The 72089-nt window shown below is 48.2% G+C and overlaps 1 protein-coding gene across 4 annotated transcripts; it reads right to left on the bottom strand.

Moving 5' to 3' along the window:
* Window positions 1-36364: 36364 nt before the first annotated feature.
* LOC119966560 (dnaJ homolog subfamily C member 5-like) lies at window positions 36365-70124 on the bottom strand. Of its 4 annotated transcripts, none has more exons than XM_038798457.1 (5): window positions 69976-70124; window positions 55747-55862; window positions 41602-41815; window positions 39104-39227; window positions 36365-37556 (listed from the first exon to the last, which is right to left on the bottom strand). In XM_038798457.1, exons 1-5 carry the CDS (start codon window positions 70048-70050, stop codon window positions 37459-37461), a joined length of 627 nt encoding a protein of 208 aa, XP_038654385.1. In that variant the 5' UTR covers window positions 70051-70124; the 3' UTR covers window positions 36365-37458. The 4 variants fall into 4 exon arrangements, with proteins under 4 accessions (XP_038654385.1, XP_038654394.1, XP_038654412.1 ...); XM_038798466.1 differs by lacking the exon at window positions 69976-70124 and adding an exon at window positions 69550-69732; XM_038798484.1 differs by lacking the exon at window positions 69976-70124 and adding an exon at window positions 69615-69732.
* Between the last annotated feature and the right edge of the window lie 1965 nt (window positions 70125-72089).

Below are 72089 nucleotides of genomic sequence, written 5' to 3'. Positions count from 1 at the left end.
AAGCAGAGGGAAGCCCAGACCAATTAATGATAGTAGGTTTAACCAGGTCGGTCAAGGCAACCTTGAGGAGGAGTTTATAGAATGTATCCGCGATAGTTTCCTAGAACAGTATGTAATGGAACCTACGAGGGAACAAGCGGTCCTAGATCTTGTCCTGTGTAATGAGACAGGATTGATTCATGATCTCATAGTTAGGGATCCTCTCGGAAGGAGCGATCACAATATGGTGGAATTTAAAATACAGATGGAGGGTGAGAAAGTAAAATCAAATACTAGTGTTTTGTGTTTAAACAAAGGAGATTACAAGGGGATGAGAGAAGAACTAGCTAAGGTAGACTGGAGCTAAGACTTTATGGTGGAACAGTTGGAAAACCTTCCAAGCGATTTTTCACAGTGCTCAGTAAAGGTTTATACCAACAAAAAGGAAGGACAGTAGAAAGAGGGAAAATCGACCGTGGGTATCTAAGGAAATAAGGGAGAGTATCAAATTGAAGGAAAAAGCATATAAAGTGGCAGAGATTGCTGGGAGATTAGAGGACTGGGAAATCTTTAGGGGGCAACAGAAAGCTACTAAAAATGCTATAAAGAAGAATAAGATAGAGTATGAGAGTAAACTTGCTCAGAATATAAAAACAGACAGTAAAAGTTTTTACAAATATATAAAACAAAAAAGAGTGGCTAAGGTAAATATTGGTCCTTTAGAGGATGAGAAGGGAGTTTTAATAATGGGAAATGAGGAAATGGCTGAGGAACTGAACAGGATTTTTGGGTCGGTCTTCACAGTGGAAGACACAAATAACATGCCAGCGACTGATAGAAATGAGGCTATGACAGGTGAGGACCTTGAGAGGATTGTTATCACTAAGGAGGGAGTGATGGGCAAGCTAATGGGGCTAAAGGTAGACAAGTCTCCTGGCCCTGATGGAATGCATCCCAGAGTGCTAAAAGAGATGGCTAGGGAAATTGCAGATGCACTAGTGATGATTTACCGAAATTTACTAGACTCTGGGGTGGTCCCGGTGGATTGGAAATTAACAAACGTGACACCGCTGTTTAAAAAAGGAGGTAGGCAGAAAGCAGGAAATTATAGGCCAGTGAGCTTAACTTCGGTAGTAGGGAAGATGCTGGAATCTATCATCAAGGAAGAAATAGCGAGGCATCTGGATAGAAATTGTCCCATTGGGCAGACGCAGCATGGGTTCATAAAGGGCAGGTCATGCCTAACTAATTTAGTGGAACTTTTTGAGGACATTACCAGTGCAGTAGATAACGGGCAGCCGATGGATGTGGTATATCTGGATTTCCAGAAAGCCTTTGACAAGGTGCCACACAAGAGGTTGCTGCATAAGATAAAGATGCATGGCATTAAGGGTAAAGTAGTAGCATGGATAGAGGATTGGTTAATTAATAGAAAGCAAAGAGTGGGGATTAATGGGTGTTTCTCTGGTTGGCAATCAGTAGCTAGTGGTGTCCCTCAGGGATCCGTGTTGGGCCCACAATTGTTCACAATTTACATAGATGATTTGGAGTTGGGGACCAAGGGCAATGTGTCCAAGTTTGCAGATGACACTAAGGTGAGTGGTAAAGCGAAAAGTGCAGAGGATACTGGAAGTCTGCAGAGGGATTTGGATAGGTTAAGTGAATGGGCTCGGGTCTGGCAGATGGAATACAATGTTGACAAATGTGAGGTTATCCATTTTGGTAGGAATAACAGCAAACGGGATTATTATTTAAACGATAAAATATTAAAGCAAGAGACTTGGGTGTGCTAGTGCATGAGTCACAGAAGGTTGGTTTACAGGTGCAACAGGTGATTAAGAAGGCAAATGGAATTTTGTCCTTCATTGCTAGAGGGATGGAGTTTAAGACTAGGGAGGTTATGTTGCAATTGTATAAGGTGTTAGTGAGGCCACACCTGGAGTATTGTGTTCAGTTTTGGTCTCCTTACTTGAGAAAGGACGTACTGGCACTGGAGGGTGTGCAGAGGAGATTCACTAGGTTAATCCCAGAGCTGAAGGGGTTGGATTATGAGGAGAGGTTGAGTAGACTGGGACTGTACTCGTTGGAATTTAGAAGGATGAGGGGGGATCTTATAGAAACATTTAAAATTATGAAGGGAATAGATAGGATAGATGCGGGCAGGTTGTTTCCACTGGCGGGTGAAAGCAGAACTAGGGGACATAGCCTCAAAATAAGGGGAAGTAGATTTAGGACTGAGTTTAGGAGGAACTTCTTCACCCAAAGGGTTGTGAATCTATGGAATTCCTTGCCCAGTGAAGCAGTTGAGGCTCCTTCATTACATGTTTTTAAGGTAAAGATAGATAGTTTTTTTGAAGAATAAAGGGATTAAGGGTTATGGTGTTCGGGCCGGAAAGTGGACCTGAGTCCACAAAAGATCAGCCATGATCTCATTGAATGACGGAGCAGGCTTGAGGGGCCAGATGGCCGACTCCTGCTCCTAGTTCTTATGTTCTTATGTTCTTATGTTTCCTTCCCTGAAGAATATTAGTCAACCAGTTGGATTTTTACCATAATCTGACACCTTCATTGCCATTTTATTGATACCAGATTTTTATTTTCAATCTTTTTAGCTGAATTTTTATTCTGATCCTGCCATGGTATGATATGATGATCAGTCCAGGCCTCTGGAATATTAGTCCAGCAGCGTAATCACAAAACTAATCAGAAAGTTTGGCTTCAAGCTCCATTCCAGAACTTGAAACCCAATATAAATTCGATAAGCACCCATTACTGGGGGATTATATGGGATCTTACTGTATGTAAAATGCCGATGCATCCCGATATAATTATATTATATCAATATTAATTATATTCCAGGAACTCTGAGATGCAGTGCAATGCCATATAAAGGTAAGTCTTTTTTAAACAAGAGGCACTCTCATGAGATTCACAGCGTTCAAAACGTCTCACAAGATTGTCATGTCAGGATTTGAATCTCACCATCGCTGCTCGAGATCCAGATGAACATATTTCAATGGCTTATTTAACTATGTCTACGCTCAACGGAATGTGGGTCATACAGACCCATATCTCTGCTGAACGCAGACGCCAAAATACTGGCCAAAATCCTAACCAAAAGGCTAGAAGACTGTGTACCTGAGGTGGTCACAGAGGACCAGACGGGCTTCGTCAAAGGTAGACAGCTCACCTCGAACATCAGGCGCCTGCTGAACGTGATAATGACCCCCTCCGGGGAGAGAACACAAGAGGTGATCGTCTCCCTGGACGCAGAAAAGGCCTTCGACAGAGTCGAATGGAAATACCTCATAGAGGTACTGGAGCCGTTCGGGGTTGGAACAGGGTTCACCGCGTGGGTAAAACTCCTATACAACGCCCCCATGGCGAGTGTACGGACCAACAATACCAACTCCCAATACTTCCAGCTGCACAGGGGCACCAAACAAGGATGCCCACTGTCCCCACTGCTGTTCGCACTAGCAATCGAACCGCTAGCAATTGCGCTCAGGGCAGCAAAAAATTGGAGGGGGATCCGAAGGGGAGGCAGAGAGCACAGAGTCTCACTCTATGCAGACGATCTGCTCCTCTACATCTCGGACCCACAAAGCAGCATGGACGGAATCATCGCGCTCCTGAAAGAGTTTGGAGCCTTCTCGGGCTACAAACTCAACATGAGCAAAAGCGAGATCTTCCCAGTACACCAGCAAGGGGGGGGGGGGGGGGGGGGGGGGGCAGCACTAAAGGGGCTGCCGTTCAAACAAGCCCGACATAAATTCCGCTACCTGGCGATCCAAATAGCCCATGACTGGAAAGGGATCCACAAATGGAACCTCACCAGCCTGGCGGAGGAAGTAAAAAAGGACCTGCAAAGATGGAACACACTCCCACTCTCCCTCGCAGGAAGAGTCCAGACGATCAAAATGAACGTATTGCCCAGGTTCCTCTTCCTGTTTAGATCCATTCCAATCTACATCCCCAAGGCCTTCTTCATAGCGCTGGACAAACTTATCATGGTGTTCGTATGGGGGGGTAAAAATGCTAGGATCCCAAAGAAGGTCCTACAGAAAACAAAATCCAGGGGGGGGCTAGCCCTCCCGAATCTACAATTCTACCACTGGGCGGCAACAGCCGAGCGTGTAAGGGGATGGATCCAGGAGCCAGAAGCCGAGTGGGTGCGTGCGGAGGAGGCCTCCTGCATGGGGACCTCCCTCCGGGCCCTCGCCACGGCAGCACTCCCATCCCCACCCAAAAAACACTCCAGCAGCCCAGTGGTGACAGCCACCCTCCAATCCTGGAACCAACTGCGGCAGCAATTTGGCATGAACAAAATGTCGGACAAGGCTCCCATCTGCAACAACCATAGGTTCAAACCAGCACTGACTGACGCCACCTTCAAAAGGTGGAGACAGGACGGGGGGACACTGACAGTCAGGGACCTATACACGGACGACAGGATCGCAACACTGGACGAACTGACAGAGAAATTTCAGCTAGCTGGGGGGAACGAGCTACGGTACCTGCAGCTCAAAAACTTCCTACGAAAGGAGACAAGGACGTACCCACAACCGCCACGACAGACACTACTGGAAGACCTACTGGACGCAAGTATCCTAGAGAAAGGGAACTGTAGTGACATGTATGGCCGACTGGTAGATAGGGACGACACCGTACTGGACGCAACAAGAAGGAAATGGGAGGACGACCTGGGGATGGAGATAGGGTGGGGACTCTGGAGCGAAGCACTGCATAGGGTCAACTCCACCTCCACGTGCGCAAGGCTCAGCCTGACACAACTAAAAGTGGTACATAGAGCCCACTTAACGAGAAACCGTATGAGTAGGTTCTTCCCGGAGGTGGAAGACAGATGTGAACGGTGCCAAAGAGGCCCGGCCAACCACGCCCACATGTTCTGGTCTTGCCCCAGACTCGTGGAGTACTGGACAGCCTTCTTCGAGGCTATGTCCAAAGTGGTGGGGGTGAGGGTGGAGCCATGCCCGATAGTGGCGGTCTTCGGGGTTTCAGACCAGCCAGATCTATTCCTGGGGAGGAGGGCGGACGCCCTTGCCTTTGCTTCCCTGATCACCCGCCGTAGAATCCTGTTTGGCTGGCGGTCAGCAGCACCGCCCAGAGCTGCAGACTGGCTGTCCGACCTCTCGGATTCTCTCCAAATGGAGAAAATCAAATTCGCCATCCGAGGGTCGGACGACGGCTTCCACAGAACGTGGGAGCTATTCATGCAATTGTTCCGGGACCTGTTTGTGGCCAACGTACAAGAGGAAGAATAGTCGGGGGAAGGTAGCCGGCGGGGAGGGGGGGGCTACGGGCTCTTTACGGGGGTTTGATGGCTAGCTAAGGCCCAAAACCAAACTAAATAAATGCCAATAAACATGTTGGGGAATGTAAAATATGTATGCTGGCAAAGAGGGGGAGGCCACAGTTATTACTACGAAGATGCTCACCTGTAAATATATATGTTAATTTTTGCGTGTTTTTTTTTTCACTCTCTAACAATTTGTAATTTGTTCAATATAAAACATGAAAACTGAATTAAAAACATTTATAAAAAAAAAACTGTATTCTGCCGAGGCCTGTTCACTAACAGCCTCCCCTAGGAGATCTCACCATGCCACTGTTTAGCATTGGTTTCCAAAAACGTAGATCAGGTGTACCAGCACTTGGGGGAGTCTCCCAAGGGATTGGGGGCCCCTGGTGTCTGGGTCCTGGACAGCGTGGTACCCTGGAACACCTGATGCCACCTGGACACCATGTCAGTGCCACCTAGCTGCCACGTTCACAATGCCAAGGTGCCTGGGTGGCATTTTGCCCGGGTCGGTGATCAGACCCAGGAGTGCCCTGCACTTATTAGGTGAAGTGTGAGGGGCTAGATGACCCCTTTACAGGTTAGTTAGCACACTGGTGGGTGTCCAGGGATCGTGTTGGGGGGGGTCGTGAGATTGGGTGCCATTTAAAAATGGGACTAAGTGCAGCCTCGGTGGGGCGTTCCCCACTGAGGCCCTGAAGTGAACCTAGTCCCATTAGATAGCAGGTCTTTCTTGGTGCTGCGAGCACCAGGAAACACCCGGCCAGAAGTGCTCGACATGGTGGCAGAGAGGTTAACACTGCTGCCTCACAACGCCAAGGACCCAGGTTCAATTCTAGCCTTGGGTGACCGTCTGTGTATAGTTTGCACTTTCTCCCCATGCCTGCGTCGGCCCCCACAACCCAAAGATGTGCAGAGTAGGTGAATTGGCCACGCTAAATTTCCCCTTAATTGGAAAACATAAATTGGGTACTCAAAATTTATTTTTAAAAAGACTCTTTTAAAACCTACTTCTGTGGTCAAGATTTTGGTCATGTGACCCAAGATTTCCTCATGTAACTCGCAGTCAAATTCAGAGTGCTCCTGGGAACCACATGGAAGGTACTACAAAAATGTACATTACTGTTGTCAGTGTAAACAAGGGCAGAAGTCATTGCTGACAGGTGTCCTTAATGCGAGTCCCATTCTGTGCCTCAGTAGAACATCTCCAGAAACTATGACAGTGAGAACTGAGGTGAAGCGATGTTGACCTCACTCTGTGTTGGAGCCTCTTGTTTCATTGTTGGCCTCTGGTTGATATCGGAGCACCTGTTGTTTTGTGCTATTTAAAGCATCCAAACGCCCTGGTTCGTGGAAGAGGTTGACGAAGAGAGAGCGGATTGAAACAAGACACCAAATCTGTCACATCACTGCCTCACCTCTTTGCGGCCCAGACACTCATAAGAACAATTATATTTCGGTGTATTCAGTCCTGTGAAATTGGATCCATTTATTGTGAGTTTTTTTAAGGTTAGTCCCAATGTAGATGCTTTACTATGCAGGCTTTTTAAAAAATGTATTATTTTATGGTATGTGGACACACTGGTCGGGGCAGCTCTGTTATACATTCAGGTAACGGTAGAAAATTTCTTTCCCCAAAGGACATTAGTGAACCAAATAGGATTTTTCCAGCAATTGATAATAGTTGTCATCTTTACTGAGAATATCTTCCAATTCCAGATTTATCAATTTAATTTAAATTGGATCAGCTGACGTGATGAAATTTGAACTTGTCTCCCCCAGAGCCTGGGCCTGCTGGTTTACCAATCCAGTGACATTACCACGATACCACCATCTGCCCTTTTTCTTGCACAGACGATACAGTTCTTGCAGCCTCTGATAACAACAACTTGCATTTATATAGCAACTTTAATAGATTAAAGTCCGGCCAAGGGTGCGGTTCACCTTGGCTTGCCTTCACACCAACATGAATGGATAAACTAACGGAGTGGGGGAGGGGGGGGCGGCTTTGAGCCATGCGGTGTAAAGGCCTGATAATGACATTTAAATTTAGCTTGTGATTGTGACTTTCAACGTCCAGATTCCGATTATGTCATTAGCGGGAGGGTGGGGGGGGGGGGGGGGGGGGGGGGGGGGGGGGGGGGCAGAAATTCCTCGCTCCTGCCTCAGTTTCTCTCTCGCCAGTTGCTCCTTGATCTGCTGAGTATTATCACTGTTTTCTGTTTATGGGTGGCATTCTCCGATAATGGGGCCACAGCGTTTTACGACGGCATCCCCTGGCCGCTAGGAGCAGCGATCCCCCAACCCACAGGGGGCCAGCATGGCACTGGAGCACTTCACACAGCTGCAGCTGCCGAAACGTGCCCCAGCACGGCTGGCGCAGGTCCGCGCATGCGCGTGGGTTGCCGTCTCTGGCCGGCCCCCATGAAACATGGTGGAATCCTACAGGGATCCGGCATGGAGGAACATAGGCCTGCCTGGGAATTAGCCCGTCCGCCTATCGGTAGCCCCCGATCACGGGCCTAGCCATCGTGGAGCCCCCCCAGAGTTGGATCTCACCCCCCCCCCCCCCCCCCCCCCCCCCACCAGGACGACCCCCACAGCCAGAAAGCTGAGGTCCCGTCGGGTACGACCATAGGCGAACAATGCCGGCAGGACTCGGCGGACACTCAGCCTGTCGAGCGCATAGAATCACTGGGGGGCTGCGTTCAGGGGCCCCCAAACGGCGCCATGGCGACCGCGCCGGTGCCATTGGCAACGATTCTCCGGTCGCCGGAGAATTGACGGCCCGGCGTCGGAGCAGCGTCGCGGGATTCGCGTCCCCCCCCCGGTGATTCTCCGACCCGAGATCGGAGAATCACACCCTATATTTCACCTTTTTTGGAGCATCCTAAAAAAGGATAAAGAGGGAGAGATGTGGAGATGTTTAGGGAGGGAATTCCAGCAATGCAACCTAGGCAATTAGGCATGGCTGTCAAAGGAGCAGCTTTTAAAAATGGGGATGCTCAAGATGCCAGAATTTGAAGAGTGCAAAGACATTGGGGGCGGTGGGGTGCGGGGGGGGGGGGGGGGGGGGGGGGGGAGAGAGAGAGGGGGGGGGAGGGGGGGGGGGGGTGGCTAAAAGCTGCAGGAAGGTACAGAGATATGGAGGACCAGACCAAGGAGGGATTTGAAAATGAGAGAGAATTTTAAAATTCTCTGGAATAGAAGTCAATGTAGGTCAGTGAGCATAGTGAGTGATGATATCTCTCTTGTGTCAGCTTGGTTCAGTTGGATATATATTCATCTCTGGGTTGGGAGGTTGTGCAAAATTCCTTGACATTATTCAATAAGGACTCCCCTGTGCTCCCCTGATGTTCTGACTGATTCCTCCCTCAATGGAAATCTGATACATCTTGTTTGTGGGACCTTGAGATTGAGAAAACGGCTCATAGGTTTTGTCTACAAAACAATGGTCTTTTCACTTTAACGCTATCCATTGTCTGAGTTTCTTTGAAAGATTTCTGAAAGAAATGCTCTATGAATCTTTTCCTAATGAACATTCCTCTCATTGTGAATATCACTTCTGTGCAATGAAGAAGAACATCTTGTCCCACTGTGAAGAAAGAGCTTGCATTTCTACAATGCTTTTCATGACCTCAGGATGTCTTTTTAAAATAAATTTAGAGTACCCAATTATTTTTATTTTTCCAATTAAGGGGCAATTTAGTGTGGCCATTCCACCTACCCTGCACATCTTTGGGTTGTGGGGTGAGATCCACGCACAAACTGGAAGAATTTGCAAACTCCACACGGACAGTGACCCAAACCGGGATCGAACCCGGGTCTTCAGCTCAGTGAGGGACCGCAGGATGTCTGAATGCACGTTACAGTCAATGAACTACTTTAGAAATGTGGTCATTGTTGTAAAGTAAGAAACATGGTCAGCAACCTCCACCCACCCCACCAAACCCAGCAAGCTCCCACAAACAATGTGATAACAATCAGATAATCTGTTTTAGCTATTAGTTAAGGAATGACTACTGACCAGAGTACTGGGGAGATCCCACTGATCTTATTAAAAATAGCGTTGTGGCCTCACCTGAAAGACAGCACCTCTTACAATGTAGCACTCTCTCAGTACTGAGCTGGTAGTATCCGCCAAGATTATGTGCTCTTGCACTGGAATATAGGAGTTGGGTCCACGCTCTGCTGATTCATTGGTAGCTCAAAGAGCCAAGGTTGATACTTTGTTATTAACAGTGATAGATATTTGCTCGTGGTTCTATTTTGAGGTCAATCCCATATGGTTGAAGTTGCAGATACATTTTTCAGAGATTCATTCATTCAATGACAGCTAATAAGTGCCAGCTCCCTAATCTTTAATCATTGGTTTTAGTAAATGGAACAATTGCTATTTTGGAGTCCCTGTGGGGCACATGAGCACTGGGACTATTTACACTGTGTCATGATGTGTGACAACAGGTCCAACATTTGTCCCCCTCCTATGATCCTCGCTCAGAGTTCCTGATTGCCAGAAGTGCCAATCTTGAATTTGACAATGGAAGGTAGCAATTGGGGTACAGCTTATTGATCTCAGTACCCTTGAGGGAGTAGGAGTAGAGTCAGCACCTGGTCGCTGTTCAGTGACTCCAAGTGAAAATAGCTCCTTGGTTCCTGTCAGGCAAATAGACAACTGGGTCAAGCCTTGACAAATTCTCCCAAGCAATATCTTGCTGATGCTCACACCAGAAGTAGTGTAGCCATCTCAGATGGCCACCTGCAAAGGGCCATGGGAATTATGGCCAAACCAGGACTCAGACACACTCCGAGCTTGTGTGTGTATTTGCAACCCAGGTAGCTAGACGCGATCAAAACCCCCGCTCGTTTGCATTCTAATGGCCTATTTCCCCAGAACAAAAGGACTGTACTCAGGTACCCGACACAGATGCAGACTAACCGGTGCCACTCCCTTTGCTAAGAAAGCCCAAACAGCCAAGGTCAATGACCGCTCAGGACACGCACAGCCATCAAGGCACCCGCCCCTTTATTGGCCAAACTCGAAGACAGCCTGTCGAATTATTGGGCCCAAAGCTAAGGACCGCCCCAAAGAGTGCGAAATCCCAGAGGGATAAAAAGAGACATAGCCATGCGTTCGGTCTCTCTTGGCCCCGGCCTACATCTAAAACCATTAGGCATTAGCATTGGCATTAGGACCAGAAGACAAGTTCAAGACCAACGATCGCGACCAGATGGTTGAGTCCAGCAGAAACAAAGCCACTTCTTCTACCCAGGTATGCAAGATCCGAACAAAGGCCTGCATAGAGCCGGTTGCCCTGAAGTTAAGTATAGGTTATTGTAGTTGTTAGGTGTAGTGTAACTTGTAGTGTTTTATGTTGCATGTCAAAGTAATCCTTGTGTATAAATAAACTATCTTTGAACTTGAATTGACTAAATGGTTGTTTGGTCTTTGATCGATATCCGGTAAAGCCTTGTGGTGATATCATTTGATACCTGGCGATTCTGAAAAGCAATATTATCATTAATAACTGTCATATCTAGTTAATTTGGCAACATTATTAACGACTCTATTATTAATTGGTAACATTACTCCAGTGCCGATTGGCAACAGTAAGGACACTGGGTGAGTTATCTGGAAAGAGAGAGGGAGACGAGGTCCTGTCAAGGGTCAGCGTCCTCAAGAGAGGAGAGAGAAAAAAATATCCTTGCAAAGGAAATCTTGGGCGCAATTCAATGGGAAAATTTCTAAATGTCACTTTGCGTGCGTTTGGCGGGGTGTTTCTCGTTGGCCACCTTGGCCAGATTGCGGCTCGTATTCAATGGCACTTAGTGCTGAAGCTGAGCCCCACAAACTCCTCGCCCCATCACTGGCTGTCCCACCCCCCAACCCACGCCTCAGTGTCTCGCCACCAACATGAGGGAGCTGCTTTTAAACGCTCCACATTCACTCCCAGTCAACACACAAACATGGCGCACAGACCTGCTCCACACTTTGGTGATGCCGTTCTGGCCAGGTTTTTTGACGTGGATGTGAGGTGGGGCATTCTTCTGCTCTGGGGGAGTCAGAGGAACAGCAGCAGAATCAGCAATGCCACCTGGGAGGCAGTGGCAACGGCTGTCAGTGCGGGCAGCATGACCAGGAGGACCGCCGTCCAATCTCTGAAGAAGACCAATGACCTCCACCAAGATGCAAGGGTAAGTTACCACCTCTCTTCTGGCATCAGTTCCGCCTGCCACTACTCAAATATCCAAACCCTCCCCCCCGCCCTCCAGATCACTGCTGACACCTCACACCCGCCCTACATCCAATCATCGTGCTTGTTCCTCAGAACCCACTGACACCCACCAGCAGAACACCTTCATGTCTAAGTGCGGTGCTCACACATTCCACATGCTATAGATCTCATTGACCATTCAGGCATGTAGCTCACAATGTCCTCTCTTTGTCCCCGCAGGAAAAGGTAGCCCATAATAAGTGGGAAAGGGCCAAGATAGGGGTGGATTCCCAGATATTTGAGTCCTCACCCATTATGAGGAACGGGCTGTGAAAATCACGGGATTGCACATGGAGAGAGCCGTCACCAACAGTGAGGTTGGCCTGCGTCACAGAGACGAGGACCCACTGCCCCTTCACCCAGAAGGCCTGTCTCAAGTGAGCAGCTCCCGTCAGACAAAATAATCCTTCCCTCACCGGCCACGTGTCCATTGTCTCGTAGGATCTCCACCTGGTGAGACCAAGCTATTCGGAGTCTTTCCCCCCCACCACCACCCAAGAGACCACCTCAAAGGAGAGCTCCACGGTGACTACCATCAAGGCGCCACAGCTGGCGTGGTGGTATTGTCACTGGACCAGAATCCAGGATCCCAGAGTCATGATCTGGGACCGGGTTCAAATCCCACCATGGCAGATGGTGAAATTTGAATTCAATAAAAAAATCTGGAATTAGAAGTCTAAAGGTAAGCATAAAACCATTGTCAATTGTCATGTTCACTAATGTCCTTTAGGGAAAGAAATCTGCCATCCTTACCTGGCCTGGCCTACTTGAGACTCCAGATCCACAGCAATGTGGTTGACTCTTAAATGATCTCAGGAATGGGCAATAAATGCTGGCCCAGCCAGCGATGCCCACGTCCCATGAAAGAATGTTTTTAAAAATGAACAGTCCCCACCGTGTTTCAAATCCTTCCCCTGGCCGCCCCCCCCCCCCCCCCCCCCCCCCCCCCCCTCAATTCCAACTTGATCTTTTCAGCCGCCGAAAGTCATACAGATCCCCAGCCAGGCCGTCATCCCTGTTGGCATTGTCAACCTCCATTCCAACAGAATCCTTTGCCGGGCAACAAGAGAGGTCAAGGCCACAATATTGGCCTTCCTCCCCTGCATCAGCTCCGGTATTTACGATACCCCAAACATCGCCACCATAGGTACGGCCCAGCCTCTACCCACGCAATTTTTGATAACGTTTCAAACACCCTCCTCCCAGAAACTCTCCAAGTTCTCACAGCCCCAGAACGTATACGTGTGATGTGCTGGTCCTCGCCTACACTTCTCATACTCATCAGCCACCCCTTGGAAGACCCACTCATCCTCATTAATGATTTGGATGAGAGAACAAAATGTAACATCTCAAAGTTTGAAGATAATACCAAGTTGGATGGAAGGGTGAATTGTGACGAGGATGCAGAGATCCAACAGCAAGATCTGGACAGGTTCGGCGAGTGGGCAAATCAATGGCAGATGCAGTATAATCTGGATAAGTGTGAGGTTATTAATTTTGGAAGCAAATGCTGGAAGGCAGATTACTACCTGAATGGTTGTAAATTGGGAGAGAGGAGTGTTCAGCAGGACCTGGGCATCCTTGTGCACCATTCGCTGAAGGTAAGCATGCAGGTGCAGCAGGCAGTAAAGAAGGCTAATGGTATGTTGGCCTTCAATGCGAGAGGTTTCGAGTACAGGAGCAGAGAAGTGTTGTTGCATTATACAGGATCTTGGTGAGGCCACACTTGGAATATTGTGTGCAGCTTTGGTCTCCTTTTCTGAGGAATGATGTTCTTGCTCTCGAGGGAGTGCAGGAAGGTTGACCAGACTGAATCCAGGGATGGCAGGACTGTCATATGAGGAGAGATTGACTAGGTTGGGATTGTTCTTGCGGCAGCACGGTGGCCCAGAGGTAGTACTGCAGTCTCACAGCGCCGAGGTCCCAGGTGCGATCCCAGCTCTGGGTCATGTCCATGTGGAGTTTGCACATTCTTCCCGTGTTTGCAAGAGTTTCGCCCCCACAACCCTAAAGATGTGCAGGGTAGGTGGATTGGCAACGCTAAATTGCCCCTTAATTGGACAAAATGAATTGGGTAATCTAAATTTATGAAAAAAAGGATCGTTCTCGCTGGAGTTCAGATGAATGAGGGGGGAATCCCATAGAGACTTATAAAATTCTAACAGGACTAGGCAGGGTAGATGCAGGGAAGGTGTTCCTGATGATGGTTGTGTCCAGAACCAGGGGTGACAGTCTGAGGATTCAGGGTAAACTATTTCAGACAGAGATGAGGAGACATTTCTTCACCCAAAGAGTGGTGAGCCTGTGGAATTCATTACCACAGGAAATATTTGATGCTAAAACATTGAACATATTCAAGAAGTGGCTCGATTGGGGTGAATAGGATCAGAGATTTTGGGAGAAAGCAGGATTGGGCTATTTAGTTAGATGATCAGCCACGATCGTGATAAATGGCTGAGCAGTCCCGAAGGGCCAAATGGCCTCGTCCTGCGCCTATCTTCTATGTATGTATGTATCCTCGCCCGTGACATAGACACCTTAAACTGAATCAAACTCATCCTCTACATTCCCCATCCTGCCACCCTCCCAGCTCCTCCTCCCATTTCTCTTTAATCCTCACCATCTGTGTTCCCTCCTGCTCCCCCAGCCATCTGTATGTATCCCCAATCCTACCCTCCCCTTACACATCCAGGAGCAGCAACTGCTCCAATGGGATATACTTCAGCAGCTTGAGAAACCTTCTCCATTCCTTCCGCACAAATCCCTCACTTGCATATACCTGAACTTTCTTCCCTCCGATAACTTCACCCTCTCCCGCAGCTCTTCCAGACTTGCAAACCTCTCCTCCATGTATAAATCCCTCATCCTCACCTGCCCCACCTCTCTCCACCTCCTATACATGTCATCCATCGCCCCTGGCTTAAAACCATGGTTCCCACAGAACGATGTTAGCACCGACATCCCCTCCGTCCTAAAGTGTCTCCTCAACTGATTCCACACCCTAATCTCACCACCGAGCTCACCGTGAACTTCCTCGGTCCCAGCAGTAGTGCCGTCATCACCATGGCCCTCAGACTGGACCCCCTACAGGATTCCACCTCCATCCTAACCCATTCTGACCCTTCTCCTTCCCACCACCGCCTCACCTCTGCATTTGCCGTCCAATAGCAGAGCCACATATCTGGGAATGCCAGCCCCCCCTTTCTGCCTCTGCCTCTTTAGCAAGGCCCTAGGTACTTTCCCTGCCCATATAAACTCCGCTGCATACAGTTTCTGGAAAAAGGCCTTCGGAATGAAGTTCGGGAGGGTCTGGAATACAAACAGGAATCTTGACAGAACGTTAATTTTTGCCACCTGGACCCTCCTGGGGCCTTGTCCAGAACCTCCTTTGCCACCAGCCCTGCCAGCATCCTTGAAATGTAGCTCATGGCGCTCATGCCTTCCACACCTTCAGGCAAGCCAATGAAACGCAGGTTCTGCCTTCTGGATATGTTTTCCTGCTCCTCTACCTTTGCCCTTAGAGACCTACAAATGTCCCTCAGGAGCCCCACCTCTGCCTCCAACGCCATCACCCGATCACTATGGCTGGACATCCCCTTCTCCATCTCTTGGATCTGCAAGCCCTCTGCCTCCAGGCACTTTTTGACTCTCCATCGATCCTTTCAAGGGTACTACCGCTCTCTCGATAACCTTCGACCAATCATCATGCATCTCCTTTTGCTGCTGGTGGAACTCCTCTCTAATAAATGCCATCAGCTGCTCCATCTGAGGTTTTCCAACTTGCAACAACTCTTCCCTCCCCCCCCATCTTCCCAATTGCTACTGCGCCACAGGTCTCCTCCAGTTCCTTGGCCAAGTCTTTAACCTTTTTCTGCCAGGTCTGATAACAATGCTACTCATGAGGGCACTTCTCCTCCACACCTTCAGCTACACTTTCCTGTCAAAATTCCCCGGTTTCAGGTAAAAAGAGCTCAAACCAACGCCTGCGAGCCGGAGCTGTACTGTGTGTGCCCACTCACTGCATGGCCGCCACTGGAAGTTCAGTGGGCGACATTAGCGGACAGGCTTCTGAGGCACAATCTGGTGAGCACTGCACAGTTACTGGTGCACATCAAGTGGAGGCCAGAAGATCCAAGTGAGTCAGCGGCGGAGATCTGCTGAATCCCAGGAATCAGCTGGGTCCCAGTCAGATGCCGAGCCTCTGGACAAATTTCTCCCAGATGATATGCCACAGCTATGACATTCAGGGAGGATTGTCAGGTACATTCCAGTGACTGCATGCCAAATGGAGGAGTCCCAAACGAAGGCAGAAGAAGGTGGAGAGCGCAGTGGAAAGCCTGGAGCACGACGTTCGCATCCTGAGAGGTAGTGTTCAAGAACAACAAAGAACAAAGAAAATTACAGCACAGGAACAGGCCCTTCGGCCCTCCCAGCCTGCTCCGATCCAGATCCTTTATCTAAACCTGTCTCCTATTTTCCAAGGTCTACTTCCCGCCCATTCATATACCTGTCTAGATGCTTCAAGGCATGGCTCAGTCTGTGATGACCATTGCTTCATGTCCCAGTCACTGAGGAACGTGTCCAAGACGCAGATGGACATTTCCGACGTACGTCAGAGCCTGGCCCAGTCACTGAGGAGCATCGGAGGCCTTCAAACCCATGTTTGGGACAATGGGGAGCTACCAGGACTGGCAGAACCAGATGACAGAGAGGCCTCTGGAGCTCACTCCAGTTGTTCCTCCATCCCATTGAGACCACAAGGCCCTATGAGCACCATGGGAGAGGAGGATGCACTGGAGGCCAACTCAGGGCCCACCACCAAGGAGACTACGGCAGTATCCAGTTCTTCCAAATCCCCTCCTGCTGACACCGGCGCATCTCTAGAGCAGAGGGCAGAACAGGGTGGCATGGCAATGCCTGTGGCATCTTAAGTTGTCCGGGGCCCTCCAGCTCCAAGCCTCCAAAAGGGCATCCGCCAAAGGCATCAAAGGCCACATGCGTGGAAAGCAGCAGGCTGCCTCCACCTCTGATGTGCACCCTGGGGACATCCAGGCGTAGCAATAGAAAATGTAAGATGAAGAACAGTAAGAAGTCTTACAACACCAGATTAAAGTCTAACAGGTTTGTTTCAAATCACTAGCTTTCCTTCATCAGGTTCCCTCCCCATATCCACCCACTGACCCTTTGGTCACGAGAGGATCCCCAGTGCTAAAGCCTTGCTCTTTAGTGTTTGATTGTTGGCCGCTGCCTGTGGGACAGGTTGCAGCTTTCCCCTGTTATAGATCTCCACAATATTTAAAGGTGGTTTGAAAGCCTCACAGACACATAGCCCCTCACCTTTCCCCGCCCAGCCAACGGGCAGTGCCCAACCTGGAATGCCCCCCAACCATGTCAAACCCCCCCCCCCCCCCCCCACCCCGAGCACTGTGGCAGCAGCTCCAATGCCCATGAGCTGCATGCCTGAGAATGGAAATGGCTACTCACCTCCTCCGTTCCCCTCAGCAGCCATTGCACCAGCTTCACGTTTTTAAAAAGGAGTACTAAACAACGCCTGCGTGATTTCTCACTGGCGAGTCAGGTAATTATAATAATAATCTTATAATCTTTATTATTGTCACAAGTAGTCTTACATTAACACTGCAATGAAGTTACTGTGAAAAGCCGCTAGTCACCATATTCCGGCCCTGTTCCGGTACATGGAAGGAGAATTCAGAATATCCAATTCACCTAACAGCACGTCTTTCAGGATTTGTGGGAAGAAAGCGGAGCTCTCGGAGGAAACCCACACAGACACTGGGAGAACATGCAGACTCCACACAGGCAGTGATTCAAGTCGGGAATCGAACCCGGGACCCTGGCGCTGTGAAGCAAGAATGCTAACCACTGTGCTACCATGCCGCCCTATTCCTGGGAGGCTGCTGCATTTGACTTCTGTCTCGCGATTGAGATTGAAATGAATGCAAATGAGGGTTAATGACATTCTCGCGATCATTGGGCGAGATCTGGAATTCGCTATCGGGAGCGGGCCGGATGAATTGCAAACTGATTTGCGGCAGATGAATAGCCGGCGCACCCAGAACCAAGCCGGTCGCAACACGGTGATTGAATCACGCCCCTTGACCGGCTGGAGAACCGTGTTCAACGGAGAGCAATCTGTCTATTTATATTTTTCTAGTCCTTGACTTTGATTGTCCAACTGCTCACTCAGGCCATTTTTAGACAGGCTGCATAATCAGGAGAAACATAAATGGAAATAATGTGGTCTCGTCCATTGCTGCTCATGTGTCGACTGTCACTCTAATAGGGGGGGGAACAGGAAGCTTGCAAGAGCCATGTCTCAAAAAGCCATCTGCTCCCATCAGACAGTACTCCCCCTTGGCTAAATGCCAATTTAGTTCAGAAACTTTGCACTCTCAAAAGACTGTTGCTATAAGAAGGAACTCCATTTAAAGGGATGAGTCTTGACTCGCTCTTGGATGCCCTCATACGTTTCCAAGCCTGTTCAACAGCTCCACTGTTACTGTAACAGCTGCTGCAGTTCCTTTATTGAAAAGGACAGCACCATAAATCCAGCTGTATGTCTTCATGAGGCTGTACCACGTTCTTTGCCGATCACAGTATGTACGTGACATTTCACTGCAAGTTAACAGAGGGAAATTGGTGTGATTCTGGTCGAGAGTTCTGTCACCATTACTATTTTGCTCCTTGTGGGTCATCCGTGGCTCAGTTAGTGTCACTCTCCCCTCTGAGTTAGCCGATTGAGGATTCAAATCCCAATTCCGAGACCTGGGATAGCCCAGGTTCCATCTGTTCTCTCAGGTGGATGTAAAAGATTGCACTATTTTGAAGAAGCGCAGAGGACTCCTAGATAATGGTTATTCTGCAACCAACATCACTAAATCAAATCATCCCCTCAAAGTCACATATGATTTTGGAGTATGGAAACCTTTTGCTGTCTTTCCTAAATTACAAAGTGATATATATTAAAAACTAAGTGCTGTAAAATGATTTGGGAGGTTACGATAGGTCTAAAAGAAGTACAAGTTTGTCTTTCTCTTTCTGATTTAGAATGGAGGAACAGTAGTCTAGGTTTCAGGGGCTCCCAGCGGAGAACAGTTCCACAATCACTGGTTGCCCCCACTCCACTGGCCGTTCTGCATGAGCTGGAGAACTGTGAGGGCTGACACACAATTAATACATGGACATAGCATAATCAGCCTCAATGAAAATTTATCATTGTTCAGGGTGATACAATTCACTGAAGGTTTTCAATTATTCTTTGTGCAATTGTCTTGAGAATTTTTTACTATCAGATTTGTCTCATGATCTAAAAGCTGTCTTTTACACTCTGCACCACTGACTTTGTGTAGCCGAGGCTTAACAATTAACTAAAATTGTGGCAGCGTCAGTTAAGATTCAATAGGTAGCACCACTGTCTTCAGTTCAAAGGTTTGCAGGTTCATTTTGAATTCAGACATTTGAGCACAAAATTTAAGCCGACATTTCTAATGCAGTAGAGAGAGAGAGTGCTGCACTATCAGATGTGTTGTCTTTCAGGTGAAACGTTATGTAGAAACTCTATCTGCCCCCTCAGGCGGATGTAAAGTATGTGGAGAAAGGATAAATTGGTTTGTTCTCTATAGAAGATCCTGTGCTTCCATCGCCCTGTGAACCTGTAATATTTACCACAGGGTGCTGAAGTAAAGGAAACTATAGCTGTCCACAGCTGACCAAAGGAGCTAAATTGGATTGGATTGGATTGGATTTGTTTATTGTCACTTGTACTGAGGTACAGTGAAAAGAATTTTTCTGCGAGCAGCTCAACAGATCATTAAGTACATGGGAAGAAGGACTTCCGGTGGCGGTGATGACGTAGGAAACCACACATTTGGGAGCTCCCGTTTTAAACGGACTTTTCGGCTCTTTTTAGAGCCCAAAACGGAAATTTTTCGACGTCTCCCGGTGGGAGAACGTGTGCTGATCGACTTTCCCCGCAGTCCATGACTCGAACTCGGAGTGGAAAGGGGGAAAAAACGGCAGCAGCTCCCCAGAAAAAATGGGGGAAGGAATCCAAGATGGCGGCCGGCGGAGCTCCAGAGGAGTGGAAGCAGTGGGCCCAGGAGCAACAAGCTGCTCTCCTGCGCTGCTTTACAGACTTCAAGGCTGAGGTACTGAGCTCTCTGCAGGAAACGAACAGAAGGCTGTCGGAGATTCAGACGACCCAGGGTGCTGCCATCAAGGAGTTGCAGACGCAGGCCACTGAACGAGAGGAGGAGGCCGTGGTCCTTGTGAGTAAGGTGGAGGTGCACGAGGCACTCCACAAGAAGTGGCAGGAACGCTTCGAGGAGCTTGATCACCGCATGAGGCGGAAAAACCTGCGGATCTTGGGCCTTGCAGAGGGGCTGGAGGGGTCGGACCTGACAACCTACGTGGCTACGATGCTGAACTCGCTACTGGGGGCCGGGTCTTTCCATCTGCCCTTGGAGCTGGAGGGAGCACACAGAGTACTGGCCAGGAGGCCTAAGGAGAATGAACCCCCGCGTGCGGTGCTGGTGAGGTTCCACCGGTTCAGTGATTGGGAGTGTGTGCTGCGCTGGGCCAAGAAGGTGAAGAGCAGCAATTGGGAAAATGGGGTAGTACGGATCTACCAGGATTGGAATGCGGAGGTGGCTAAGCGGCGGTCTGGATTTAATCGGACGAAAGAGGTGCTTTACAGGAAAAAGATAAAGTTCGGAATGTTGCAGCCCGCGTGCCTGTGGGTAACTTATTCGGACCGGCATTATTATTTTGATTCCCCGGAGGAGGCGTGGGCCTTCGTGCGGACGGACAAACTGGACTTGAACTAGGGGTTGGGGGTTGCGGGGTAGGTTGTAATACTTTATTGCTGGTTTCTGCTGTTGCTGTGTCCTTCCCTTTTTTTTGTTTTTTTGTACTTTTGTAATTTTGATATGGTTATTTATGGGGGTGTTGTTCTGTTCTGTTTGTTTGCTGAGGGGCATTGTTTGAGTTTTGTATCTTGCGGGGAGGGTTGGGGGGGTTTGTTGTATTCTATGTCGGGTTGGGGGTATGGAGTGGGGCTGGTATTTGGGAACTGCGTCAGAAGGGTGTGGTGGGGCAGTGCGAAAGTGCGGGCTTTCCTCTGGTTTCCCGCGCTGCGGGGCTGGGGGGCGGAGACGATGACGGGGGGAGGCGGGGCCTTAACTGGTTCTTCCCCGCGCTGGAGCAGTGCCTGGAGGAGGGATAGATTGGGGGATGATCCCACTTTGGGCGGGGTCGGGTTATTGGCGGGAGTTTCCGGGGTCAGCAGACGTTAGCTGACCCACGGAAGTACAATGGAGGACGGTTCGCGGCTAGGAGGGTTCCTAGCCTGGGGGGGGAAGGGAGGGGGGGAAAGGGGAATACCGGGTTGCTGCTGGTAGGGTCAGGAAGGAGCTGGTGGGGGCTGGGGGGACAGAGGTGAGGTGTTGTCGCTGTGGGGACTGAGTCGGGCAGGGGGTGCTGGCCTGGGGCGGGCAGTCGACGGGCTATGGCTAGTCGACGGGGGAGGGGGGCGGGACGCCCTCTGATCCGGTTGGTCACTTGGAATGCGAAAGGATTGAATGGGCCGGTGAAGCGGTCAAGGGTACTTGCTCATCTGAAGGGGCTAAAGGCAGATGTGGCAATGCTTCAGGAGACCCACCTGAGGGTGGCGGACCAGGTCCGCCTGAGGAAGGGATGGGTGGGGCAGGTTTTCCACTCTGGGTTGGATGTGAGGAATCGGGGAGTGGCGATTCTGGTGGGGAAAAATGTGTTGTTTGAGGCATCGGAGGTGGTGGCGGATAAGGGGGGTAGGTATGTTATGGTTAGGGGCAGGCTACAAGGAGAGAAGGTGGTACTTGCTAGTGTGTATGCCCCAAATTGGGACGATGCGGGCTTTATGTGGCGTATGTTGGGACGGGTCCCGGATCTGGAGGCGGGAGGTCTGATCATGGGGGGGGGGGACTTCAATACGGTGTTGGATCCTTCACTGGATCGGTCCAGCTCTAGGACGGGTAGGAGGCCGGCGGCGGCCAAGGTACTGAGAGGATTTATGGACCAGATGGGTGGGGTGGATCCATGGAGGTCTGTGAGGCCGAGGGCACGCGAATACTCTTTCTTCTCCCACGTACATAGGGTCTACTCTCGGATAGACTTCTTCGTGATGAGTAGGGGACTGATTCCGAGAGTGGAGGAGGCCGAGTATTCGGCCATTGCAATCTCCGACCACGCTCCGCATTGGATAGAGTTGGAGATGGGGGAGGTGCGGGACCAGCGCCCGTTGTGGCGGTTGGATGTGGGGTTGCTGACGGAGGAGGGGGTGTGTAGGAGGGTCCGGGCACGTATTGAGGGGTACCTCGAGGTGAATGATACGGGGGAGGTTCAGGTGAGGATGGTCTGGGAAGCCCTGAAGGCAGTGATTCGTGGGGAGCTGATATCCATCCGGGCACACGGGGAGAGGAGCGAGAGGAGTGAGAGGGATAGACTGGTGGGAAAGATGCTGGAGGTAGACAGGAGGTATGCAGAGGCACCAGAGGAGGGACTGTTGGGGGAGAGGCACAGCCTGTAGGCTAAATTTGATTTGCTGACCACTAGAAAGGCGGAGGCACAGTGGAGGAAGGCACAAGGGGCAGTGTACGAACATGGTGAAAAGGCGAGTAGGATGCTGGCTCATCAGCTCCACAAGCGGGATGCGGCTAAGGAAATTGCTGGAGTGAGAGACAAGAGTGGGAATGTGGTGCGGAAGGGGGTAGAGGTGAATGAGGTCTTCAAGGACTTTTACGGGGAACTGTACCGGTCGGAGCTGTTGCACGTTTTACTTGAGTGTAATTCGCGTTTATTGGAGTGTATTAACACGCCTCCGTTTAAAGGCCGTGTGCTTAACACTGCTAGGCTCTGTATGTGTATTTTCAGCTCGGGAGTCGCCAGGTGTCTTATAAACACCTCACAAATATTCCAAGGTCAGGTTCAAAGTAATAAAACTATACACCGATTAGTAAGTTCCAACGATCAATATTTATTATACAAATATAATAAATACGCATGCACACGCTAAAGACTAATACCTATTTCTACTATTAAACGACTAAATACTTATCTAAGTGGAAACCAGCAAGGTCAGGGGACAGGACCTTTGGTCCTTTCTTAGCTGCACCTTCTGTTCGTTCTTAGAAGAGTACTGTATAAGTTCACGTAGCGAGCGTCGTTTTGGGACTTACTGAACGATGGCTGGTGCTCAACGGCTGGTGATGGAAGACAGGATCAACGGCTGGAGTCGGAGTCAGGATACAACAGCAGATCTGGGTCGAAGTCAAAGCCGGAGCATGAAAACAGACAGGACCATGTGTGGGGGTCTATCTTTATAGTGGGCCCCAATGTCCGTGCCTTTTCGGGGCGGGCTTTACCTTCCATGCATTGATTGGATCAATCCTCAATCGATGTCTCATTAATTCCCCAATCTGAGGGTCCCTTCTCGATGGGTGGGGCGGTCTCTAGGGTCTTTTGAGATGGATACTTTTGGTGCCGTTTTGTCTGGGCCTTTACTTAAAGTATCTATTCAAAACCAAATGTTGCTATTGTGTGTGCCCAGATCTGGATTGCCTCATTAATATGCAAAGCGTTTTGCTATTAACACCTGGCCAGAAACTAGTTTTGCTGCGTGAAAAATGCAAATCAGTCTTTGCAGACTGCTTGTCTTGGCTAAACTACTTTCTCCCTGCAGTCTTAGCAATTCTCCATTTTGTTAGCCCAGTGTCCATTTTAGGTGGCTACATTTTAAGGAAATTGCTGGAGTGAGAGACAAGAGTGGGAATGTGGTGCGGAAGGGGGTAGAGGTGAATGAGGTCTTCAAGGACTTTTACGGGGAACTGTACCGGTCGGAGCCAACAGGGGAGAGGAGGGAAATGGAGAGGTTCCTCGACGGGCTTTCTTTCCCGAAGGTGCAGGAGGAGAAGGTGGAGGGGTTGGATGTGCCGATTGAGCTGGAGGAGCTAGTTAAGGGGATCGGGCAGATACAGTCGGGGAAGGCACCGGGGCCGGATGGGTTCCCGGTGGAATTTTATAAAAAGTTTATGGACCTAGTGGGCCCCTTGCTGGTGCGGACACTCAATGAAGCGTGGGAAGGGGGGACTTTGCCCCCGACGATGTCACGGGCGCTGATCTCGTTAATTTTAAAGAGGGACAAGGACCCCCAGCAGTGTGGTTCATACAGGCCCATATCTCTCCTCAACGTGGATGCTAAGGTGCTGGCAAAAATCCTGGCCATCAGGATAGAAGACTGTGTGCCAGGGGTTGTGCACGAGGACCAGACAGGTTTTGTGAAGGGAAGGTGTGGTGAATGTGATTCACACCGGATTATAATCTGTATATACATGTGTCTGTATTGTAAATCCAGTTGCACTACCTGTCCTCCAGGGGGAGTAGCTCTGGGAATGCTGGAGTTGTATGGGGCTTCTCCCTTGGCTCTGTCCAGGACTCCTCCCCCGGAAGCTGCTGTATAAAAGCTCAGTGCCACATGGTCAGCCGGCCAGTTCACCGAAAGTTCAATGGCTAACCGGCTGGCTCTGTTGTGAGTATATTAAAACCGCTATTCTAATCCTACAAGCACGTGTCCGTAGAATTGTTGGTTCCAACAATTTAATATACTCAGGAAACAGTCGAAGAAATCCTGGAAGCAGCCCTCAAGCCCAGACGCCTAGAACTCGACCCAGAGGATGCAGAGGCTAAGGAATTTTTTCCACTGGCTGAGATGTTTTAAAGCCTACCTGGCAGAAGCCAGCACCACCGGGACAACGGAGGAACAAAAACTCAGCCTACTGCACGCGAGGGTAAGCCACAGAATCTCCACACAGCTAAATCCGGCCGGTTCTTACACCGCAGCGCTGGCAATATTGGACAAAATGTACGTTAGGCCCATTAACGAGGTTTATGCACCCCACGTGTTTACGACTCGCCGTCAGCGGCCTACAGAAACGCTAACCGAGTTTGTAAAGGAATTGAACAATCTTTCTAATGACTGTAATTATCAAGCCGTTACCGCGGCTGAACATAGGGAGCTTGCTGTGCGGGACGTTTTCGTGGCGGGCCTTAGGTCTAACTATGTGCGCTAAAGACTGCTAGAAAAGGGGGCCCAGGACTTAGACACTACTGTGGTGGCTGCTACCACTATGGAAGTTTCCTTCCGCAGCCTCACCTCGTTTCCCGCGGACCCCACGACCTCATCGTGGACCCCCGACCAACAGTCCCCCCCAAGCCTGTGCCGCACGGCCCCCCAGCTACCGCGCTGCCAAAGCCAGTTACTCTGCTGCCCCAGCCAGTTACTCTGCTGCCCCAGCCAGCTACTCGGCTGCTCCAGCCTGCCATTTCTGTGGCCAAAGCCAGCACCCACGGCAGCACTGCCCGGCCCGTAACGCGACCTGCAGCAGCTGCGGGCGAAAAGGACACTATGCCAGAGTGTGTCTGGCGAAGAAAGCCCCAGCCTCTAACCCTCCCACGGCTCAAAGCACCCGTTCCCTGAATTCACAGGCCTGCAGGCCCCGAAATGCTGCAGCCTGTATGCCGACTCCGCCCCCACCCGACATGTGCGGCTCATGGGGCGGCCATCTTGGCAATCCTCCTCCATGCGGCCGGCCATGTGCGACTCATGGGGGCAGCCATCTTGGCAATCCTCCTCCATGCGGCCGGCCATGTGCGACTCATGGGGGCGGCCATCTTGGGATCCATTCCCTTCAAACTCTGAAACTCACCTCGACGACTACGAACTCAGAGGGCAGTCATCACGGGGCCACTCCAGCTCAACTGATCGAGCCACCGACTACCCGCAACTCAGCGCAGTCACCCTGGATCAATCCCGCCCCAAGCACCTACGAAGTGCGATGGCGGAGGTCCAGATCAACGGGTACAGCACGACATGCCTCTTTGACTCCGGGAGCACCGAGAGCTTTATACATCCAGAGCTGGTAAGACGCTGTTTGCTTTCTATTTTTCCGGTGAGCCAAACTATCGCCCTCGCTTCGGGCTCCCACTCAGTCCAAATCCAAGGACGCACCGTTGCTACGCTCACAATTCGAGGCGCTAGTTATTCGAAATTTAAACTTTATGTCCTGCCCGACCTCTGCGCGCCACTCTTATTAGGCCTGGATTTCCAGTGCAACCTCAAGAGCCTCACCCTCAGCTTCGGCGGGCCCCTGCCCCCACTCACTATCTGCAGCCTAGCCACGCTGCGCATCTCCCCCCCTCCGCTCTTCGCCAATCTCACTCCAGATTGCAAGCCAGTAGCTACTCGCAGCAGGCGATACAGCCTACAGGATAGGGTCTTTATCCGATCGGAGGTCCGACGGCTGCTCAGTGAGGGGATCATAGAGGCCAGTAATAGCCCCTGGAGAGCTCAGGTGGTGCTCATCAAGACCGGGGAAAAATTTTGCATGGTCGTCGACTATAGCCAGACCATAAATCGTTTTACGCTCCTAGACGCGTATCCCCTCCCCAGAATTGCAGACATGGTTAATCAGATCGCCCAATATCAGCTATTTTCCACGGTGGATCTGAAGTCTGCATACCACCAGCTCCCAATCCGCCCGGAGGACCGCCACTACACGGCATTCGAGGCCGATGGCCGCCTCTTCCATTTCCTCCGGGTCCCTTTCGGTGTCACTAACAGGGTTTCGGTGTTCCAACGAGCAATGGACCGAATGGTAGATCAGTACGGGCTGCGGGCCACATTTCCGTATCTGGACAATGTTACCATCTGCGGCTATGACCAGCAGGACCACGACGCCAACCTCCACCGTTTTCTCCAAACGGCACAGAAATTAAATCTCACTTATAACAAGGAGAAATGCGTTTTCCGCACAAACAGACTGGCCATCCTCGGCTACGTCGTGGAGAACGGAGTCCTGGGCCCAGACCCGGACCGCATGCACCCCCTCTTAGAACTCCCCCTCCCTCATTGCCCCAAGGCCCTCAAACGGTGCTTGGGGTTCTTTTCATACTAAACCCAGTGGGTCCCTCAATATGCGGACAAAGCCCACCCACTCTGTAAGGCCACACGATTTCCCCTGTCAGCTGAGGCGCGCCAGGCCTTCAGCTGCATCAAGGAGGACATCGCCAAAGCAGCCATGCGGGCGGTGGATGAATCCACTCCCTTTCAGGTTGAGAGCGACGCCTCAGAGGTAGCTCTAGCAGCCACTTTAAATCAGGCAGGGAGGCCCGTTGCATTTTTCTCCCGTACCCGATCCGCTTCAGAACTCCGACACTCCTCAGTCGAGAAGGAAGCACAAGCCATCGTGGAGGCTGTTCGTCACTGGAGGCACTACCTCACAGGTAGGAGGGTAACCCTCATCACCGACCAACGATCGGTTGCCTTTATGTTTGACAACTCGCAAAGGGGCAAAATAAAAAATGATAAAATCCTTCGGTGGAGGATTGAACTCTCCACCTATAGTTACGATATTAAATATCGACCGGGGAAGCTCAACGAGCCCTTGGATGCCCTATCCCGCGGGACATGCGCCAGCGCGCAGATCAGCCGTCTGAAAGCCATCCACGTTGATCTCTGCCATCCACGTTGATCTCTGCCATCCAGGGGTCACCCGGCTCGCCCACTACATCAGAGCCCGAAACCTGCCTTTCTCCAACGAGGAGGTAAAAGCGGTCACCAGGGACTGCCCGATCTGTGCGGAGTGCAAACTGCACTTCTATAGACCAGACAGGGCCCACCTGGTCAAGGCTTCTAGGCCGTTTGAACGCCTTGCGATCGATTTCAATGGGCCACTCCCCTCCACTAACAAGAACATTTATTTCCTCAACATCATCAACGAGTTCTCCCGATTCCCTTTTGCCATTCCATGCCCTGATATGACCTCCCACACAGCCATTAGGGCCCTGCATAGTGTCTTCACCCTGTTCGGTTTCCCCAGCTACGTGCACAGCGACCGGGGTTCGTCCTTTATGAGCGACGAGCTGCGTCAGTACCTGCTCGACAAGGGCATCGCCTCGAGCAGGACTACCAGTTACAACCCCAGGGGGAACGGACAGATGGAGAGGGAGAACGCGACAGTCTGGAAGACCGTCCTGCTGACCCTCCGGTCTAGAAAACTCCAAGTCTCCTAATGGCAAGAAGTCCTCCCAGATGCGCTCCACGCAATCAGATCCCTCCTCTGTACAGCTACAAATCAAACCCCTCACGAGCGACTCTTCATTTTTCCTAGGGGCACTACCACGGGAGTCTCACTTCCGGCGTGGCTGAGGACACCAGGCCCGGTCCTCCTGAGGAAGCACGTCAGGGGACACAAAACTGACCCCCTTGTTGAAAAGGTGCACCTCCTCCATTCCAACCCCCAGTACGCATTCGTGGAGTTCCCGGACGGTCGCCAGGACACAGTATCCCTTCGGGACCTGGCACCCGCTGGATCCAGCCCCCCCTACCCCCGCTGAGGAACTCCTTACCCCGTTCCCTATGCTGCCGCCCCCTCGCGCCCCCGATTCCGCAAGCTCACCCCACCGGTTCCACGAGCCAGAACCAGCCCGCCCCCAGCGCCCTCAGTCTCCGGTCGAGCCAGAGGTGTATAAAGTTCGGACGGGCCCCATCCTGGAGTCTGCCATCATACCCCAGCTCTCAACACCCACCCAGCCACTGCAAGAGGCTGCAACCCCGGTGCTCCGCAGATCGAAAAGAACAATTCATCCACCGGACAGACTAACTCTGTGAGCCACCACCCCCGCTGGACTCGATTTTTTCACAGGGGGTGAATGTGGTGAATGTGATTCACACCGGATTATAATCTGGTTCTGGCTCGTGGAACCGGTGGGGTGAGCTTGCGGAATCGGGGGCGCGAGGGGGCGGCAGCCTTCTTTAGGAGAGTGATTAGCAGTATTTTGAACTTTGTGTGGGCACATGGGACTCTGAGAGTAAAGAGGGTGTTCCTGGAGCGAGGGAGGGATAGAGGCGGGCTGGCGCTGCCCAACATTTTGGGGTACTATTGGGCGGCCAATGTGTCAATTGTGCGTAAATGAGTGATGGAGGGGGGGAGGGGCGGCGTGGAAAAGAATGGAGATGGCGTCATATAGGGGTACGAGCCTGGGTGCCATGGTAACGGCGCCATTGCCGCTCTCCCCTAAGAGGTTTACCACGAGCCCGGTGGTGGCGGCGACCCTAGGAATCTGGGGACAGTGGAGACGGCATCAGGGGGAAACAGGGGGCTCGATGGAGGCTCCACTGGGTGGCAATCATCGGTTCATCCCGGGGAACAAAGATGGGGGATTTAGGGGGTGGCAAAGGGCGGGCATTAGTAAATTGAGGGACCTGTTTATTGGCGGGAGGTTTGCGAGCCTTGGGGAACTGGAAGATAAATTTGGGCTCCCCCAAGGGAACATGTTCAGATACTTGCAGGTAAAGGCGTTTGCTAGGCGACAGGTAGAGGGATTCCCTCTGCTGCCCTCGCGGGGGACGATGGACAGAGTGCTTTCGGGGGTGTGGGTCGGAGAGGGGAAGGTGTCTGATATCTATAAGGTAATGCAGGAGGTGGAGGAGTCGTCAGTGGAGGAGCTGAAGGCTAAATGGGAGGAGGAACTCGGGGAGCAGATAGAGGACGGGACTTGGGCGGGTGCCCTGGAGAGAGTCAACTCTTCCTCCTCATGGGCGAGGCTTAGTCTCATCCAATTTAAGGTGCTGCACCGGGCCCACATGTCCGGGACTAGGATGAGTAGGCTCTTTGGGGGTGAGGATAGGTGCACCAGATGTTCGGGGAGTCCAGCGAACCACGCCCATATGTTCTGGGCATGTTCCTTATTGTAGTTTCTATTCTGTAACTTTATATTGTGTTAATTTGTGTTGTTAAAATGCTGTGTTGTACATGGAGGTGGGGCGAATGTTTATGATTGCTAATATTATTGTTATTTTTGGTATTTTACTATGGTGCGTTATTGTTGTATCAATTCAAAATTTTTCAATAAAAATTATTTCAAAAAAAAAAGTACAAGGGAAGAAAAGGGAATAAAAGAAAATACATAATAAAAGATTAGAACGAGTATAAGTTAAGTAAAAAGTGGATCTGTTGGGGAGAGCTCGCAGAGAGTCGCCTCGCTCCGGCGCCTACGAGTGATTTAATCAGCCAAAAGGACATGAGGTTGAAGTCGATGTTGCAGCACAGATGGTAGAGCTATTAACTCTAATGTCATGACTGGCACAGATAGTTCAAATGTCTCTTAAACTTGTCATTAGACTAAAATTCCCCGGGCTGAGAGGAATTGGTTTACAAGTTTACATGGTTGTAAGGACGGGTCAAAGATGTTAAACAGTCCCTGAACCCTTTCCCCACCCCTCCCCATGATCATGGGATGATGGTGAACTGGCTGGTCTACACTTTCCGCTTCCCTTTCTGAATTAACTTGGGGAAGTAAATTTCCTCGGTTTAATAGTTCTGTAAAAATCATCTAACTGTTCTGAAATACTAACTTCACAATTTAGGCATAGGTCCTGGATTTTCCGCCCCTGTTTTCGGCGGGCGGGAATGACAGTGAATCCAACGGAAGTACCCAAATGGCTTTTATGCCATCAGGCTTTCTTGTTCCAATTATCCCCACACCCTACCCATGGCATAATGGGATTCCCACCATGAAAGGATGTGAATCCCATACCACACATTTTAATATCATTAACGGGCTTCTCTGCTCCATTAACCCCTCACATTTGGATTTCCCCATGTTGGCTGGGTTTCCAACAGTTTTTGACAAACCAGGGAAAGAGAACCCATCCGGGCACACAGGTACATACAGCCCACAGCCCCTAGGGGGAAGAGGATTATGCTCATGCAGCAATTGGCAGTGCCCCCTGGCAGTGTCCTTCCCCCAGGGCAGGGACAGTGCAGAGGGGCTGTGCCCAGGAGGGGAACCTCCAATAAGTGCATTTGGGGAGGTGGGGGGCAATTCCTTGCCAGGGACCTGCACGTGGTGGAGGTTCCCCGTGTCTGGGAGGAGGGCTTGAGCACAAGAGAAGGACTGCCCATTCCGTGCGGGGGTCTGTGCATTCGGGGTTGTTTGCCCGGTCCGTGGGGGAGGGGGGATTCCTTGGGTGGGGTTGGGTTGGTGAGGAGGGGGGTTCCCGGGTCCGTGGGGTCGAGGTTGCTGGCGGGTTAGGTTCATTCAGAGCCCACCGCACCAGTATGGAGCCAGAGGGCTTTTTCCGCCTGAGTTGGCACTTGTTCAAGAAATCAGAAAATTGTCCCTAGTGTTCATAGAGGGAAATGCTATCTGATCACCAGGCAATATTGCTTCTTCAATTATTCTTTTTGAATAAAGTAAGCCTATGACAGGTATATTGGGGCCATTCTCATTATTTATTGATCAGATTAATGATAATAAGTGGGAACCCTTCCTATTCAATCTCAGTTTTAACTACCCACGGTTACAGACCAAGTGTTGGAAAATGGAATTCGAATAGATTGGCGTGCAATGACGGACGCAGACACAATGGGCCGAGGGCATCTTTCCGTGCTATGAAACCCTTTTTACAGACTTGCGGATGGCTCAATTTAAAGCCAAAATCAACAGTGATCTGTGCACTTAGCCACTGAGACTCTTCAAATTTACACACAAGTTGCCATTTTCACAATTTTACACGGCACTTTTTATTCATTGGATTCTGTTCAGGTGGCATTGATGTATGAAGACACCAGTCACCAGCATTAGCACCAAATGTCTTCATGGTTACAAATTGTACAAAAAGGATTTCAATATTTAAAGAATCCTTTTCCCTTACATCCTATCACCCTGTTTTTTTGTTGTAAAATGTTTGAAATGTCCACAGTTCCATAATGCAAAGAGAGCCCCATTTGCTCTGGGTTTTTCACCCTGATGACTCAACAGAGGACAGACCAATCTTGGAGCAGGGGCAGAGAGAGGGAGTGGGCTGGGGGTGGTGTTGGGAGAAGCAGTGCAAATGGGGAATGTTACAAATTTCAAAGAGGTAGTGGACGCATTTTTAGCAGACAAGCAATAAATGTATGGTATGAAGTGTGTGACCTTTTTGACACCATTCTGATGGACGGATACAGCCTTCTCCAATCCTACACAGAACTGGTTCTTTACATCTGCCACTCATGAGGCAGTGATGGAGTTGGATATTGATTGGCTGTAGGTGAGGTGATGATGTGGAGGAACATAGGATTGAACCAATGGTATTTAGTGCACTGTACTTAATTTTTCTTTAAATCAATTGAAGATTCAGTAAACACTTGCCCAGTAATTTTACATTTTCAGCCTTCGTTATGTAGAATGGTGGGGATGTTGAACTTGCTGACACAGAAAGTAGGTGAAACAGGGCATTGACACATTTAAGGGGAAGCTTGATTTTTAAAAAAATTTTTTTTTTTTTTTTTTAAAAGAGTACTCAATTATTTTTTTCCAACCCACCTGCCCTGCACATCTTTGGGTTGTGGGGGTGAATCCCACACACACACGGGGAGAATGTGCAAACTCCACACAGACAGTGACCCGGAGCCAGGATCGAACCCAGATCCTCAGCGCTGTAGGCAGCAGTGCTAACCACTGCGCCACCGTGCTGCCCCAAGTGGAAGCTCGATGAGGGAAAAGGGAAGAGATGGATATGGAGGTGTGTGGAAAGAGATATTTGGGAGTGGGAAGAGGTTCGTGTAGATAATAAACAATAAAGGCAGCACGGTGGTGCAGTGGTTAGCATTGCTGCCTCACGGCACTGAGGCCCCAGGTTTGATTCCCGCTCTGGGTCACTGTCCGTGAGGAGGTTGCACATTCTCCCTGTGTTTGCATGGGTTTTTCCCCCACAAACCAAAGGTGTGCAGGGTAGGTGCATTGGCCACACTAAATTGCCCCTTAATTGGGGAAAAAATGAATTGGGTACTCTAAATTTATTTTAAAAAAGAAAAAAGATAACAGACAATAAACCAGTGGGCAAAATGGCCTGTTTCTGTGCTTTAGATTTATGTAATTCTATGAGGTTAAGGAGGAAGGGTGTATCTATTGGTGCATCATGTTCCAGATTCCATGGGCTTTGCCTGATTACCTTAGGGAATTGAGAAGGAATTTCCTACAGGTTTTCTTTCTGAAATTAGCTCCAGGTTTGTTTCTTCAGGAGATGATAAGGTATCAAGATGTGTCTGGGCAGAGGGATCTGGGTGTCTTGGTTCATGAATCACAGAAAGTCGGTATGCAAGTACAGCACGTAATTAAAAAGACAAATGGAATGTTAAAGTTTATTGCAAAAGGACTGGAGTATAAAAATAGAGAAGTATTGTAATAGGGTGTTGGTGAGACCACATCTGAAGTATTATGTCCAATTTTGGTCTCCTTATTTGAGGATGGATGTGGTGGCATTGGAGGCAGTTCAGAGGAGGTTCACTAGATTGATTCCAGGGAAGAAGGGATTGATGTATCAAGAGAGTTTAAACCATTTGGGCTTATACTCACTGGAGTTTAGAAGGATGAGAGGGGATCTGATCAAGATGTGTAAAATACTAAATGGGATTGATAAAGTAAATGTAGATCAAATGTTCCCTCTTGTGGGTAAATCCAGAAAGAAAGGTCACAGATATAGGTTGAGGGGCAGTAGATTTAGAACTGAGATGAGGAGGAACTACTTCTCGTAGAGGGTGGTGAATTTGTGGAACTCGCTGCCCCATAGTGCGATGGAATCTGAGTCATTAAATATTTTCAAGAAAGAGATAGATATATTTTTGATTTAGAAAATGTGTTAAAGGGATATGGGGAATAGGTGGGGAGATGGATTTGAGACCAGGAAGAGATCAGTCATGATCTGATTGAAAGGCGGGACAGGCTTGAAGGCTGAATTGCCAACTTCTACTCCTAATTCCCCATAAGGTTTACTAAGTAGCAGGAGCTTTTTTTCTCTCCTTTTTGTGTCCAATTTAGCAAAATAATTGATAAAATAGGGAGGCAAAGCAGAACATGCTACAAATTAAACCATGACAGGTGGACAAGGTTGCACAGGCTTAAATGGGGAAAAGGAATATTTAGGATGGAGGTCAGAAGATCTTAGTACCAAGAGATAATGATGCATGGAATGGACTCTGTGCAGGGTAATGGAGGCAATACACTCAGAATAATTTAAGAATGTCCAACATCTTCACAGTAGAGTGAGGTGGCATAGGACTATGGAGTTTTGAATGGGCGCGTTTAAATGGGCTGAAAATAGCCTCATCCGAACTTGTCTGGTGAGCCTCTAAATGTTCAGGTAACAAGTGGATCGGAGGCTCTAAACATTGCAATCCCATCTTTTAAAAGACGTATAACTAGAAATGAATGTCAGCTGTTGTAAGATAAATTATACAGCTATAAAAGGGGATTTCAGTGAGACAGCCTGTTTTGATAATCTTTGAATGGGCAAAAGTGCCATGATGTTATTCCGTTCTAAAGCCAGCAACTGGATAGAGATGTCATACACTTATACGGTGTCTTTACAGTTATGTAAAGGTTCCAAGGTGCTTCACAGGATGAGTTATCAGTCACAATCTGACACTAAGCCACAAGACATATTGGGCCAGGTGACCATAGGCTTGGTCAAAAGAGTAGGTTTTAAGGAACATTTTAATGAAGAAAAAGTGAGGTAGTGAGGGAGAGGATTTGGGAAGGAATTTCAGACCTAGGGACTTTTCACAGTAACTTCATACTTGTGACAATAAAAGATTATTATTAAGGTAATAATAATTATTATTACCTTAGGCCATGGGCATAGCTGCCATTGTGAAATGATAGAAATTTGGGAAATGCAAGAGGCCAAAGTTGTAGGAATGTAAGGATCTTGGAGGACTGTAGGGCTGGAGTAGCTTACAGATGCAGGAAGAGGATGAGGCCATGAAGGAATTTGAACATAAGGATGAAAATTTTAAAATGGAGGCATTGATGGAGCCAAATGTAGATCAGTGAATATAGTGGGTGATGCATGAACAGAATTTGCTGTGGGTTTTGGGCGAGCTCATACTTATTTTAATGTGCAAAAAACATCTCAAAGAGCTTTCTTATCCACAGTGAATACTGATTATGCCATTGGGTCTATAAAGGTAAAGGAGGTTCTGACTCCTGCAGTGTACTCATGCTGAATTTCTCCAGGTTCATCACCCCCAATCACACATTTCAATAGGGCCTCTCAACAGTGGAAGCTGAGGCCTTGGCCTAACCACATCCTCCCCAACCCAGGGACATATCTGCTGCATTCCTTCAGATCAGTGATCTCTGCACAGGATGTTAATGAATGTAGGAGCTTCCAGGTTTAGAATTACTCAGTATCTTTCAGGAAAAGACATTCACCAATTGAACCATTAAGGAAATAAATTCTGTATTAGGGTAATAGCTACCTGCCTTTTTCCAACATGGGCCAATAATTAAGGCTCCCTACCATTTACACACCTTCTTCAGCTCTCGCCTGTTTGGTTTTATTGAAACCAGGCCATATGCTTTAAAATAATCTTTTTTGTCCCTTTTAAAAAATAAATTTAGAGTACCCAATTATTTTTTTCCAATTAACAAATAATTTAGCATGGCCAATCCACCTATCCTGCACATCTTTGGGTTGTGGGAGTGAAACCCATGCAAACACGGGGAGAATGTGCAAACTCCACACGGACAGTGACCCAGGACCGGGATCGAACCTGGGACCTCGGCACCATGAGGCAGCAGTGCTAACCACTGCACCACCATGCTGCCCCCTCCTTTAAACAAATCTTCATAGATAGGCACTTTGTTTAGTGTAAATATAAATGTCGCCACAAGTCCCAGAGGACCTTTTGATAGAGAACTGACCGGTGGTGATTTAACCTGATGATCACCACATGTCTGGTAAGGGGCGAGATTGAAAAGGCAGGGCCTCCATGAATAACCTCAGATGGTACGGGAATTGAACCTATGTTGTTGACATTGCTCCACATCAAGAACAGCAATTAAAGTTTTCTGTGTGTCATCTCAGGGTCTTGTGCTGTGTATCAATGTTTTGTATTTCTTCATTAATCGCATTGAGCTGACAGCCAAGTGCCAGGGTGGGGAGGGGGTGCAGTGCTCCAACAGAAACCCATCCTCAGGACATCTGGGACATAGGTGACTCCTATATAACATAGATCAATACCATAAATTTTGAGGGCCGGATGCATATATTAGGCTTGCATTCCCACGAGCTTAGAAGTTATGAACGAATGAATTAATCACGGATTTCAAAATGATTGAAGGTTTCCATTGGATAGATAGCAAAAAACTGTCTCCTCTAGTGTGAAGAATCCAGCAGAGATTGGTAAAGAAATTAAATAATACTCAACTGTCCAAATCTTCATATTATTTTCCAGCGATAAAAACCATGAGATTGTAGTCAGCGATGACTATTGTTTGCAAAGCATAGTGTACAGATCAGTTCGGTGCAGAGATACAGGTAAAACATTAGATGGCTATCAACTGTGCCTCCATCAGCAGCATTAGTAAAATCACTGGACGGAATTCTCCACGATATTTCTAAGTGGTGAGATTAACACTGAGTGGGTCGGCATGATGCAGATCGCAATCCACCCACACTTAGTTGTTTGGAGCTTCGAGAGATTTCCTCCAGGAAAGAGATGTGCAGAACCTAGAAACACCAGCCAGGCCAAGGACTCCAGACAGCCTTACAGCAACAAGCCCTCCCTCTTGCCAGAAGAGAATTCCATCCCCTATCTGCAGGTGACAGGTCTTCCCCATCACTGGTCCCAGTGCCCCCCCTGCCCCTCCCCCTCCCCAGTGACTGACACCCTGCTTTCAGGCCCCTCCCTCCATGCCCCCCACTTTGGGCACCTCCCTTCAGGGTACTGCCAGGGCCCTATTCCCAACCATCCAGTGCCTCCAATAGCCTTGGAGCCCCCCGGCGTGATCCTCATGTCTGATCTCTGTTGATGGAGACCAGAGTGATTGCCACCTGCCTCACGCTGCACTGGCAGTGGTGGTGAATCCCAGGAGCTGGGAAACTCTGGCTAAAACCCTGAAATGCACATTTAAATATAAAAATTTGCGTCCGGTACAGTGAGCTGGGAGGATCGTGCTCCGTTCGACACCAGGCGGGACTCTCCCGCTATTCTCCAGGAGTTTATAGTTTGGGACTAGAAACCAATCCAAAAGTTCAAATCCTACCATGGCAAATTGTGAAACAGAATTTGATAAACATGGCAAGAAACTGTAAAGAATATCAATCAATATGCTTTGGGAAAGGGAACATGCCGCTCCTTCTTGGTCAGGCCTATATCTGACTTTAGTCACACAATAGGATTGACTTTTAGTTCCCATTTTTTCAAGGAAACTAGGGGTGGGCAATAAACATGGTCTTGCCAGCTAAGAGCAACTGTGGTAGACCTATGAATGGCCTAATTTAATGCCAGGCATGATGCTGCACCCATTACGCTGACCTGTAACACATCATCTTCATATAATTTCAACTGGCCTTGATAGTTCCTGAGCTGTTGGGTTAATGGAACGATCAATGGCTGAGGATGTGCAAAGTTTTTGATTTTCTGCAAAGGAACATGATTTTTCACTCGGTGTGAACATGGGTGGCAATTCTTGGATTTGGAGAGTGGATTCCTGAAGGAGAAACCGGTGTCAAAAAAAGAACTTGGGATGGACAGACACGCCTCTCATCCCAACAGTAATTGCATCTGTGGTTGATCATAATCCATGGGAAAATGGATTATGCATGTTCTGTGGAAGGAATGAGTTTCATGGACTAAATGGCCTTGTGTGCTTTAGGCCCTTAAGATTTCTTTATCGAATGCTAGATGATTGAGAATAGTGACTTATTTTGAAAATTCTACTAAGTCCTCAAAGGGTTCAATTAAGCTATCTCTGTAAAAAGCAAATGTCTCATTCTCCTTATTTAACTGCTTTGTAACTGTAATCATACTCCTGGTTTAGTGGACTGGTTTCGCTGTGTATGGTAAATGGCTGATCCAGAATAGGGTTTGAATCATCTGAAACAGAAAATAAATGTCAAATTCAAGATAAATGCATTAAAATAATAAGGATTACACACTGTGGAAATGTAGTCATTGGATAACACTTTGGTTTCTGTCACAAAGGTTGGGGGTTCAACTCCTGCTCCAAAGTCTCGAACAGACAATCCTTGACACTCCCAGAGCAGTACTGTACTACTAAGAGGGTGCTACACTGTTGGAGGTGGCAACTTTCAGATCAGAATTAAAACTCATCATCATTGTCAGATTGCTGCCAAAATTGACTGGTCCCTTGACATTATAACAGTCATTACATTTTCCAAGTAATGCTCTATGAGGCATCCTGAAGTTGTGAAAGTGTGTTGTCTAAATGGAAGTCTTTCTTTCATTCTATTAGGATTTTATACTCCACAAGTGTTCACATGGTCTGATAGCACCAAACCTCAGACACCAGAAGGTTTTTAGTTCAATCTCTGCAATATGCTACATTTGCTCATCTCACCTGGACTGACTGAAACAATATAAAGTGGAAGTACAGCCAGTCACACCTGCCCCGACACCAGACATCTCCACTCCAATGGACCTTTAAATGATCTGTCAAATTGTCCATCCTGCTCATGATGATTCCCATGGTGGGCGGGGCTGAAAAATTTACCCAGTCTCATCAAAGCTGACTAATCTTGTGTCCAAACTCTCCCATCAACCTGCTCACTACCCCAACTTTCTGATTGAAACTAATTCGCTCACACACTAGCACCTCCAACAAAGCTCATTGCTCTATTCCTAAAATCGCTCATTGAATATCCAATCATCAAAGCCTGCCACTCTAGTGCTTATAGACGCCCATTAAATCCCATCCCTCTTGTATCTTAACCCTCCCATAAAAATTCATTACTCTAGTCCCTTCTGCTCTCAAATATATCCTTAACTCTAGGACCCCATCGAAGCACACCAGTGTCCTCACACTTCCATCAAGCCCCATCCTCCAATACCCTATCTCTCCAATCCAACCTGATTCCTTCAGCACCCAATCTCTCCCACTGAAACTCATTTCTCCAATATCCTAACTTGAAAGCTATCACCTAGGAGTGCATGGTCTCCAATTCACCTCAGCAGCAACCTGTGGACTAGGGAAGTGTCCTGGTCACCTGCTGGAAAGCACAGGTGTTTAGCGAATGGCCAAGGTATAGGGCAAGTCGGCCATTCGGGGATGAAGTCAAAGGTTCATGGAAATCTGAAACTCTCTCCTCTAAAAGCGGTGAAGCCTGGAAGGACAATAGGAGTTTTAAAGATGGAAATGGATAGAATTTTGGTTGGATAAGGGATATAGATCACTGGTGGGTAAACAACAGCATTATGATTATCAGCTGTGATCTAATGTAATGTGGACCCAGACCAGAGGGGCTGAATGGCCTTCCTCCTGTAGCTATGCTCCATACCCCAGTGGGGATCAGCATCTCTAGGAAGACAGAATGAAAATCAGATAGATGGGCACAGGAGTTAGCATTTTCAAACAAGTCTAAAGGATGTTTAAGCGTGCACCTCAATCACCGTGTGTTCCTCACCTGTGGGAATGTCCTCTGGGCTCAAATTGGTTTGATGAGCCTTTGGGAAACACTTGCCGCAGCAGAAGCAACAACACAAACAGCAGCAACAGCAAGTGATGACCGTGCAGAAATAGGCCAAAAACTGCAAGACAAACAAACAATTCAATTACAGAAACCAAGTAACTGAGACCAGGCAATACAATCTTCCCCCTCTTAAACCTAAGCACCTGAATCCCAACAGTAAAGGCACAAAAAGACAGTGCTAGTTTTGGACCAGGCATGTTCAAGTTTTGAATGGACCAATTTGTTAGGAAATGGTTGATTGTATGGTCCTACAATTGATTACTTTTACATCAATTTCCTTACTTTAACAATCCAATAACTTTTCAACGATAGCTGAACTCATTAAAGTTTGATCAAGCCTTTGATATAAACAGTTCCTGCAATTTGCAACAAAACTTTGAGAGATTAGAATCCCGGGTGATGTGTAGATTACATGGCATTATGTACTTCTTTTATCTTTTGATTTCACAGAGGCGCGAGAGTTGTGACATTTTCCCGATAGTTAGATGAAGTTGATAAGAAGGAATTGTATTGATTCGACAAAAGTGTTTGTAGCTGACGTGCATTGGCCCAGAATGGTGGGAAAGTAACACCCTGACTGATGAGTTAAAGGCATTTGATTATTCATGAATTTGTGTAATTGTCTTCTGCCTAAAGTTTGATTGATGGATCAATCAGGATGCGTTAACCTGAAGCTATTGATACGAGAATGAGAAGTAGATTAAGGAATGCTGAAACATAATGAGATTGAGGAGAGAACATTAAAAAAGGATTCAAGGGAAGAGAAAGCTGGATTAATTTGAGGTTTGATCAAACTCAACTGATAATGTGTGTGGATTCTCCAGGGAAGTTGTAAGTTTTTGCTGCAAGACCTGCTGTGTTTAATTATTCTCAAGAATAGTTCTTAACATATGCTTACCTAGTCTGTCACTGTCTACCTGGAATACTATAAATACCATTATTTGGTTGAGTATTTTGAGTAAGTACACTCATCCTCTAACTTGATATCATAGAATGATACAGCACAGAATGAGGCCATTTGACCCATCTCCCTCTTTGAAAGTGCTATCCAATTAGGCCCACATTCCGCTTTCCCCTTCACCATGAAAATGTTCTCTTTTCAAATATTCATCAATTGCCTCTTCAAAGTTAATTTTGAATCCGCCTCCACCACATTTTGGCTGTGTTTAAAATATGAATGAATGCACATCAAAAGCCATTTAAAAGTATTTTTCCTCCTCATTTTCATGATATGAACTAGTCAGCTATTTTTTTTAAATCAATTAACTTTCATTAGCTGCAAAGGAGATTTCAGGGGATTCTCCAGCCCACTCAACTAGAAATTGGGCTATGATCCTGATGCACATTCCCTCAGCATTGCACCAGTGTTATTAGCCTAGATTCTCTAGTCTCTGATGGTGGATGCACAGACATGGAGCCAAGGCTGCTACCCAAGCGACAGAAGAAGAGTGTGCAAGACAGAGGATCTGGAGTTGAAAAAGAATAGGAGAAGATGGCTTAAAGATTCACTCTCCAATGTCAAGATGAGAAAAGAGTTGTGTTAGGCTGTGATGGCGCAACATTTAAATGGTCTCCAATCCTCAACATAGAATCCCGTCAGTGCAGAAGGTGGCCATTCAGCCCATCGAGTCCGCACCAACCCTCCAAAAGAGCACCTACCAAGCCCACTCTCGTGCCCAATACCCGTAACCCCACCTAACCCATGAACACTCAGGACAATTTAGCATGGTCAATCCTCCTAACCTGCATGTCTTTGGACTGTGGGAGGAAACCAGAGCACCTGGAGGAAGCCCATGCAGACAAGGGGGAACATGCAATTTCCACACAGACGGTTATCTAAGGCTGGAATTGAACCCAGGTCCCTGTGCTAACCATTGTGCTGCCCCACCATCTTACATGTGGAGAAGGATGACTTGATTAAGGAGCTGGAGGGCTCCCAATGCCCATGGAACCTTAACTGATTCATGAGAGAAGTGGGGATAGTGAAGACAAAATTTTGAACATGTATCTCATTTGACACATGGTCCCACTGTCCCACTGCAAATGCATTGGCACTGTGGGAAAAACAACATGGTAATGGGCTGGGGTTGCTAACCCTCCAGAATGGTCATGAAGGCTCCAGGAATTAAAACTGAATCACCCAGACACTGGGAGCAAAAGAATTGCTGGGGAACTAAAATAAAACAGTGCTGCATGTTATTTTCATTTCTTTGAACAATTTTATTCCTACCTCGTGTAAATAAATTGGAGATTTGGGATAAAAGCATAATGAAGAATCATCAAATCGGATAACCAAGTGCACATGGGAGGTGGGGCGACGAGAGGATTGATGTGTTGGTGACCAATGATAGGAGCATGGGGACAGTGTGATTGGAAATGGGCCTAGCCAGTATTGGTGATAAGAGGCGCAGTGCACCAGCAATGTAGCTCACCTTCATGCAGCAGTTATTCTGTGAAGCCAGGATGTTTTCCCCATCCTCCCCAAGCATGGAAGCCATTTGCAGTCCGACTGAGCCATATGAATCATAGATGCGCTTCTTCTTTTCGTCCGAGAGTATGGCGTTGGCTCTGTTTATTTCCTTGAATAGGTCGGCCGCTGTGGGGTCATCCAGATTTTTATCCGGGTGGTATCTCAGTGCCAGCTTTCTGCATTACAACCAAACACAAAATCAGTGTCAGCCAAAAAAGACTGACATAGGCACCGTCACACAAGCTTGAAGAAGTCAGCACTCTGAACTGAGCTATGGATGGTTGCCTCACGAGGGGTGCCTTCATTGGGCACAGGAGATACTTCCCTCCTGAGTTTGCATTGCCTGAACTCCCGTTTTAGTGCATCTCCCTAAATGCTCTCTCTTTCTCCCTGTCCTGAAATTCTTTTTCTTTGAATTTTAACTCAAGTCCCTGGTCTGCCTTTTTCAGTTACTTCAAGTTCAGTGTTCAAATGGATTGCCACATGTTTCAGGATGTCCATTTTCCTAGTGCTGTACTGCGAGGCAAGCATTGAGGCAGTGTTAAATCACAACTGTGACTTATTTTACTAAGAAGAACTTTACATACAGAACTACTACACAGGTCTTGTTTCCTTGACTCCCAAGCTAACTGTGAGCAAACCACAACAACCAGGTCCGCGTCCAAACCCCTGATAGGCTAATGTTTACACACTTTGTCCCCATAGGGTCCAGGCCTGTCATGTGGCCCCCAAAGGATTGCCCCTTAAAGGGGCCACAGTACCACATTCCTCCCCCCTTAAGTTCCCTTGCAGATCCCTGAAATACAATGTATATAATTTTGAAAATGCCAATAAAAATTTTTTTTTTTAAAGTTTATCAGGTGACTTCCTAACTTTTGCTGAACGCCTCAACTTGGCAACACCTTTTCTAGGTTGTAGACATCTGAGTCCACAACAAGGGCAGGTGAATTGGTAGCATCCGTAGTAGGGGCAGTACTGACTACCTCTTGAACTCCTTCTGTAGCCCCTGATGATTCCCCTTGAGAAGATCTTAATTCTAACACCATTGACTCAGCAAGTGATGTACTGGTCACTGGGATTGGGCCTACCCGCCCATTTGCAGGAATTACAGTTTCTCTCCTCAAATGGTCAACATGTTTTCCCGCTTCACACCCCTGAGTGTCTATGACAGTCCTGGCAACAACTCTCCCAGGTAACCATTCTCGTCCTCCACCAAAGTTTCACACGGATACTAAATTGTCTGTTTGAAACAACCCTTCCTTCATGGCTGTAACGTGGTGACTTTTCTATGAGGCTTACTTTGCCTCCACCCTCCCTGACAAATTTGGAAAAATTAGGTTAAACCGGGTCCATTAGCAGCCCAGTTGGGGGTGACCACAGTGGTGGTATGCAGGTTTGAATTGTACACGAGTAAGAAGTCCGCGGAACAAAGCAGCAGTGGTCGATTAGCATGTTTGGACTGCTCTTTCAGTCGGACTGTTTGATGCAGGGTCACAGGGGGCTGTTCTTACGTGCTGGATCCATTGGGTTTAATGAAGAGTTGAAACTCTTCGACTGTGAAAGCCGTACCATTTCCTGAGACAATCACTTCGGGTAGGTCGTGGATGGCAAAGATTTGTTGCATCTTGTCCACAGTGACTACCACAGTGGTTGAATGCATAAGCTGAGCATCCAGCCACTTTGAATGGGTGTCTACCACAATCACAGACATTGTACTGAAAAAGGGACCTGCAAAGTCGATGTGGAGCCTCATCCATGGGCTCCCCGGAAACTCCTAAGGGTGCAAACTTGCTGCAGGTGGAAGATTGTGTTGAGTCTGACACTGTTTGCAACAGTTGACCATACTTTCGATCTCCTTGCTGATCCCTAGACACCAAACATAACTCCTGGCCAACAGCTTCATTTTGGGTTGGCCAGGTATAATCCTAGGTGAAGAGGCTGCCGCCCCTGGGGTGGCGTTATCACTGCAACCCCACAGGAGAACCCCGTCCTCATTATGATTTGGTCCCTACATTGCATAAAGGGCCTAATTTGTTCTGACTTCTCAAAATGCCAGCCCATGAAAACCATCTTTTGAAACTCTTGACAACACAAGGGGTGCGATTCTCCGCTGCCCACGACGGGTCGGAGAATAGCGGGAGGGCGTCCCCGACATTTTACGCGCCCTCCCGCTATTCTCTTCCCCCCCCTCTTCCCCCCCCCCCCCCCCGTTTTTTACGGCGAACAGCGATTCTCCCCAGGCCTTTACGGCCGTTTTTACGGCAGCAAACACACCTGCTTGCTGCCGTCGTAAAAACGGCCACAACATGCCCGTTCTGGGCATCCAGGGCCCCGATTGGCACGGCAGTACTACGGCCGTAACGGACGCACTCTTTCTCCCTCCGCCGCCCCGCAGGATCAGTCCGCGGGGCGGCCGAGGGAGATGACGGGCCCGCGCATGCGCGGGTTGGAGCCATCCAATCCGCGCATGCGCGGCTGACGCCATCGTGCGCATCAGCCAGCGTGACACTTGGCGCGCGGACTTAGCGACGGTCGCTAAGGCCGCGATGCCGTGGTTCACGGGGCCCCGCTGCTAGCCCCGCCCGGGGGGGAGAATCGGGTCCCGGGAGGGGGCGCGGAAGCTGCCGTGAAACACGGCCAGTTTCACGGCAGCCTTTACGACTCGCCGCATTTGCGGAGAATCGCACCCAAGGTTTCTATTGGTCCAGGTCTTTATGTGGCAAGATGAAATAGGTAGAGTGTCAAGAATATTCAAGCCTTTGTGGGAATTTTTGGAAACAAACTTTCTTGATTCACCTTCCAGCTCAAGCTGCTGGTACACATGGCTTAAATCCAATTTGGTGTATTTGAGGCCTCCTGCCAATTTGGCATATGAATCTTCTATCCTAGGGTTAGGATATTTATCTATTTTAGCAGCCCTGCTCACTGCATCTTGTAACCACCGCAAATTCAGACTGTGCGGTCCAGCTTCAACACTCAGATGGTCAGTGCTGTCCATTCTGAAAACTGTACTGCAGTAATTACCCCCAGGTCTTCCAGACGCTTCAACACAACCTTCACCTTTTAGTGGAACGTACAAAGCACCGGTCTGGCCCAAAAAATGTTTGGTGTTGCTCTGGCTCGACATAGATCTGTGCTTTCACTCCTTTGATACACCGTGGGCTGGATTCTCCGCAGCCCCATGCCGAAATTCCATTTGGCGCAAGGGTGGAGACTCAACATTCGCACCAAAATTGGGCCTGGCACTGCTCCAGCGCTTCTCCAGGACCCGAGAATCGGCGATTTCGCAAATTACTCCGTGTGACTGGGGGCCATTGCCAGAGGCCTGCCCAGCGATCCTTCACTCCCTGTCGGCCGAGTTCCCGACGGCATGGTTCTTACCACCCATTGCCGATCGGGAACCACGTGTGGCGGCTGCGGACTCAGTCCCCCCTAGTGAGGGGCGGGGGCATCAGGCACTGGGGGGGGGGGGGGGGGGGGCATCTTTATGGGCGGCCTGGGGACAGATCAGGCCGGTGCAAGGGTGGGGCTTTCATTTCGAAGCTGCCTCTGCGGTACAAGTCCGCCATGGCACTCTGCGTGGCTACTCTGCGCGGCCGCGAAACCAGAAGTGTGGAGGTCCGTATCCGCAGCTAAAGCTGCGTGAATTACTCCGGGTCCCTGCCAGCCCCCTGAAGGTAAATGAATCAGTTTATCTTTTTTTGAGGAAACTCGGGAGTGGAACGCTAGCGTTTTTATGCTGGCGTGGGGACATAGCCCCATTTTGGGAGAATCCAGCCCCTTAACTGTCTCTGGAAGACCTCATGGCATTTCCGTAGAAGTTCCTGGAAAACCCTGTCAGTGATGCTGAACTTTTCTGATCAATTCAACTTGATTTTCTTCAGCCAATTCCGCCCGATGAGGTTTGGCCTTTGTCCCTTCATTACGATTAAAGGGAGCTGCTGTCGGTATGATACTGGTATGGATGCCGTCCCCAATATCTTAAATGCCTCCCCAGTATAGATGGCTAAGGTGGCTGAAGTGCTGCTGAGATTCACAGGCTGCAGCCCTTCCTGCAGATACCTAAACATTTGCTCACCCACTACTGTGGCAGCCGCCCCTCCATTGACCTCCATTTTAAGTGACCGGCCGTAGATGGCAAGAACAATCCCAATGGGGGATGTTTTACTTAATCTTGCCGTGCGAAGTTTGTATACTTCTGGTTTTTCTTCATGGTCTTTCTCAAGCTTGTTCACTGGAGTCGCCGACTTGTTTTGCAAGCTTGGAGTAGACTGTTTGACTTTGTATCTGGCTTGTATGGCATTCTTATTACATTTTAAACAGATGAATTCCTACACTTGCATCTGTATTGGGAATGCTCTCCTCCACAGCGGTAACAAGCTTCTAACCCTTGTGACTGCCGGTCACTTTCCTTCTTCTCTGGCTCAGTTGCTTCCTCGCTTCAGGAACCTCGAATGGCTGCCACTTCATGCCACAAATGGTTCAACTTGCCTTGCACGCTTAGCAATTCAAAAAAGTGCTTTGTTCGGTGCTTTCAGTCGCTTGAGCCAAGTCAACCACTTTGTCCAAGAATATCTTGGTTCCTGCCAGCAGTCTCTTTTAAGTTGCTGATCCCACAGACCAACCGGTCACGCAGCATGTCACGGAGAGAAGTACTAAATGTACAATGTTCTGGCATTTGTTGAAATCTGGCTGAAGAAGAAAATACCATTTCTCCAGGACCTCAAATGGTTCTAGGAAATTTACAGTGCTACATAATATGGAGAGGTAGGGATTGTAACGGTCCCCAACTAGCCGCACCAATTGATCAAGGACTTTGAGTCCCGAGCCTCCGGAGATGTTAAGCTTCGCATGAGGTTATATGTTAGAGGGCTGCAAACTGTAAGTAATATTACTTTTTGTTTGTCTTTTTCCATGAATTCACTGGCAGTGAAAAAGTAATAAAACCTCTCGACATATTGGTCCAGACTTCCACCCTCCTTAAAAAGTGATTAAACGGATCAATTTTCCCCAGTTGTGGCATAGCTATACATCTGCTGGCGATCTTTTATCTTTTCAGGACTCTGAGAGGCCAGTCTTTAACCACCCGCCCCCCCCCCCTTTCAAGTTTCGCCGGGTTTCCTTCAACTGGATTGATTTATTTTCATCACCAATGTTTTATTGCGAGGCAAGCGACGAGGTAGGGTTAAATCACAATGGTGATTTATTTAACTAAGAAGAACTTTATATACAGAATAAGTACAACTACTCCACAAATCTTGTTCCCTCACCTCCCAAGCTAACTCTGACCAAAACCCAACAGCCAGGTCTACACCCAAACGCCTGATAGGCTAACATTTGGGTGCTCCTTGCCCGTAGCTTCCGGGCCTGTCGCGTGCCTCATGAAGGATCGACCCTTCCCGGTGGAATTTTATAAAAAATTTGTGGACCTAGTGGGCCCCTTGCTGGTGCGGACACTCAATGAAGCGTGGGAAGGGGGGACTTTGCCCCCGACGATGTCGCGGGCGCTGATCTCGTTAATTTTAAAGAGGGACAAGGACTCCCAGCAGTGTGGTTCATACAGGCCCATATCTCTCCTCAACGTGGATGCTATGGTGCTGGCAAAAATCCTGGCCACCAGCATAGAGGACTGTGTGCCAGGGGTTGTGCACGAGGACCAGACAGGTTTTGTGAAGGGAAGGCAGCTGAACACGAATGTGCGGGGATTGTTGAATGTCATCATGATGCTGGCGATTGAGGGGGAGGCAGAGGTAGTGGTGGCGCTGGATGCAGAGAAGGCCTTCGATAGAGTGGACGGGGGTACCTATGGGAGGTGTTGGGGAGGTTTGGATTTGGTGAAGGTTCATTAGATGGGTAAGGCTGCTATATATGAGGCCCAGATGGCGTGCGTGGCCACGAATGGGAGGAGATCGGAGTACTTCTGGCTTTACCGAGGGACCAGGCAGGGTTGCCCCCTGACCCCCTTGTTGTTTGCACTGGCAATCGAGCCGCTGGCGATGGCGTTGAGGGATTCAGAGAGGTGGAGAGGCTTGGTGCGAGGTGGGGAGGAACATAGGGTGTCGTTGTATGCCGATGACCTGTTACTGTAAGTGGCGGACCCGGTGGGAGGGATGCCGGGGGTGATGGAGCTGCTAGCTGAGTTTGGGACCTTTTCAGGTTATAAATTAAATTTAGGCAAAAGTGAGGTGTTTGTGGTGCACCCTGGAGACCAGGAGGAAGGAATTGGTAGGCTCCCGCTTAGGCGGGCAGGGGAGAGCTTTAGGTACCTGGGGGTGCAGGTGGCCAGGGACTGGGGGACTCTTCACAAACATAATTTCACCAGACTTGTAGATCAGATGGAGGAGGAGTTCAAGAGGTGGGACATGCTGCCATTATCGTTGGCGGGGAGGGTACAGTCCGTCAAAATGACGGTGCTTCCGAGGTTCTTGTTCCTCTTTCAGTGCCTGCCCATCTTTATCCCCAGGGCCTTCTTTAGGAGAGTGACTAGCAGTATTTTGAGCTTTGTGTGGGCACATGGGACTCTGAGGGTGAGGAGGGTGTTCCTGGAGCGAGGGAGGGATAGAGGCGGGCTGGCGATGCCCAACCTTCTGGGGTACTATTGGGCGGCCAATGTGTCAATGGTGCGTAAATGGGTGATGGAGGGGGGAGGGGCGGCGTGGAAAAGAATGGAGACGGCGTCATGTAGAGGTACGAGCCTGGGTGCCATGGTAACGGCACCGTTGCCGCTCTCCCCCAAGAGGGTTACCACGAGCCCGGTGGTGGCGGCGACCCTAAGAATCTGGGGACAGTGGAGACGGCATCGGGGGGAAACAGGGGGCTCGATGGAGGCTCCACTGGGTGGCAACCATCGGTTCATCCCGGGGAACACGGATGGGGGATTCAGGGGATGGCAAAGGGCGGGCATCAGCAAATTGAGGGACCGGTTTATTGGCGGGAGGTTTGCGGGCCTGGGGGAACTGGAAGATAAATTTGGCCTTCCCCAGGGGAACATGTTCAGATACCTGCAGGTAAAGGCGTTTGCTAGGCGACAGGTAGAGGGATTCCCTTTGCTGCCCTCGCAGGGGACGATGGACAGAGTGCTTTCGGGGGTGTGGGTAGGAGAGGGGAAGGTGTCTGACATCTATAAGGTAATGCAGGAGGTGGAGGAGTCGTCAGTGGAGGAGCTGAAGGCTAAATGGGAGGAGGAACTCGGGGAGCAGATAGAGGACGGGACTTGGGCGGAGGCCTTGGAGAGAGTCAACTCTTCCTCCTCATGTGCGAGGCTTAGTCTCATCCAATTTAAGGTGCTGCACCGGGCCCACATGTCCGGGACTAGGATGAGTAGGTTCTTCGGGGGTGAGGACAGGTGCACCAGATGTTCGGGGAGTCCTGCGAACCACGCCCATATGTTCTGGGCATGCCCAGCACTGGAAGAATTCTGGAAGGGGGTGGCGGGGACGGTGTCGAGGGTGGTTGGATCCAGGGTCAAACCAGGGTGGGGACTCGCGATTTTTGGAGTTGCGGTAGAGTCGGGAGTGCAGGAGGCGAAGGAGGCCGGTGTCCTGGCCTTTGCGTCCCTAGTAGCCCGACGAAGGATTCTGCTACAGTGGAAGGATGCGAGGCCCCCAAGCGTGGAGACCTGGATCAGTGACATGGCGGGATTTATAAAATTGGAAAGGGTCAAATTTGCCCTGAGAGGATCAATACAAGGGTTCTATAAACGGTGGCAGCCTTTTCTGGACTTCCTGGCTCAAAGATAGGTCAATAGCAGCAGCAACGTGCCGGGGGGGGGGGGGGGTTCCTTATTGTAGTTTCTATTCTGTAACTTTATATTGTGTTAATTTGCGTTGTTGTTAAAATGCTGTGTTGTTCATGGAGGTGGGGCAAATGTGTATGATTGCTAATATTATTGTTATTTTTGGTATTTTACTGTGGTGCGTTATTGTTGTATAAATTCAAAATTTTTTCAATAAAAATTATTTCAAAAAAAAAAGGAAGGATCGACCCTTAAAGGGGCCACGCTACCACACGTAGCTTTTGGCCAGACCCCTGGCTCTAAATGCCTTGCAAGGGAGAGAGGTTTAAACTGTCTCAAGTTATGTCATCCTGTTCTAGGAAGGCACTGGCTTAGACTGTGAACAATTTGTTAGTACTCTAGTACTGCATCACAAGAAATCCTGTCATGGAATTTTTAAATTACTTCTACAATTTGGTTCCCCCCTTCCAATTTCTCTCATTTGTCTCTGGGTTCAATTTGAATGCTAACCCCCAAATTTCTGTTGCAACCACGTGAGGCAGTGTCAATGGCCTTTCCTCATTTGACTGCAACAGGGTTTTTATGTTTAAAAGAGGTTATACTTGCCAATTCAGTGTCTACTTAACTGTTTATGCGCTGTGATTATAAATAAATAGTTAGGCAGGTTTTCTTGAGTTGAACAAAGTAAGGAATCAGTTTTATTACACTAAATTCTGAACCGGATTATTTAATTATGTCCTGACTTCCATAAGCATACATACACGCCAACAATCGAAAACCACACACACAAATACAGATTACAGAGCAGGGGAGGATAGTTTTGGCCAAATTTAAGTTCATTAAAAACATTCGCAATTTATAGCTTGCTTTCATGTCTGGCTGCAGATAGTTCAGTGGTTTTATTTAGAATTCTTCCTTTTTAACATCTGTGTCTATTGTAGTAATGAAGACACAATCAAATTGAGTAGACAGGGCTCAGGCTTTAGATGGGGGGGGGGGGGGGGGAAAGAGAGCGAGCAGGAGGCTTTCTCTCTTACACTGAACTGCTGGTGCTTTTTCATGGCCTTTCCCTGATCTTTGACTTAATAGGAAACAGGTCGTGTCTTCTCAAATACGACCCCAGAGATCCAGCAGGAGCCACCGCGAGGTTCCATACGTATACAGCATCTTCTGTTTCAAATGTTCTCACCGGCCTCTTGGCATCGTAATTCCTCTTTTGGCTTTCCTGTTTGGACTCCACCTTCCCCGTCAAATTGGGAAATAGCAGGCTCAGCCTGGTGCACCGTCGCCGTGCCATCAATAATTCCACCAGGGCGACTCCTGTCGTGGTGAGAGGCGTGGTTCGGTAATCAAACAGGAATCGAGCCAACCTTGTGTCCATGGAACCTGCTGGTTGTTTCTTCATTCTATTGTCTGTACCGCTTGCTCTGTCAAACCATTGGACGACGAGCGGCACGGCGCCATCTGGATGTGCTTGATGCTGTCTTACTTCAAGAATGCCTGGAACCCCTCACTGGTGAAGGCGGTATCACTATCAAATATGAGGACCTTTGGTATGCTGTGGGTAGAAAAACTTTGCCAGAGTTTTTCAATTGCTGTGTGAGAAGTTGTGGAGGCCATGCCATGCACTTCCAGCCATTTATAAATGGCGTCGACCATCATGAGGAACATTGATTCTAACAACAGGCCAGCGAAGTCTATGTGCATCGGTATCCATGGTCTACCTCGTCATCTCCATGGATGTAAGGAGGCTGAAGATGGGAGCCTCTGGTTCTCCAGGCAAGAGGAGCATTGCTTTACCAAGTCCTCGATGTCTGCATTGAGCCTGGGCCACCAAATGTAGCTCCTCGTGAGCATCTTCACCTTGGATACCCTGAGATATCCCATCAGAATTGGTTGCCGACCTGGGTGGGGGACAACTACCTGGGATCCCCACAGGATAGTACCATCTTCAACACTTAGTTCTTGTCTTTGCGTAAGCAAGGGCTTCATGTTGTCCACGGGATGTCCTTGGATCCCAGCATTGAGGATCATATGGCATAACTTGGTCTCCTTCTGAGACCAAGCTCTAATCTGTTTTGCAGATGCTGGCAAGGTAGCTAAAACGTTTAAAGTCATGATGATTTCTCCCAGCACCGACAAAGGAGTTAAGCTTGCTAGTAGCAGGATGTGGCTCACAGCATCTGTGTTGGCAATAGATGCTCCAAGGCAGTGTTCGAGGGAGTATTCATGGGCTGCCAGTATCAAGGCCCAAGGAGCTGAGCTGAGGCGATTGGGAGAATTGCTTTATCTTCTGTGAAAAGGCCCAGCAAAGACTTGTGGTCTGTTATGATTAGGACATGTGAACCATAGACATAATGATGGAATTTTTTTCACAGCAAAATAACAGCAACCCTTCCTTTTCAATCTGTGAATAACGCTGCTCAGCGTCCGCCAGGTTCCTGGGCATGTATGCAATGGGCTTCTCCATGCCACCGTCCCTTCGATGTACAAGGACTACACACCCACTCCATCACATGTCAATATTAGTTCTAATCTGGGGTCATAATGGCCCAGTATATTAGAGGACAGCTGTTGCTGTTTTACATTCGCGAAGGCTTCATCCTGCCGTGCCTGGCATGATCTCCTTTGATGCTTTTTCAATAACATGTGCAGGGGCGACAACTATGTGATCAAATTTGGGATGAATTTCCCTTAGTAAACTATCAGCCTAAAAAGGATTTCAACTCTGTTGTATTTTGCTCGGTCAGCACCCCCTTGATGGCCTGGACTTTATCCTCCATAGGAAGTAGGCTTTTCCTATCTACCTGGTATCCTAGGTAGATCACTTCGCCTGCCTGGAATACACATTTCTCTCTTTAGACGTACGTCTTCATTGAAAAATTGCCTCAAGACGCCTCCAAGTTCACTAGTTCAGTGGCCCCTGTGATTAGTACATTGTTGAGATATCCTGCCATCCTGGGCAGCTCTTGGAGAATGTTTTCCATGGCATGCTGAAAGATGGCACATTCCGACGAGACTCTGAAGGGCAGGAGTTTATATTCATTCAGGCCCTTAGGAATTTTAACTGTTTCCTTGCTGGATGTTTCTCCTAGTTCGATCTGGAGATAAGCATGGTTCATATCCAGTATATGAAGGTTTGACAACTTGCCAATTTGGCATACAAATCCTCTACACACGGCACAGGGTACCAATCCAGTCGTGAGGCTTTGTTGACTGTAATGGAATCTCCATAAAGGTGGACTGATTTGTCACGCTTCAGGACGGGGACCACTGACACAGCCCACTCTATGAACTATACTGGCCGTATTATCCCGAGGCTTTCCAATCGCTTGATTTCCATCGTTAACTTTGCAGCGAAGAGTATGGGATTGGCCGTGCCCTGAAATATTTTGGTAAGGTGTCGGAATCCACATAGACCTTGGCTCTCACTCCTTTGATTTTACTGAGGCCTTCTTGGAATAATTATGGGCATTTGTTAATAACCTCGTACAATCCTCCGATCCCTAATTTCAAAATTTCCAGTCAGTCTAGTCGGATCTTCTGCAGCCAGTCCCTGCCCAAGAGATTAGGTCCTAATCCTCGATAGACTATGTATGGGAGTCGTGCCGACCACTGTCCATAAACTACCGGAGTCGTGGTGGCCCCCATAATCTTCAAAGGATCTCCCGCGTATGTGGCTAGTCTGGCCCTGGTGGGTTACATTTAAGGCTTAAGGGCAGAATACCCGTTTGGAGATGCTGGAAATGTTGGTCCCCCAATGATGGAGGCTCCGGAATCCACCTCCATCTCTAAGGAATGACCGTTGACCAGCCGACTTGTTCTTAATGGGGTGACCTTTGTAGTGATGATGCAATTTCATCCTCTGAGGGCTGGTATACTTGCAAGGCATGAGCCTGAGGTGGCTTTTGCTTTTGGCCTAGGTGGCACATGTACTGCTGATTCTAGCAACATTGCCTGGATTGTGCCTGGGTTACACCCTTCCACAGCACCTACAGCAGCCTGCAGCTACATTTGTGATCTTCCAGGGAGATCTCCCGGGTACCTCTGGCCATTTTTTAAAAATGCCAGGATGTCCTTTTGGAATATTGGGTTGATGGTGGGTGAGGCATGTGGATGCCTTCCCGGATACACTGTCTTCTCTAGGCGAGGTCCCTCCCGCCAACCTGAGAACCCTACTATCCATCATCCCTTGAAGTTCTTGTGCCCTTTCTCAGCATTCTCCTTTTTGAGGTCTAGGTTGGACTCTGTTTGGACTAAGGTTTTCTGGGTTGTAGCGTAGCATCTCAGTTAGGGACCGGGCCAATTCGCAGTACTTTGCCACCTTCCGCAATCTAGCAAGGAATTCCAGAACGGATTCCCCCAAAGTCCTCCCAGCTATTTTAAATGGTGGCATTGGAGTATTATGGGTGGCTTGGATTTAATGGTTTGTCACCAGGTCCATGAGCTCATTGAATATTTTGGTCTTCTACATTAAGCTGCATAGGTTAAGCTTTTGATAATGCTAAACATTGGGGCTCCGCATTGTCTTTGGAGGATTACCTTTTGTCTCTCATCCACTTCAATGCCATTGGCACAAAAAAAATCACATGCTCTCAGCATACTGATCCCAGTCCTCTACGTTTGCATCATATGGCTCAAGTTTTCCAAACAAAGGCAATTCCGAGTTTGTTTGTTTGTTTTTTCGTAACTGGAGTTGTCTTCTGAAGTTTAAAAAAAATTGCTGCTCAGAATCCAGTATTTGATCGTCATCGCCAATATAATAATTCCAGGAGGGGGTGGCACAGTGATGCAGTAGTTAGCACTGCTGCCTCACGCGCTGAGGATCCAGGTTCGATCCCGGCCCCGAGTCACTGTCCGTATGGAGTTTGCACATTGTCCCCATGTCTACGTGTGTCTCACCCCCACAACCCAAAGGATGGGCAGGGTAGGACTGACCACACTAAATTGCCCCTTAACTAGGAAAAAATCATGGTGGCGCAGTGCATTAGCCCTGCTGCCTCACGGCGACGAGGTTCCAGGTTCGATCCCGGCTCTGGGTCACTGTCTGTGTGGAGTTTGCACATTCTCCCCGTGTTTGCGTGGGTTTCACCCCCACAACCGTAAGGTGTGCATGGTAGTTGGATTGAACACGCTAAATGCCACTTAATTGGAAAAAAATGAATTGGGTCCACTAAATTTATAAACAAAAACCTTGGAAAAAACAATGACTGGAGTACTCTACATTTTATGAAAATAATAATTCCAGGAGGCGTAAGCTGAAAGGCAAAGGAGGTTTATTCTCCAACACAAATAACGCCGCAGTTACGGCATACAAAACAAATGCCCTAGCCCAGAACTATCATAAACTGCCAGTCCGGATCTTGGGGTCAATATTGAAGACCCCATTGGTGAGCCCCTATTGTGCGGGTCTCCGCCTGCTCAACAGAGGAACTCATATTCTATGAAGCCCATAGGGAGATCAATCAGCAATATCCCATGGTATTTGTGAGGGTTATAACATTTGCCTAACAAGAATCTATTTTCCTCCGTCTTAAATTATTGAGTGGCTTGACTTCCCCTCTTAAGGCAGAGAGTTCCAAAGTTGCACAATCCTGAGAGAAAACATTTCTCCTCGCCTCTGTCATAAAAGGGCGCCCACTGATTTTAAAACAGTGACCCCTGCTTCTGGACTCACCATAAGAGGAAATATTCTTTACACATCCACCTTGTTGAGACTGTTCAGAATCTCATATACTTCAGTCAAGTCACCCCTCACCCATCTAAACTCCTGCAGAAATAAACCCAGTCTGTCCAACCTCTCCAATAAGAGAGGAGAAGGTAAACACAATGAACGCAGAGGCCGTTTAGCATCAGAGGCTGTTTAGCACAGGGCTAAATCGCTGGCTTTGAAAGAAAACCAAGGCAGGCCAGCAGCATGGTTCAATTCCCGTAACAGCCTCCCCGAACAGATGCCGGAATGTGGTGACTAGGGGCTTTTCACAGTAACTTCATTTGAAGCCTACTTGTGAAATAAGCGATTTTCATTTTCATTTTTCATTTCATGAAATGATTTTCTCTGGTGAGAGAGTCTGGAACAAGGCAGCACAAACTTAAAATTAGAGCTAGCCCCTGAGAGAGTAGTATCTGGAAGTACTTATTCATCCATAGGGTAGTGGAAATCTGGGACTCTTGTTCCCGAGAAACTGTTGAGGCTGGAGGAACAACTGGAGATTTTAAAACTGAGATTGATGGATTTTGTTAAATCAAGGTATTGAGGGGAATGGGGCAATAATTGGTTGATGGAGTAAAGATGTTGATTAATTCTGCTTCACTTTAATGGCGGAACAGGTTCAAGGGAGTTAATGGCCTTCCGTATGCTTATGTTCTTACCTGTATGCTGCTTTAACCTCTTCTGGCGGAGACCTCTTTGGCAAGTGTAGAATCCTGTAGAGAGCTTCGCCACTTGCTGAATTTGATCGTTCACGTCTGTTCGCCATCGTGGCTTCCTTTGGAAAGTGAAGATAATGTGACAGGTTAACTGCTGGTTATCAAACCCCCTTCTGTTTTAGGGGGCAATTTAGCATGGCCAATCCATCTACCCTGCACATCTTTGGGTTGGGCGGGGGGGGGGAACTCACACAAACACTGGGAGAATGTGCAAACTCCACACAGACAGTGACCCAGAGCCGGGATCGAACCTGGGATCTCAGCGCCGTGAGACTGCAGTGCTACCACTGCGCCACCGTGCTGCCCTCAAACCCCCTTCTGTTTGACAGATTTCGGTGAAATGATACTGTGTGGGTCACTCCTGGGGCTGAACGTAACGGAGGGAGGACACAGAACCTTAGAACACAGAGGGAAGGCATTCTACACATTATGCTTGTGATGGCTCCTATCATTCTCAGGGCACATAGAATGAGCAGCAATTGCTGCTTTCTCATATTGCCAACATCCCAAAAACAAAAGTAACAAAATCCTTTAATGTACCTAATCTACCCTTTACAACACAGACGCCCATCTCTGTCTCACCTTCTGTCCCAGTGCCTCAATGCAAATCTGACAGCCTATAAAGGACCAGAATTTCCTTGGGCTTCCTGTTACTGTAACTTCACTGGATGTGTGTCATGAGAAGGTGGAGGAAGGTGGTGGCCATCGAGGCCAACATGGGGATAGGATGCCCATGCAGCAGCAAATACGAACATGGCACCAAAGGGCAGGTGGAGAAGGTAGTCAAGAAGGCATACGGCATGCTTGCCTTCATTGGCCGGGGCATTGAGTATAAAAATTGGCAAGTCATGTTGCAACTGTATAGAACCTTAGTTAGGCCACACTTGGAGTATAGTGTTCAATTCTGGTCGCCACACTACCAGAAGGATGTGGAGGCTTTAGAAAGGGTACAGAAGAGATTTACCAGGATGTTGCCTGGTATGGAGGGCATTAGCTATGAGGAGAGGTTGAATAAACTTGGTTTGTTCCCACTGGAACAAAGAAGGTTGAGGGGCGACCTGACAGAGGTCTACAAAATTATGAGGGGCATAGACAGAGTGGATAGTCAGACTTTTTCCCAGGTAGAGTGGTCAATAAGTAAGGGGCATAGGTTTAAGGTGCGAGGAGCAAGGTTTAGAGGAGATGTGCGAGGCAAGTCTTTTTACACAGAGGGTAGTGGGTGTCTGGAACTCGCTGCCGGAGGAGGTGGTGGAAGCAGGGACGATGGTGACGTTGAAGGGGCATCTTGACAAATACATGAATAGGATTGGAATAGAGGGATACGGCCCCGGAAGTGTAGAAGATTTTAGTTTAGACGGGCAGCATGGTCGGCACAGGCTTGGAGGGCCGAAGGGCCTGTTCTTGTGCTGTACTTTTCTTTGTTCTTTGGTTCTTTGTTGTGAGTCATGTGCTTGAGCCCATCCATTTGCGCTTGTTGGAACAGATGGTCCATCCATCTCACACTTTAAGAACTTTATATCTGCCAGGTAATGTAAGGCTCAAGGCATGGCCTTCTCTCTTAAAAAAAATTAAATTCTTATATCTCAGCAGAATAGTGGTTAGTACTGCTACGTCACAACCCCAGGGGGGGAATGGGACAGTTCAGCGCCGACGTTTCAGCGCCGACGTTTCAGCGCCAGGACGTTTCCGCGCCAAATATTTCAGCGCCAGGACGTTTCAGCGCTCATTCATTCAGAAATCATTCTTGAGTATGGTCACAGGTATGACACAGGTATACCAGCTTTTACACTTAGTTATTTGGTCGTTTCATCGTTCTAACTGTCTTTAGATTTTGTTGGAGTTTTATTATGATTACTGTTTAGATAATGTTAGAGTTTTGTTAACAAGTTTTTATACTTACTTAGTTATTTGGTAAATTTCTTTTGGTAAATTTGGTAAGTTCCATATCTTTAAACCCATGGCTGAATCAGTGAAAAGCAAGCGAGGCAGAGAGAAGTTCTGTCATGAAGGTTTTATATATCGTTTCGACAAAGAAAGCAAGAAACAAAAGCAAGTTAAGTTTTGGCGATGCCATGAGGATGGTAGGTGCAAGGCCCGCATTCACACGTTAGAAAGAGAGGTGATCGAAAAGATCAACGAACATACTCATCCCCCATCTGCAGTTGCTATCGAAATGGAAAAGGTCATAACTGATGCGAGAGACCGGGCTGAAAAGACTTGTGAGCCTCCAAGTACGATTATCAACAAGTGCATTGAAAAAATGTCCGTGGCAGGTATGGCACAGTTACCAAACAGGCAGGTAATGCGAAAAATTATTCGTAGAAAACGAGACGAAGTTAATCAGGTCCCCGATAATCCAAGATCGATTCAAGAGCTTCAGTTACGTCATGAATACATGATGTATAAACCCACCCCAGAAACCGAGGAAAATTTCTGTTTAAAGGATAGTGGTACGAACAACGAACGGATTATTATATTTGGGAGAGAGAGTTGGTTAGAACACATGGCAACTTCCACGACTTGGTATGCTGACGGAACCTTTGCGGTAGCACCACACCTATTTATCAAGTTTATATCATCATGGTTAGGAAAAATAATGGAGTTCACCCTGTATTATACGCGCTTTTACAAAACAAACAGTATGCGACCTATATGATGTTGTTTGCGATGGTAAAAGAAATGATTACAAACGCAGGACCTGCCATTATCAATTGTGATTTTGAACGCGCTGCTTTTACCGCCATGAAAGACTCCTTCCCCAATATAGAAGTCAGAGGCTGCCTTTTTCATCTGTCTCAAAACATACTTGGGCAGATAAGTGGTTTTGGTCTCATGCGTTTATATAAGAGCAATCCCGATTTTGCATTACATTCGAAAATGATAACTGCCCTATGTTTTGTGCCAGTTGACGACCTTGACAGTCACGTGGATTCTTTAGCAGGTAATTTACCGGAGGAGTTAATTCCGGTTTTAAACTATTTCGAAGACAATTATATCGGCCATCCTAATCGCCGAGGAGCAGGCAGACGAAGTCCTTTATTTCCTACCGAGATGTGGAATATGTATCAAAGAACATTAGATGGGGATGACAGAACAAATAACTATGCTGAGGCGGCCAACAGGAGATTGAAAAGTGAACTGTTAATGTCACACTCAACTATCTGGAAGTTCATTGATGTCCTTAAGCATGTTCAAAAGGGAAGAGACGAGCACTTCGAGAAACTTTTAGCTGGCAATGAACCTCAATTAAAATTACTTAAATATAGAAAAGCTGATGAGAGGATATTGAAAATTGTTTCCGAATATGGCAGCAGGAATTAAATTGACTACCTTCGTTCAATAGGGCACAATTTAACAAACTAAATGCGTTTTTTTCCAATGAATATCCAATGAATGTCCAATGAACTTTCCTTTTAATGATTGATTTTATGAACTTACAGATTTGTAAATTGTTTTAATGTACTGTTTTTGGATCTTTATAAGTGGATCTTTTACAATAAAAACATTTTGTTAACACTTGAGTTTTATTTCATTTTATGAACTTACAGATTTGTAAATTGCTTAGTGCCAAAAAAAATTCTGTCATAACGAAATGACAACATTGGAATTTTTTTTAGAATTAGAACAGTACAGCACAGAACAGGCCCTTCGTCCCTCGATGTTGTGCCGAGCAATGATCACCCTACTCAAGCCCACGTATACCTATCCCAGTAACCCAACAACCCCCATTAACCTTATTTTTTTTTTCAGACACTAAGGGCAATTTAGCCTGGCCAATCCACCTAACCCGCACATCTTTGGACTGTGGGAGGAAACCGGAGCACCCGGAGAAAACCCACGCACACACGGGGAGGATGTGCAGACTCCGCACAGACAGTGACCCAGCCGGGAATCGAACCTGGGACCCTGGAGCTGTGAAGCATTTATGCTAACCACCATGCTACCGTGCTGCCCCAAATGTGGAGAATTTTTTTTTTCTGGCGCTGAAATATCCTGGCGCTGAAAAGTCCTGGCGCTGAAACGGCAGCACTGAAACAGCTGCGCTGAAATGGCGGCGCTGAAATGTACCGCACCCCCCCCAGGGGGCCAGGGTTCAATTCAGGCTTCGGGTGACAGTGTGGAATTTGCATGTTCTCCCAGTGTCTGTGTTGGTTTCCTCCGGGTGTTCCGGTTTCTACCCAGTTAGATGGATTGGCCATTCTAAATTGCCCCTCAGTGCTCAAAGTTAGGTGGGGTTATGGGGATTGGGTGGGGGAATGGCCTAAATGGGGTCCTCTTTCAGAGGTTTGGTGGAGACTCAATGAGCTGAATTGCTTTCTTCTGCACTGTAAGAATTCTATGGATGTCATTGGGGTTGTTTCTTTCTGGCCAAATTGTCCTGGTCATTTATGTCCCTCTTCCAATGTCATATCCCATTTTCTGGATGATAGTTCCTCAGGTGCTGCTCACACTCTTCTACCTTCCAAAATCTCCATATCCTGTGCGCAAAGATAGACAGGGAGAGTCAAACAGGCGGTTACACTCTGGATCGATGCGCCACCAATTCCAATCGCTCCCTAGCGCTCACACAAGTGAATCCCAACAGGAGACCATGGAAAACTATTGGAGGCAGGAATGACAACTGAATGTCACTTTCATTCTCTATGATGAGAGCAATCGTAAAACATTCCCCCTGCACCTCCCTGAGGTCAGCTAACTCAGGACAAGAGCTGCAATTGGGTGTGAAACCCCTGTCCATCTGTAAGGCTAAGAAAAACCATGAGAAAAAATACTCACTACAGGGGACCCCCAACTTCATCAGGTAAATGCAGTAGCATGTGCAGAAGCCAGGTGATCAGATGTCACATGATCAAAATATCACGCTATCAAACATTCAGGCATGTCTCCAACCAGAATTAGTAACAGCAAAGTGACTATTCCTTCCATGTCTGCAAACTCTTTATACCAACAAATATATTTTTAAAATAATTTAGAGAATCCAATTATTTTTTTATTTTATGGACTTCCACGATCCATATAATGAGAGGGGGGCACTGGAATTCTGAGCAGCTCTGGTCTCCGCTCACCAAGTCTTTCTGGAACGGGGTCCAAACCTAGAAACTGCTGACTCTGAGGCAGGAATATTACAACACTGAAACTTAAAGCTGCCTCTTACTGAACTGTTTACATGAGCAGCTACCAGATCCCGAGCTTTTGACAAAAGTAAAGCCAAATTCCGTTAGTTTCCTATTTAAGCACACTAGTTTCGACATTCATGCGATAGGGTGTCAGAAAGCCACGAAAACTGAGCAGCTGATCAACAGAATGTAGAGTTTATTCGTCAGATCCAAGTTAAATTCATCAGTAAGTTTTAAGCTCAGCCAGCTCTAAATAAAAATAATAAATAATGCCTTTCATAACGTCTGGACTTCCCAAATCGCTTTGCAATCAATGAAGAACATTTTGGAATGCATTCACTTGTTATAACTTGGGAGATTTCGTCATGTGATGTTCTCAGTATTTAAGTTTTGACTGTGGGACATCAGGTACATGCTGCTGACCTCATGATAACTGATCAGTTGACCTCTCCAAATGTTGTCACATTTATTGCATAATGACGGGCTGCCTCTGCTAGATTATTGTTGCTCAGGGTTTTCCACCAGACTCTGGTGAGAGGGAAACTCTGAGAACCAAGAGGATAAGAGGGGAAACCTACAGCAGGAGTAGGGAAAACTGAGGGCGGGGTGAGGGAAAACTGAGGCAGGATTAGGGAAACTGAGTGCAGGATGGGAAACCAGAGTTGGGAAGAGCATTGATTTCCCCAGTAACTAATATGAATTCAATCAAATTCACTGATAATAGTAAAACTGATAGAACTCAGATTTTCCTCATAAGCAACAATAAGATAACTCACTAATAGCCTAGATGTTACTGCAATGGGGGCATTGCCCCAATATCCGACTTCTTACCAGTAGTAATGCTGGAACTCATTGTCATTCACCCTGAAACCAGAGCCAGCACACACTATACTTTCAACAGGCCCCATCTCTTTTCTGATCTCTTGTGGATTCTGGTCTGAACCAAGGATCTGTACAAACTGGGAATCCCACTCAGAACTGATCTATCTATGGCCTTGAGGTACCCTCAATCACAACACAGGAGAGAAGATAGGTGACTCAAAGGCTTTAATCATCTGAGAACTGTACAGCAGCCGAGAAGTATGCTCATCACATGCTGCCGAGTGAGTCTCATCTTATGTACCGTTTCCTGGGGGAGGAGCCAGAGGCGGAGTCCCCCAGGGTTCCAAGCCGGTCTTAAAGGGCCAATGCATTAAAGGTAAGGTACCGTTATAGCAGCTACTGATAACATTCATCACATTCACCCCCTATTTAAAAAAAACACATAGTCCGTCGGGGGTGAAGTGGAGTTATAAGTTCAGTCTTGTGGGTGGTTTGACCGTCCGTGCTGACTTTCTCCGCTCCGGTGGTGGTGCCGTGGATACGGTCGGTATTGATGGTGGTATATCCGGGAGCACGGTTGACTGAGCCTTTGCCCGCCTTGGAGCGGGGGGGTTATCCGGGATGACTAGGGTGATCGGTGCCGGTGGCGGCTGGGGGGCAGGGGGCGCGCTGTCGGGGTCGGCGGTCGGTGCGGGGAGGGGAGCGTCGGGATCGGTGGGCGAGCCAGCGGGGTCGGTGGGAGAGCCAGCGGGTGCCAGGTCACGCAGGGAGACGGTGTCCTGCCTGCCGTCGGGGTGCTCGACGTAGGCGTATTGAGGGTTTGCGTGTAGCAACTGGACCCTCTCGACTATGGGATCTGATTGATGGCTCATGTGTCTCCGGAGTAGAACTGGTCCCTAAGTCGTCAGCCAACGTGGAAGCGAGACCCCAGAGGTGGACTTCCTGGGGAAGACAAACAACGATTGTGAGGGGTCTCGTTCATGGCCGTACAGAGGAGTGACCTAATGGAATGTAGGGCATCGGGCAGGACCTCCTGTCAGCGGGCAATTGGGAGACTCCTTGACTGTAGGGCTAAGAGGACAGCCTTCCAAACTGTCGCGTTCTCCCTCTCCACTTGCCCGTTTCCCCGCGGGTTATAGCTCGTTGTTCTGCTCGAGGCGATGCCCTTGCTGAGCAGATATCGACGCAGCTCATCGCTCATGAACGATGTACCCCGGTCACTGTGGATATAAGCGGGGAAACCAAACAGTGTGAAGATGCTGTGCAGTGCCTTGATCACGGAGGCCAAGGTCATATCGGGGCAGGGGACAGCAAAAGGGAAGCGGGAGAACTCATCCATCACGGTGAGGAAATAGATGTTGTGGTTGGTGGACGGGAGGGGCCCTTTGAAGTCCACACTTAGTCGCTCAAAGGGCCCAGAGGCCTTTATCAGGCGGGCCCTGTCTGGTCGATAGAATGGCGGTTTGCATTCCGCACATATCTGGCATGCCTTAGTCATGGCCTTGACCTCCTCTGTGGAGTAGGAAAGGTTGCGGGACTTGATGAAGTGGGCAAGCTGGGTGACCCCCGGGTGGCAGAGGTCATCGTGGATGGCTCTCAGGCGGTCTTTGTGCGCGTTGGCGCACGTGCCGCGGGACAGGGCATCTGAGGGCTCGTTGAGCTTCCCCGGGCGATATTTAATATCGTACGTATAGGTGGAGAGCTCTATCCTCCACCTCAGAATTTTGTCATTCTTTATTTTGCCCCGTTGTGCGCTATCGAACATAAAGGCGACCGACCGTTGGTCGGTGACGAGGGTGAACCTCCTACCGGCTAGGTAGTGCCTCCAGTGCCGCACGGCCTCCACTATGGCTTGTGCCTCCTTCTCGACTGCAGAGTGCCGAATTTCCGAGGCGGTGAGGGTTCGGGGGAAGAGCGCTACTGGTCTGCCCGCCTGGTTGAGGGTAGCAGCCAGGGTGGCGTCTGATGTGTCGCTTCCTACTTGGAAGGGAATGGCTTCGTCCACTGCGTGCATGGCGGCCTTGATGATACCGGCCTTGATATGGTTGAAAGCCGACTGGGCCTCACACGTCAGGGGAAAAACCGTGGTCTTAATGAGTGGCCGGGCTTTGTCCGCATATCTGGGGACTCACTGGGCGTAATAGGAGAAAAGCCCCAAGCACCGTTTGAGTGCCTTGAGGCTAAGGGGGAGGGAGAGTTCCTTAAGGGGATGCATGCAGTCGGGGTCTGGGCCTAGGACCCCGTTTTCCACGACGTAGCCGAGGATGGCTAGCCGGGTTGTGTGGAACACGCATTTCTCTTTGTTATATGTGAGGTTGAGGGCCCGGGCAGTCTGGAGGAACTTCCTCAGGTTTGCGTCGTGGTCCTGCTGGTCATGGCCGCAGATGGTGACGTTGTCCAAGTACGGGAAGGTAGCCCGTAAGCCGTACTGGTCCACCATTTGATCCATCACCCTCTGGAAAACGGAGACTCCGTTTGTGACACCAAAAGGAAGGGAAACAGCCGACCGGCTGCTTCAAAAGCCGTGTAGGGGCGGTCCTCTGGGCGGATAGGGAGTTGATGATAGGCCAATTTTAGGTTGACCGTGGATTATACCCGATACTGGGCGATGTGAGTCACCATTTCTGCGGGGAAGTGGGTAAGCATCGAGTTGCGTAAAGCGGTTTATGGTCTGGCTATAATCCACTACCATTCGATGCTTTTTCCCGGAGCAGACTACCAATACTTGAGCCCTCCAAGGGCTGTTGCTGGCCTTGATGACCCCCTCTTTTAGTAGCCGCTGAACCTCTGACTTGATAAAGGTCATGTCTTGAGTACTGTACCGGCGACTCCTGGTGGCGATGGGCTTACAGTCGGGAGTGAGGTTCGCAAAGAGGGGGGGGTGGCGCAACTTTGAGTATCGCCAGGCTGCATATCGTGAGTGGGGGCAGTGGTCCGCCGAACTTCAGTGTCAGGCTCCGGTGGCTGCACTGAAAGTCCAGACCGAGCAGCAGGGGGGCGCAGAGTTGAAGAAAGATGTAAAGTTTAAAACGAGTGTATTCAGCGCCTTGAATTGCGAGGTCAGCGACACAATACCCCGTGATTTGAACCGAATGGGACTCTGAAGCGAGGGCGATAGTTTGGGAGGTGGGGTGGGTGCGCAGGGAGCAGCGTCTTACCGTATCTGGATGGATAAAGCTCTCTGTGCTCCCGGAGTCGAAAAGGCAGGTAGTGTCGTGGCCGTTGATTCGCACCCGCATCATTGAGTTTCGCAGGTGTTTCGGCCGCGATTGATCGAGCGTGATCGCTCCTAGTTGCGGGTAGTCAGAGTCCTTGGTTAAGTCGGACTCACAAAATAGCCGCCTGGAGTCACAAAATGGCCGCCAACGGTTGCACGTGTCGGGGTTCGATGATGGCCGCCGCCAAGATGGCCGCTCCCATGACTCGCACGAGGTCGATGACACGTCGGAAGTGGGCGTGTCCGGCCGCCGTTCAGGTCCTGTGAGACCGGGAGCTTGATTTCTGGGCCTGGTGAGGATTTTGTTTGTGGCCTTTGGGGCCAGCCAGGCAGACTTTAGCGAAGTGCCCTTTCTTCCCGCAGTCGTTGCAGATCGCGGAGCGGGCCGGACAACGTTGCCATGGGTGCTGACCTTGCCCACAGAAATAGCATGGGGAACCCCCGGAGTGAGCGGATCGCCGCGCAGCGCAGGCCTGTAGCGTGGCCGAGTCTGGAGGGGATCGAGAGGGGTTTGCAAGGTCCGTGGAGTATGTACGGAGGTTATGGTGGGCAGTTTCTAGAGAAGAGGCAAGCGTTACAGTGCCTTGGAGATCCTTTGCCCCGTCTTCTAGGAGCCGCTGCCGGATGTACGAGGACCTGATACCGGACACAAAGACATCGCGAATATGCAAGCTCATGTGGGTTTCTGCCGTCACTGCTTTATGGTTGCAGTTCCTCGCAAGCGCAGTGAGTCTCTCCACGTACTCGTCCAGAGTTTCCCCGGAACGCTGGCTGCAGGTTGAGAGCAAATGTCTGGCTTGTACATCATTAATCGGCTTCACAAAGCATTTCGTCAGTATCTCGACCGCTGCTTCGTAATTTGTAGCATTCTCGATCGCGGAGGAGAGTCGGTGGCCCACCCGGGCATGTAGTAAACGCAGCTTGCGAGCTCCGTCGACATCAGTCGCTGAGGACTCAATATAGTCCTCAAAACACCGCAGCCAATATTTAAACATTTCCGGGGCTTCCGGCGACCGAGCGTCCAGGTTGAGTTTCTCCGGCTTTAGAGCGCTGTCCATCTTGATGTGTCAGATGATTAAATTGAGATACCCTCAATCACAACACAGGAGAGAAGATAGGTGATTCAAAGGCTTTAATCATCTGAGAACTGTACAGCAGCCGAGAAGTGTGCTCATCACATGCTGCCGAGTGAGTCTCATCTTATGTACCATTTCCTGGGGGAGGAGCCAGAGGCGGAGTCCCTCAGGGTTCCAAGCCCAGCCTTAAAGGGCCAATGCATTAAAGGTAAGGTACCGTTATAGCAGCTACCGATAACATTCATCACAGGCCTTCACACCGACTGGTGCAGACAGGCCTGAACCAAACTGAGAGATCATGTGAACAGGGTCATGGACTCGATGTCTGAGTCACTTCTCACAGGGCACATTATCCAAAGCTCAGCTCGGCTTCGACATTCCAAAGCCAACCCCTGCGCTTGGGCTAAATAAAAAGGCATTTTCATTGAATAATAGAAATCACAGCACAGGGGGAGGCCACTTGACAGCTGGTCCCTTTGTCAGTGCTGGCATTCAATGCAGTAAACACCATTTCACACACTCCACCCAGGTCCTTTCACATTCCTCATTTTCAAATACTTATTCCAATCTTTTAGAAAGTATGTTCAACTTTTTTCCTCAATAACTGCTTGTGGTGAAGCCTCCCCTGGGCTTCATTCAGGAATTTTTCCTTCAAGGTTCTTCCAGTCAGAATGCTCAAATGCCTTCTTTCTCAATTACCCACCGGTGGAAATAATCTTTCCTGCACATTAGCAGCAGGGGCTCCAGGTTTCACTCTGCTCTTTATTTGCAGTTTCTGTCCCAATGACGCTCCCGTTCATCACCGGGATGCTTCTTAAGCAGCTGCTGCTTCTAGCCCTTTAGAAAATATTGATGCCCTTTCTCAGGCCATTCCCTGGTCACCCTCTCTTCCCAAATAAAAACAGAAAATGTTGGAAATACTGAGCAGGTCAGGTAGCATCTGTGAAGAGAAACAGAGTGAACTTACAGATCAATGACGCTTTCTCTTCATTCCCCAGTCTCCCTCTCTTCTCCTTTCCCAGTTTCCTTCTCTCCTGCAACCCCTTACTCAAGACCGAACCTTCAGTAACCACAGCCGCTCATCCCCAACCGCCCGCCCCGATTCTTAAATGGAAATATAATTTGAGATATACAATAGACAGCCAATTCTCTACTGTCGGTGGTATAATATCAAAGAAGCTCAAAATTACTTCCAGATTACCTAAAATCTCTTGTTTTTCAAATTCCTTCAATACTGTTCACAGTAAGTAATAAAATAATAATAATCGCTTATTGTCACAAGTGGGCTTCAATAAAGTTACTGCAAAAAGCCCCTATCCGCCACATTTCGGTAACTGTTCGGGAAGGCCAGTACGGGAATTGAACCCACGCGGCTGGCCTTATTCTGTATTACAAGTCAGCTGTTTAGCCCACTATGCTAAACCTGCCCCAAGTAATTATTGTGTAAACCTTGAAAGTGCTTAAATATTTCAATATATAACTCGCAATAGTTTTTGTTATATTTACAGCCCTCCACTTAAATGTTGTGAACATTAAAATAATTATCAGGGACTTGAGAATATAATCCCGGCTGAAACTACTTTGCCATTACTGGGCGAGTTCTGCACTGTCAAAGATGCTTCGGATGAGATGTTACCCGAGGCTCCATCTGCCCTCCCAGGTGGATAGGAGCGATTCCAGAGTGCTATTTTGATAAGGAGCAGCAGTCCTCCCTGACTTCCCGGCCACTATTTATCCTTTAATAAACATCAACCCAAAGCAAGATTTTCTGTTCATTATCACATTGCTGCATGGTAGCATAGTGGTTAGCACTGTTGCTTCACAGCGCCAGAGTCCCAGGTTCGATTCCCGGCTTGGGTCACTGTCTGTGCAGAGTCTGCTTTCCGTTTCGTATCACTATCGGGACAGGTTTTCTGACTCAGTACAGAGCTGGTGAGATTCCGTGGTTAAAGTGGCATTTCCAGGTGGTGAATATAGTAGAACGGTGGCACGGTGGTTAGCACCGCTGCCTCACGGCACCAGGACCGGAGTTCAATTCCGAGGACTGTCTGTGTGAAGTTTGCACTTTCTCCCTGGTGCTCCAGTTTCCTCTCAGTCCAAAAATGTGCCAGTAAGGTGGGGTTACAGGGATGGGATGAGATGAGGCCAAGGTAGAGTGCTCTTTCAAAGAGTCTGTGCAGACTCAATGGGCTAAATGATTTCCTCCTGCACTGTAGAAATTCGAAATTCTCTGCTCCTACACTTCCCGACTGCATAGTGGAATAAAGCACCAGGGTCCTTCTCCAGAGATTGCTCTCCACCACCCTCTGCTGGAAAGTGTGTGTGTCTGTTTGAACCTTTAGTGGCAACCGAGTGGCCTTTCCTACCCCTTGCCAGGGAAATGCAATGACCTTGGCCCACACTTGAAAGACGTGCACAAGAGTGAGAGGTGTGTGTAAAACAGGTCCCAAAAGTGATAAAAGGGCTTTGGGAGACAGCACAAAAGAAAATGTGTCCCTCAGCCACTGTAATATATTAGAGAGAGGAGGAGATGGCTTATGTTGAAATAGATAGAACAACAAATAAAATGCCCATTCTCAGTTACACCACACTCAGTGCACTATTGTGGCCAATCCTTACAAATCTCACTATTTACCATGATTTTTTTTTGACTGACTTTGTCCAGAGTTTGGAGTCTGGATGACCAGAAATTTCCAAAACATAATTCCAATGGTAAAAAATCAGTTTTGACAAAAGGTTAGTCTTTTTTCCTTTACAGATTTTATAGTTGTACGGTTCGTATCCTACTCATCTGCTCCCTTTCTCTCCTCCTCCTTCTTCCCATTCTCCCTCTCCACCTCCCCCCTATATCCCACCCTGCCTGTGCACCCCCCTCTCCTCTACTCTCCTCATCTTCCCTCTCCCCCATTCCCACCCCACCAGTCTACCATTCCTTTTCTTCCCCTCTCCTTATGCTCGTCTGTTCTATTTCCCCTCCCCCCCCCAAGGTCCCGTCTCATCCATTCTCTCTCTCTCCCCTTCCCCACCCCTTGCCCTCTTTTGCCCCCTCACCTCCACTCTCCCTCTACCCCTCCCTTCGAGCTTGCTTTCCATCAGCTTTTGTCCTTATCAAGTGTGCATTTCGTCTATGAATATTCTAACAATCACAGCCAAGAACAGCACACAAAGCAGCTCTCCCTCTGTATCTGTGCAGCTGGAGTCGCTAAGAGCTCTCACTCGGGCAGTGCTGCATTTTCAATGTGGTTTTCTTACCTTTAGTTTTTAATTGAATCCAATGTGTGCAGACAATAACTCCGCTGGTTAGATTATGACTTGGCAAGAAACCTTGTATAGGGACTTCCTGAATTCTGCTGTTGAAAGTCTATCCCGTGCATGTAACAGGTCTTGTGATCAGTAACAAATAGAAAACTGCCTTTCAGATTAGGGAACATAAGACACGCCCTCCTGACGGGTGATAACATAACAAAACAATATATTGTTGGATTCATTGAGAAAGTCGATTTCAACTACCTACCGTGGCTCTGATTGTACAATGCAGCACCCAGCGTGGAATTGAACTATGCCCAGGACAGTACCAACCTTATTCCTGACCAGCTCCTAGTTAGTCAATCTGAAATCATGAGGTACTGGAGGTGCAGTTGACCTCGATGACTCTTGGGCTCAGTTAAGGAAGTCCATTAGCTGGGGCTTCCCGCAACCTGATCACTATCAGCATGGTAAGTGTATGGTTGTCAAGTAGCTTGGACTGTGATGCTCTTCATTGTTAAGTAGTCAGTAGAGACTCACTATCGGACTTCTCAAAGGATGACTGGTCATTAGGCAAGTTATCAGTATATATAAGCCACTCAATATGTATAAATATATAGAAAAGTAAAATATAAACAGATCAGCTGTGATCTTATTGAATGACAAAGCTGGCTTGAGGGGTTGAATGGCTTACCTGTGCTCCTAATTTGTATGTACTCCTGATTAGGTAGGAACAACGTACAGTTATTCTGCTCACTAACTTAACCATTGAATTGTTTAAACTGTCTAAAATTATTGGGTCAAAACAGCAGACAAAGAAATTTCATCTGAACCCAGAGTTGCATTTCAACTTACAATTTTCTACAGTTTAAAGTTTGCAGCAAAGCAAATTAAATCAGAATCTTCTATCACTATGGGCTCACTGAGTGGGTAATTATGATGTCAGCATATTCTATCACTATGGTTTCAGTAATGGGTTAAAATGGGCTTCATAAGGACTTATAGGAAGATGCCATGGCCATTGTTATAGAAGGATAAGATTAAATGGATTGTAAGACTTTCTTCATATGTCAAATAATAAAAACTGGCAGCAAAGATTTTTTTTTGAAATAATTTTTATTGAAAAATTTTGAATTTATGCAACAACAACAAACCATAATAAAATACCAAAAATAACAATAATATTAGCAATCATAAACATTCTCCCCCACCTCCATGAACACAGCATTTTAACAACAACGCAAATTAACATAATATTAAGTTACATAATAGAAACTACAATAAGGAACAACCCCCCCCAGGTTGCTGCTGCTATTGACCAAGATACCTATCTTTGAGCCAGGAAGTCCAGAAAAGGCTGGCAGCAAAGATTATTAAGTGCCACAGGGTAGATAGGCACCTGTGGATATGTTCTGCAACATTAATTAACATCTTTAGTATTATGTGATAAAATGCACATAAATGGCTCCTTAAGTGGCAGAATTGCAGAAACCTCCTTGGGCAAAAGGGGAATAAGTTAGTGCTGACAGTTTCCAGTGGTGTATCAGTCATTCCTACGATACATGCATGCCATGCTGAGGGGTTCTAATCGGTGTTGCCATTCAGTCTGTCAGGGGATAACCTTTGCTGGTATTTCTCGGTTGTGAACGATGGAGCTGGTGCTGATCAAATTAGCTGGCTTCAGGAGACCCCCACCCCACCCCCAACCTCACAAAAGGCCGTGCTAACAATTCAAGTCATCTTGGATCTCCAGAAATTAAAGATTAGTCTCATGAACAATGTTGTAAGTCTCCGTTATCCATAACCATTGCGCTCACTAACCTACAATGGTCCCCAGCTGTCAATGCCTTGATTTTACAATTCTCATCCTTGCTTCCAAGTCCCTCCATAGTCTCCCCTCCACCTTCCATTCCAATTTCCATAGCCTACCTCCAGACCTTAGAGACCTCTACAGTGCTCCAGTTTTGGCCTTTTACACATTCTTGTTTTTAATCGCTTCACCATTGGTAAATACATTCAGTTACCTAGGGCCTAAGCTCTGGAATGCCATCCTTAACCCTTTATGCATCTCTACCTTTCTCTCTCTTCCTTTAAGATGTTGTTAAAAATCTATCTCTTTTTGACAAGCTTCAGGTTAGCTGACCTGCTGTCACCTTATCTGTCTCAATGTCAACTTTTATTGTTTTTGCTGTTACAGCTGATACAGACATGATAGTCCTCGGAGGGTGAGCCCACGGAGTGATCTGAAATTACAAAAAGGATTTAGTGATAAAATCTTTAAATGAGAATGCATTTAGATCGCACCTTATCCACAGGACATCCTAAAGTTCTTAACGACCAAAGTAACAGCTTTGAAGTCTTTTAATGTCGGGAACACAGCAGCCAATTTACTAATTGCAAGGTCTCACAAATGATCATCCGAATAATCTGTTTTTAGCGAGGTTAGTTGAGGGATAAATATTGGATAGGACACTGGGGAGAACTCCCCTACACTTTGTCAAAATAGCACCATTAACACTCACCTGAGAGAGCAAGCAGCAAGTCAGATAAATTACCGGCTGAAAGAGAACACCTCCGACAATGGAGCACTCCCTGACTGCTTCACTGGGAGAGTCAGCCTAGATTTGTGCCAAAGCCTCTGGAATGAGAAGTGAACAACCTCCTGACTCAGAGAGGAGTGCTTCTATTGAGTGACGGTTGACACAGTTCACTGTCAAATTGCAATTCCAATAAAATTGCATTAAAAAAATAAACTATCTAACAAAAAAAGGAATGGATTAAGTAAGGGTACTTAAATTGATCATTTTT

Source organism: Scyliorhinus canicula, chromosome 1 (genome assembly GCF_902713615.1).
Source record: "Scyliorhinus canicula chromosome 1, sScyCan1.1, whole genome shotgun sequence".
Classification (NCBI taxonomy): domain Eukaryota; kingdom Metazoa; phylum Chordata; class Chondrichthyes; order Carcharhiniformes; family Scyliorhinidae; genus Scyliorhinus; species Scyliorhinus canicula.
The sequence above is the reverse complement of the archived record's forward strand: the minus strand, read 5'-3'. Positions and strand labels throughout refer to the sequence as shown.

Excerpts from the sequence above, each read along its gene's own strand:
- LOC119966560 (XM_038798457.1), bottom strand. The coding sequence starts at position 70,050 with ATGGTTAAGTTAGTGAGCAGAATAACTGTACGTTGTTCCTACCTAATC. Across the intron at positions 55,863-69,975 it reads CATACAAATTAGGAGCACAG|GAAGCCACGATGGCGAACAG; the intron begins GTAAGCCATTCA and ends CACTTTCCAAAG. Across the intron at positions 41,816-55,746 it reads GAGGTTAAAGCAGCATACAG|AAAGCTGGCACTGAGATACC; the intron begins GTAAGAACATAA and ends GTTGTAATGCAG.